The sequence below is a fragment of the Phodopus roborovskii genome, unplaced genomic scaffold (genome assembly GCF_943737965.1).
Source record: "Phodopus roborovskii unplaced genomic scaffold, PHOROB, whole genome shotgun sequence".
In the NCBI taxonomy this organism is placed as follows: Eukaryota; Metazoa; Chordata; class Mammalia; order Rodentia; family Cricetidae; genus Phodopus; species Phodopus roborovskii.
The window spans coordinates 24,064,060-24,136,148 of NW_026126407.1; the positions used below are offsets into that span (position 1 = coordinate 24,064,060).

Below are 72,089 nucleotides of genomic sequence, written 5' to 3' on the forward strand. Positions count from 1 at the left end.
GCTCATGGAAAGAGCAGCTGCTGGGAATGTCGGGGTGGCTCACCTTTACATAAACTACAACACAGGAGTCACATGAGGAAATGTCTGAAGGAGAAAGTGGAAACACCTGGAAAACAGAGAGTTTTCCAATCTGGGACAACAGACAAGAGGCCCAGCAAGGAGGCCATTGGGTTGAAGCCAGAGCCATTTTGAAATAAGGTCAAAGATTTAGCGGAGCCTGTGATATTAGTTAGGGTTCTACAGATCTTCATAAGGACTTTGGGTCTTCTGAGTGAGGTGGGCAGCCAGAGAGTTTTAAGCTGAGGCAGTGATATCAGCTGGTGGGCAAATCTGGTGTGTTCCTATGGCTGGGTACTGAGACCACAATGGAGGGGGGGTGGCAATAGAAATAGATAAGCAACTGCAACAAGCCAAGCATGGTAAGCCTTTCTGGCATCAGAATAGTAAGTGATGGTAAGGCAGAGACAGGTGGATCCCCGAAGCTTGATGGCCAATGAGTCTAGAGAGAACAGCTGGAGTAAGCCCCAGATTCAGTAAGAGACTCTGTTTCTAACAATGTGGAGGGAGCACCTGAAGTTGACTGATGATGACAAACATATATACATCCACACACACATGCAAAGATATTCACACTTACAATCACTCTTATACACAAAGATGTGTACACAATAGATGCATGAAAGCATATACATGCACAAATATTTGTATGCACACATTTTTACAACTTTGTACACATACATACACACACATGTGAATAAAGATGTACAGACAGCTGTAAAAATGTGTACACATGCAACACTCACATGCACACATGTATGCACATATGCACACGCGCACACATACACACACAACACACACACACACACAATGACTTTATGGTGTACTTCAGCCAGCTAGAGGGATGGGGCTTTCATCTGCTAAAACATAGATACTTATACACAGGCAAGACTGGCTCAGAAAGGAAAAAGATGCTAGATCAGCCTGATAGATACACTGGTGCGACGTCATGGAGGCAAGAGCTTGAGGCAGCCGGTCACATCACATCCACAGTCAGGAAGCAGGGGAGAGTTCTGGCCCTTGGTTCCCTTTCTCATTTGTAATACATCTAGGGACCTCAGCCCATGGAATAGTGCAGCCCATATTTAGAGAGGGTCTTCCAATCTCACATGGAAACTCCCTCCCAGTCATACCTAGAGATATATTTCTAGGTGATCCTCATCCCTTATAGGTTGACAATATCCAAGCCATGGCAGCAGGAAGCCAAACAACAGTAGTAGAAGGTACGTGGTCACACAACATCCTTTGGAGTCCGGAAGCAGGAAACAATGAGGGTATTTGATTTTCTTTCTCTTCAGTCCATGGGATGGTACTGCCAATGTACAGGCTGTGTTTTCCCACCTCAATGAACCCAATATAGAAACTCTCTCACAAACTTACCTAGATGTTTGTCTCCCAGGCAGTTCTCGGTCCTGTATTATTGGCAATCAATGTAACTATCACATACTCAGTGAATGAAAATAAAGCCTCCATCCCCCAGGCCACTGTTTTGGGGTATTTGACCACAGCAAACAGTAACTCATACAGCACCAGACACACAATAAAGGCTTAGTTAATCACTGTTGATCACTCTAAGCAAAACAGACCTTTTGAAGCTCCCTAAGTAACTGAGAAGAAAAGTCCATATGCTTCCTGCCTTCACTGCTCACCACACATTTTTCTAAAATTTGGGTTAGTTCTCTGTCCTCTCCTATGTTTTCCAGCCACACGCCTATCTGCGTGTGTATCCTTACACACACATTGCCTCGTACATGACACAGAATGCTCAGAAAGGTAATTATCTCGGGGACCAAGCTGCATGAAAAGATAAACAGCTTACTGGATTAAAATTGCATATTTAATATAACCCAATGGCATAAACATCCTCTTCCTGCTTGTTGCGTGTCCCATCAATCTCTTCCGGACACCCACTGCATGTGAATGTCGCCATCTGTATCTGCTTCTTTTTGGTGATGGGAAAACAGACTCACAAAGCAACTCCCTGTGGCACCACTGTTCTCAGGCTCCAGGAGATGAGCTATGATGACACCCACCTCTTACAGAGACACAGGGCTGTGACAATTTAATAGACTGGAAAAATAATTGAAAAAGAAAACCAACAATTCTTCCCTCCCTCTAGGGAAGGAAGAGATGGAGTTTCATTAAGAGCCCAGATGCTTGTGAGCAGTTGGCTGTTATTACAGGGGTTTTAACTGGCAACCTGTGTGCGCCAGTGTCCATGAAAGAGTCAAAAGTCTCAGTGAGCTAGCCAGGGTGCTCTTGGCTGGGGCAGCCTCGCTGGCTTAGCTAGTAGTGCTGTTGTGTCATGAACTCCATGCTGACCCTGGACAGTTTGCAATAAGCATGAAAGAGTCATTTGAGGAACAGTGTTTTGTCTGAGGTGCACTATCTAATTTCTGGACAAAATGAGAGGAAATGGTGTCCAGTGATGTAAGAGAGACTGTGTTAGAAAAGGAAAGGATGGATGTAACACTTACGTCAGGCACAGAGGTAACAGCGGGTCCTCCAAGATCATTCAGAGGACTCAATGTGCTATTGAACTCCATCATGAGCATACATCTGGGTTTGTAAAGGCTAAGCATGGGCATTAAAACCTGACAAAAAATTGCATTGGGGTGTTCTGTCTTCATTTCTGTCACTTAGATTTAAAAAAAATCTGGTAAAAAGCAACTTGGCAGAGAAAGGGTTTGTTTTGGCTTTTAAGTCCAGCTTGCAGTTCATCATTGTGGGGAATTCAAGGTAGAAATGTCAAAGAGTTAGTCACAACACATCTACAGTCAAGAACAGAGAGAAATGAATGTGTGCATGCTTGCATGCTTGCTTGGTTGCTTGCTTGTTATCAGCTCAGTTTCTCTACTTATGTAGTATAGGATCCCTGCCTAGGAAGTGGTACACACAGAGTGGACTAGGTCTTTCTGCTTCAATTATTTAAAACATGGCCACAGGCTAACCCAATGTAGACAATTCCCCACTGAGATTCTCTTCCTATGTGCTTTTTGGTTGTGTCAAACTGACAACTGAAACCATCACATGTGGTTGAGAAAAGCTCAGTTAGTAGCATTCTTGCCTCCCATGTACAAAGCCCTAGGTTTGATCCCCAGAACTACAGTAAACTGGGCACGGGTATGAACATCTGTAACCCCAGCTATTAGGAAGTGGAGGCAGTATATTCAGGAGTTCCAGGTCATCTTCAGCTATGTAGAGTATTCAAGGCCAGAATGAGCTACATGAGACCCTGTCTCTAAAGAGAATAAAACAAAATAAAAGTTCTTTATGGTTCTATGATTCTATAGCCTGTGACTCTGACCATACCATCAGGCACCTGGCCAACCTGCACCAGTTACATCTCCACTTCCTCATGAACATGTTAGAACCCTCTCCTGGCTTCCCCTCAGCTTTGCATATCTTCATCTTTTACTAGCTGGAGCTGGATAGTCTGCTTCCTTTCTCAATCAGTAGCTACAGCAACCAGCAATGAGCAAACTAACACTCACCAAAATTGAGTAAGAAGCTGAAGTCTGCACACAAGCATGATAGTTTTGCCATCAGAACCAGTAACTTTAGAAGCCCAAGACTCAGTTTTAAGACTGTAAGTCATTCCTTAGCTGTCTAAGCCAGAAGGCTTTGTGACTGTGGAATTCCCGTGTTTCATTTCTTACACCCAGGAAAGAACCTTGCACCTCCCAGGTACCCTGTGAGCAGTGATGGGCTGAATGACTTCTGGGAAGGCTTCAGAAAGATGAGCACCTGACAAGATAAAGAAAGACAGAAATTTCATCAGATGAGCTCAAGGCCTCAAGCAGTGTTGGAGTCTTAGTGAGTGTTCTGGTGCTGTGAAGAAACTCCATGACCACAGCAACTCTTATAAAGGAAAGCATTTAACTGGTGCTTGCTTACAGTTTCTCAGGTTTCGTCCATTATGATCATGGTGGGAAGCATGGTGGTACACAGGCAGACATGATAGCTGGATCCACAGGCAGCAGGGAGAGAGAGCCAGTGGGGCTAGCATGGGTTTTTGAAACCTCAAAGCCTACCCGTAGTGACACACTTCCTCCAGCAAGTCCATAACTCCTAATCCTTTCAAATAGTGCTACTCCCTAAGCACTAAGCATATGAACCTATGGGAGTCATTCTTACTCAAACCACCACAGTTAGTGTCCTGGCTTTCCTGCTGTTACCTACACTATCTACCCTCCCCTCATTTTTGCAGTTACATCAACTCTTGTTGCCAAAACCTCTGTCCCCCATGATGGGGGTGGGGGAAGATATAAACAGTATCTACTGCCTTTTCATAAAGTTCTCCCCCCAAAAAAACAAAGTTTGATTCTACAACAGTTCACTACTTACTTACAGAGCATGGGTGAGGGAGGAGTTATGGGTAGGAGCATGGCTGACCCCAATGCAACCATACTGGATGGTTTGTACCCAGCAAGGATGACAGCTCTCCCAAGACTGCTCAGATAGAAACCCATCTTAGCTTTCCCAACCTTTATACTCTAGCACCTACCCAAGACACAAAGACCATGTGCAATTTGGATAACACTACATACAAAGGACTGGAAGGAATGGCTGGAATAGCAGGTGAAGAGTCAAAGGCCCTCCCTACTCCCAACTTGCACAGGGGAGTGTTAATAGTCCACAGGCCTGCTCTGATGATTCTTGAGAGCAGACACAGCTGATCTGCTGAAGATGGCTGCCGGTTTTGCTCTGAGGGGTAGATTACACCACACAATACCTCCTGAACCACATACCCAGCATTTGCACACACTCATACCCAGCACTTGTGCATACTCATCACTGAGTTCAGTACAGCACTCTGTGATGAAATACTGTGACATACTGTCCCTAGATACAAGGTCCTTGGACTGGTAGGAAGCAACCCCTCAAGGTAAAAACACTGGACACTTACAAAAGACTTAAAAGACTTAGATGTAAAAGGGTGGAATTTATAAGAACACAGCCTGTAGGCTTGTAGGATATTCATGAATTGAGAGATAGTTTGGAATGCACTGAATCCTTCCAATGAAACAGTTAAATAGAGTATGTGGCTGTTGTCAGTATCAGAAGAGGGATTCATTAAGATATCTAAGACCCTCGGGGCTTGGCAAAGTGTTGGGGTTGTAAGCATGAGGTGCTGAGTTTATTCTCCTGGGACCCATATTAAGCAAGTTATAGTAGAACAAGCTTATTATCCTAGAGCAGGGGGAGTGAGGGCAAGTGGACTCCCTGGCTAGACAACCTAGTCTACTTGCTAAGTTCAAGGCCAATGGGAGACCTTGTCTGAGAAAACAAGATGGGTAGCACCGGGGAAAACACACATCAAAGGTTTTTCTGTGATCTTCACAGAAATCTTCCACACTTACCCATGTCCCATGTGCACACATATGCAACACACACAGACACACAGACACAGATGCAGACACACACACACACACACTTTTAACATCCTTCCAATGCACAGAGGCACGTGTTGGAGAGACACACATATGTCTATCACAGTCAGTATTCAAGGGGTTATAATAAGGGCTTGTTACTTACTAAGAACCAAAATATATGCAAGGATTACCAAATATATGCAAGGACTTCTTAGCCCCTTTGCATCAATTGCTATTATTTTCTGAACAGGTCCACAATGAAGCTATAATCCTTGTACTCATTTTAACTATAAAGAAAATAATTCAGGAAGCTCCCTCAAGGCACCTACTCAATGAGACCTGAAGCTGGGATTCAGATTCAGGCAGGTTGGCTCTAGGGCAGTGTTGTTAACACTGAATGCACTTCCTATGACAGAAAATAATTAGTTCCTAAGAGCAATAAAACTCTTTATCACTATTTCTGGGAAAGGCTTCTCTGAAAGAATGTTCTGGATGGGACCTATAGACTGAGAACTAAGCAGCTACAGGACAGAGTAGGAGCTTCCTAGGAAGAGAGAATGCTGTGTCACTCACAGAGTGGGTTTCCTTCAGAGAAAGAGAGGGAGACAACCACAGTAGGTATACACTGAGGAGAAGAAGAGTCAGAGTGGGGTTCAAGCTCATCACTAGGATGGGGGTCACAGCACCAATTGTGCTAAAGGAGCTTAGGTTAACATATAAGTGGAGTTGGAAAGCCTAAGAGAGAGGAAGTGTTGGGATGTCATTAGCTTTTCTTAAAGATGGAAGGAAGAGGGAGTTGAGGGGACCCATTCCTCAGGGCCTTTATACAAGGCTTCTGTGAGAGTCAGCTCAAGGCTGAGAAGCTGACCATTACTACTGCCAGCCACTGCAGTTAAGGTTAGCTTGTCACTGTGACACAACCAAGCAAAAGTTGAATGGCAGTGTACGCAAGAACCAGTCACAGAAAGGATGGCTGGAAAAGAGTGGTGCTGGCTAAAACTGGATGTCACATTGTGGGCACAGATACTGAGAAGATGAAAGTCTGATGTATTGACGATCTGAAAAAAACTGAGGTTGCCTGACCCAAGAAGACTGAAGATCTGGGCTAGGGCCAGATCATGCAGGGCCGTGTGGGTATTTTAAGAGTTTTATATTTAATCCTAAATGCATTTGGAAAAGCCAAGAGTCAACAAGATGATCTCCATGGAAGTGATAGTTTTACTTGGCAAGCTGTGAAGTAATCACAGATCTATTTCACATTAAAAATAAACTTTAGCAAGCCTGGAACACTGGGAGTCATTGTAACTTTTCATGCCTCAGTTTCTAGAACACTTATGTAAAGATATATTCTCCGACATAACCATTACATCATTCTGACAGCTAGCATAATAATAAAAAAAAAAGCCTAATGAGATGATGCTTCCTGGATTTTAACCACAAAGTTACATGGGAGAAAATTTTAAAGAAATAGTATGACAGAAAAGACAGCCCCAAGTACCAAAAGGATGTTTTGCAGACCCTATTTTGATGAGAAGCATTGCCTAGTCCAAAGGAATTAGAACAATAGACTCCCACAGAAACTGTGTCATTTCAAATTCTGTCCTCTTTGGGAAAAGATGTTTATGTAGATAGAGATACTGACTAGCCTGAAAGGGGTCTTCCAGAGCTCTAGTTCAGTTGAACACCAGTCTGTGAGCCTCTGGGAAATCTCAAGATGGCATCCTTCAAGGACCACAGGGTCAGCACAAGACAGATTCTCCCAGCATGGATACATCTACAACTAATACACTTTAAATGTGTGTGTGTGTGTGTGTGTGTGTGTGTGTGTGTGTGTACATACAGATACAAGAGAACAACTTGAAAAATTCTCCCTCTTTACCATATGGGTCCTAGTGATTGAACTCAGGCTGTCCTGAGTCCATTATCTACTGAGCCATATGCAGCCTGCCCCAGCTAGTCCATTTTAAGTATGTCACCTCCTCCTCCTTCTCCTTGTATTTCATTCCCATGAACCTGGCCCCAGTTGGTCTCTTAATGCCCTGGCTCTGTCTTACTGTGCTAAGACATAGCTAACCCAAGACATATTTAGAAACCTGAACTGTGTCATGAGGCATTTTTTAAAACCAGTCTTTGGTTCACTAGCATGGTGGGAATTGTGCTTGTGACAGTCTAACACAACTACTGGATTAGAGTAATTCACTTTCAGGCACATACCACGGCTTTTTCTCTTTGCTTTCTAAATGACAGTGGCATGTGCTTATATGAACCCCCTAAAAGTACCTTGGAACAGGAGATAAAAAATGACAACCTACAAGTTTTATTAAATGAGAATTCAGTTGAATAATCAACCTGAAAATACATTCTCTGTCCACTGACATGGAAACTCTCAACCAGGAGAATATGTTCATAGTGACCCATAAGCCATGCCAGACTACCCAGTGTCTCTCATCACACCTGGTGTTCATTGATTGCCTTGGCCTGCCAACTTATGTCTCAACTCCTCACAGTCCAGTACTTGACAAGGACACTGAGAAATCATTAACTGGATAGATCTTCCCTGTAAACATGTCTCAAAGCACTGAATTCAGAGGACTACTTCTAGGTTCTACCTGCATTAATTCACCATCCTCTTCTCATCTCCAAATTTAGAAGTGGAGAAGAAAACAAAAAGAATATGAGAGCTCCACCAAAATTATTAGCATATTTCTCACAAATTTTGAAGTGGTCTTAAGACCAACCCAAAGTTGAGATTTCTAAAGTCTTCATACATCTAAATTTTTTAAAATGTATGAGACAGGATCATCTTTAAATTCACTATATAGCTCAGAGTGACCTTGAGATTCTGATTCGCTTGCCTCTACCTCTGGAGTGCTGGCATTAAAGGTCTGTGCCACTGCACTCAGATCCAAGTTATATATCACTAAGCTGTTTCTCTTTGCTGTCTCAATGTAGGGTTATATTATTTTCTTTTCAAAGCCTGGAATCTAACAGGAAAGTAAGATCAAGAGCATCTTCCCTGGACATCACTAGGTTGTGGTTTTACAAGCCAGGGGCAGGTGATGGACACCTGGACTGTTCCATTTCCTAGCTAATGTTAATAGAGCAGCAATGTGCACAGATTAGCACTTATCTCTATATAGACTCCTTGGTGTTTAGTCCCAAGTGGTATAACTAGTATATTTATTTCTAGCTCTTTGAGGAACTCTCACACTGATTTCCATATACCAGTTTATATCTTCATCAGCAGTGAACACATGTCACCCACCACCACCATGGCATGGGCTCTCTCTCTCTCTCTCTCACACACACACACACACACACACACACACACACACACACACACACCAGCATTTTTTGCCTTAAAAATATTTACTATTTTGGCTAGAATAAGATGAAATATCTCAAAGCAGTTTTAATTTGCATGTCCCTAAAGCGATGGGTGTTCAGCAATTTTTAGATGATTCTCAACCATTTAGAATGAATAGAAATAACCACCTTTTAGTTGAATTTAAGGCCCACTCTACAAGTTGAAACCCATACCTGGCACCATAATGGGATTCAAGAACCTACAGCTAGACAGGTCACAGGCAGTGCTAGGGAAGAACATGCTATTGTTAGTTACTATGCTAAAGGAGCATAATATTAAACTGACTGCTAATGACTTATCGTTATACCCATAGACCCTTGCATCTCTCAAGCCTCATCAGAGCACCTGTATGCTGTAGTAGATGAAGATTAACACAGAGACCCACAAGTGCTCAGTTCTAAAGGGGACATCTGCAATTGCATCACCTTCTCCCAAGGGCTCAGGGATCAATGCACAAGACTAGGCAGAAAAACTATAAAAGTCAGAAGTGGCCAGGTGACTGTAATGTTTTATGGACACTGTAGGGCAGTTACACACATGAACTCATTGCCACAGTGTATGCAAGACCTGCACAAGCCCAAACCAAACCAAATCCCAGCACAGAGAGATGAGGTATGCACCGAGTCCCACCCAGAGCTACTAGCAATTGACAGCTGCTAGGAAGGAGAGTCAGTTTTCTTTAAGGGTGAATACCCACACTGAGGTCAATCACACTCCTAAGAATATAGTGGATGATCACACACCTTAGAGTATATGGGCTATGAAAATGGTATTTAATGGTTTGGAAACAAAAAGAAAAGATAACACACACAAGGTAAGGGAAAGGGTATAGAGCTTGGAGGAGTTGGGGGTGAATATGGTCAAAATATACTATATAAACTTCTCAAAACCTATTCCTCCTCCTGGTCAGCATCATTACCCTTTACCCAGACATCAGCACAAGAATTCTGGAAATCCAACTCCTGCCCTCTCCTCTCTTTCAACCCACATGTTCAGGGAATGACTGGGCACTGGAGAGTTTTACCTCTTGATTTTTCCTGGTGCCCCTTTCCCTTTAACTCCACCTCTGTACCATTGCTCAGCATTCAAAGCTCCCTGAGACATCTCTCTGCTCTCATGGAGCACAGAAAGCATGTAGAGGCTCCAGACCCTCAGTGCTGTGACCTGACCTTGGAGAACTGACTGAACCTGAGTCCACTTTCTCATCATTACATGGACTCAGCCACAGTGCTCATTACACAGGCTATGCTGTGCCTTCCTTTCTATTGCTGTCATAAAATACCCTGGTCAAAGACAACCAGTGGAGGGGCAAGGTGTTATTTCAGCTTACAATTCCAGGGTACAGGTCATCATTTTGAGAAATTCAAGCCAGGGACTCAAGCAAGAAGACACATGGCATCCACAACAGTCTTGAGGCTACTAAAGTGCCTTTTCCTCCAGGCCTCATTCAGTCTCACCCTCTGCTAAGTTGACTTTTCTTTAAGATATGTCCCCAAATTTGTAAGACAGTAAAAAATTAAAAATGCATAATGAAATTTCTTTATACGGTGTGTGCAGGATCTCTGAAGATCTACCACTGTACACTTCAAGTAGGTAGCAATTGGTCTTAGGCTTCAGCAGCTGAGGGGATGTTAAATGTAATTAGCATCTGATGTGGCTCCAAATGATCTCTTCACTCCTATCAACCATTTTATGAAAATGGCAGTACTAGGCATATCAGCATGGATGGCCTGCATGGCTTATTCCCTCATCCCAGGACTCTACTGTGGAGTCATTGCATCTACCCACCATGAACTTAAATAAGTCTGCCTGTACTGTGTGGTGATGCTGGGATCGAAGGTGAGTTGCATATGCTGTTTCTTTTGCTTGAGCTGATTTCCCAGGCTCTGACAAGCTAGGGGTTGGCATCATGGTCACTTTCAGCTATACATGGCTCCCGGAAGGACTGTGAGCTAAGTGAACAGTCTATGACTTCAGCCTATTGTTTTTGCAGGGAGGAAATCTACGCAGTATACTCAGGGGAGATAATTACCCATCCAGGACAAGCAGGATCATTGTCACCTAAGTTGCTCTATCACTCACACTCCTTGGATGAACTGCTGTTCAGACTTAAAATTTTAAAATTTTTCAGAATGACAGAAATGCCTTTCTGTCTATGTTTTCCCTTTAAGAATCCTAGCTCAATACAGATCTTATGCATTTGTTTCAGAGTGACCAAAATGGGTCTTCATCTGCTTTCCTCTTTTTTTCATCCTTTCCCAAATGCTTTGCCACCTTCCCAACTCAATCACTCTGAGCCACCAGCACCTGCATGTCCCACTACAGGATTCAGCCAAGCCAGCAAACACACACCCACACCAGCCCTGTTGAGTAATAATATTTATTTAAAAAATTATTCTTGTAAGCTTTCTCTCTCTCTCTCTTTCTCTCTCTCTCTCTCTCTCTCTCTCTCTCTCTCTCTCTCTCTGTGTGTGTGTGTGTGTGTGTGTGTGTGTGTGTGTGTGCATTCATGCCAATGGCTTCAGATGTTCCCAGAGACAGAGTGACAGACAGTTGTGAACTGCTTGCTGTGCATTCCTGGAACAGAACTCTGCTCCTCTGGTCCACTGCAAGAACAGTAAGTGCTCTCAACCATTTAGCGATCTCTTCAGCCCTTTATCTACTTTGTTAACTCTTCAGTGAATAGCCTATCTGCCTTGAATAGATTGTCAAATTGTCTATTTTGTGCCCAGACCCCTCAATGACACTTGTCTGTTGTTTTGCAGTCCTTGGTGTTCATGGAGACTTCAGCTGGTGATACCCATGTGTCCCTAAAGACTCAAATGAGCCAGTCTGTCAGGTCCTGATTTCCCTCATATCTTCCCATTAGCCTGGTCTCAAGGAGTTGTTTGATTCAGTTTCTCAACTTCCATAGCTCTCAAACCAGTTCCATCATTCCCTTTCACATTATTTCATGAGCCAGGCTGGGAGATGACCCTTTCATTATTAAAAAAAAATAAATAAATCTTTCTCAATTCCAGAAGTTTGGAAGCAATATCCTCTAGATAGCATAGTTGCCTGTATTCGCCACTATGAACACCCCAAAGGCATTCCAAATCATGGATTTCCCTTTTCTCTGTATTAAAAGTTTCACAAAAGGAGTAACTTTTATGACTTCTGCCTAACTATCTTCCTTCTCCCTGTCTTATTCTTCCTGTAGGTTCCAAGCTTGTTGATGCCAGGAAGGATTACTTAGCACAGATCTAATTTGTCCTCTTTCTTTTGCATCCTGCCAGCTGTAAGAATCAGAACACCAAGACTCTCCCTTTGTTCCTCGATTCCTGCCAGATCAGCGGGTGTGCAGATGATGGTGCCCATGGATTTTTTTTCTATTGTAATGACTCCCTTAAGTGGGCAAGTTCTCTGAACAGATATCTGAGCCTCAGCACATCACCCACACAAGTGAAGACCACACAACTGTTGTCACAGCCAGCCTACTTTACTGTCTCCCTCTCCCTACCCCACCCCCACACCACTCTCAAGGACTGCAGGATATACATTCTCAGGTATATCAACTGTTTGGGGGCATCATCAATCTCACTTGGAAGGCCCCATCCATCAAAAGAAGGATGCCACCTCATTAAGAAGGATGACCACTGAGATTCCCACCAAAGATGCTCCATTCTCAGAGGACTCAGCTTTGTCTGCATGTCTTATCATTTACAACAGGGGACATACTACAGCCTCTACCATAGGGAAACACACCAACCCACACCACAAGGTAGCCATATAAAGGTTACCAAAGATAATATTGGGGAGACAGAATGATAAGTGAAGTGTTAGTTATAGATGTAGGACAGATAAACTACCAAAAGGCTCATACCTTGCATATAGAAGAGTCCAGAGAAACTGCATCAATGGAGCTCCTTGCATAACTTACAGAGAGCTCTGCTAAAGAGTCTCCTCCTCCCAGCAATTGCTTAGAGTTCACATGACTTCAGGGAGCAGTCACAAGAATCCTGTAGTCTTTGTGAGACTCTTCAATTGTAGGAGTATATTCTACCCTAGGAAGCAATATTGAAATCCAAAAGAAACAGACAACAATATCTTATCTGGATCATCTGTCCAACAAGGGAAAAGGGAGGGTAAAGCTCTCCCTTTCCTTTAGGCCTCACACTATTTGCTATGTGTATTTGATTGGTTCCACATCAGGTGCACATATATTGATAACAGTTGTATGTTCAGCAAGTGGTCCTTATATCAATACTGATCTCACATCCACCCAAACTCCAGTCCTCTCTACTCACAGCACCTTTCCCAATCCCTAGTAGCCATTATTCCACTTTCAGGTTAACAGACTTATTGTTGTTTATGTGCTGGGTGAGTATATACATGTGTATGTACCGGTACCTGTGAAGGCCAGAAGAGGGCATTTTGGACCTCCCCCCCCCACCCCCGAATCTGGAGTTACAGATGGCTGTATGAGTGCTGGAAATCAAACTTTGGTCCTCTAGAAGAACAGCAAACGCTCTTAACTTCTGAGCCTGTAGTGACATATTATTTATGATTTATTAAAGATAGACTGAAGATTCAGAAAAGCAAAGCCAGCCTCAAGCTATAGAGATCAGGCAGTTGTGACACACACCTTTAATCCCAGCAACCAGAAGCTAAGAAGAGGCAGTACACACCTTTAATCGTAGGACTCAGGATTAAGAGGTAGATGGATCTCTGTGAACCCAAGGCCACCCAGAACTAGGAGAGAGTGAGTCAGTCTAAAAGAGAATTATAGTTCACACTTTTAATCCCATAACTAGAGGGGTATAAAAGACAGGAGCAAGTATTCAGTATGAGGCATTCATTCTCCAGCCATGCTGAGGAGAGGCTTGGTGAGAGCTTGTGGAGACAGAATCAGCCCATTCAGCCTGGGGTAGAGGCAAGGAGCTAGTGGCCAGCTGCTTTACTTTTCTGATATTCAGCTTGAAGTTTGAATCCCAATATCAGTCTCTGGGTCATTTATTTTTTCATGTTACATGATCTACTCCATCGGCTTTTTTAAGCTTCTAAATATGAGAGAAAAAATGCAAGATCATGGGGCTTTTCTCAGCTTTAGGTTTCAGTGTGACAGACCTCAGAATGAGTTCTGGAAGCTAACTTTTAAGACCAGGATCAAATTCTTTTCTCCCCCAAGTTGGAAATATGCCTATATCTGAAGTCTGCTGGCGTATGGTGCAATAAACAGACCCAGGTGCAAAACAGGCACCACCCTGAGGTGACCCAGAACTTATGACTACATGACCTCAACTGGTGTCAGGCAGGCCCACCCAGTGCTACCTATTACACCAGTCACTAGGTTTTAGAGCTGGAGGGACACCTGGTTCTCTGCTTCCCCTAAGGTCAAATTACCACCATCTGTTCTGTATTGCTTGGACTCCAAAACTGATGATAGAAGTAACATGAAGCCAATGGTCATTCTCTTCGATCCTCGCCTATACCTGTGCCAAACCACTTGCTAAATCTCTTTAATGGTGTTTATCGAGGTATTTTAGTGTGTGGGCATTTGCTCAAAATATGTTTCTATGGATTTCCCCCTCCGCCTGTTGAATCTGTTTTAATTTATGTGTGTAACATTTCTTACAGATTACATGTGAGGGAGGTAGCTGAAAATCCACTCTTTCTGTACCTTCTTTTCCAATGTTTCCATTTACACTTGCTCTTTGTGTCTTCTCTTTTCTCACCAGGTGTCTGGAAACTTCAGCAGCTATGGAGAAGACAGTATCAGAGGACAGCTGTGGCATTCCAGCATCGAGTGTGGAAACGGTTGTCAGACAGGCCCGTTAAGTTCCATGTTTGCTAAAGTTTGGTTTGACCTTTTTTTGGTAGATATTTTAGATTTTTTTTTTAAGGAAATTCACTTACAATTTTAAAATAAGTCTTATCTCATGGTTATCTGACTGTATCGTCTCTTTTTGCATCTGTGCAGATGACATTCTGTTCTATCTTTCTTTCCACCAATGGAGGAAAATGCATTGACTTTTAAACATAACTTGTGGGACTGAGAAAATGGACTTCTGGGTAAAGACAGTTGCCACCAAGGCTAACAACCTGAATGTGAAGGCTGAGACCCACCTCCTAGGGAAGAATCTAATCCTGCAAGTTGTCCTTTGACCTTCACACACACACAAACTGTAGCATATACACACATACATAAATACATACACACACATACTCACTCACAACATACAATCTCACACACAAGCACAGGTTCCAAACACCTTTTCTGTTTAGGAGTTCATTAAGTTGTAGTCTTTACAATCTGCATAGAAAATATGTTAGGGCAATGGTGGCACAAACCTTGGGCAGTAATCTGTCAATGTCTGATTTCTCTTAAAGTCCATTCCATAAGATGGAACCCATAGGGGACACTGCTTAAGTGACTAAGAACCGGAGGCTAGATAGTCCAGACACCTAGTGCAAAAACCAAACATCACTGGTCTTTTAAAAGGAGGTAACAATAACATGATGCCTAATGATATTCTACCATACTTACAGATGAGTACCTTATTCAACCATCATCAAAGAGGCTTTCCTCCTGCAACAGAGGGGAACAGATTCAGAGATGCCCCATTGCCAGACATTATGCAGAGAGAGAGAGAGAGAGAGAGAGAGAGAGAGAGAGAGAGAGAGAGAGAGACCTTGAAAAACACAGCTTGAAACGAGATGTCTCCATAAAATTGCTCCCCTCAGAGCTCAGGTAGCACCATGGAAGAGGAAGCAGAGGACTGGGGGAGATAACGGAGACAGAGGAGACTTGTCAAATGAGGCCCTCTAAAGCAGTGAAGCTCATGTGAACCCAGAGACTGAAGCAGCAGTCATGGGTCTGCCCCAGGTCCTCTGCATATACTGCAGCTCCTAGTTTAGGACTTTCATGGGACTCCTGAGTGTCTATATGAGCGGATCTCTGCATTCTCATGCCTTCTCTTGGGGCTCTTTTATCTTCTCATCCAACTTTAATATGATAGTTTTGTTTTATCATATTATATTTTATTTTGTTATGGTTCTTTTTTGTCTCATAGTAGCCTGTTCTTTTCTAATGAGAGACAGAAAGAAAGTAGATTGAGATGGAAAAGAAGGTGGGGAGGTGTTGGGAAGAGTAGAGTGAGGGAAAACTATCATATTGTATGAGGAAAAAAAATCTATGCTTATTAAAAGGGGGGGAGATTGTATAGTCTTTAGGCCTGGTTAATTTCACTGTGTGAATTTTTTCATTTGCAAGGTTTTTATAAAAAATGTTAAAATTTTTAAATAAACAAAGTGTAATAAGAATTTTAAGGTAACTTCCATTCATGGAAAGTGATCATGATTTTATTACCAGTTTTATATTTTATATATTTTATATATTCCATGATTCACTAGTATTTTAAGAACATTATGGTTGTACTCTTCAGAGTGACTGGCTAGTAAAATTTACTTTCTTTGCAATGCCCTTATTAGTTCTTATATGCTTACTGAAAAAAAATTCTTTGTTTCTTTTTAACTTTATTAAGAAATTAATGATAAGAATATAATCATATAATTCAATCTTAAAATTTTAATTTAGCAAAAGATGAAATTAATTGTGACATATCCCAAACCCTGGAACAGAAGATATTTGTAACCCAAGGATCTGCTGAAGAAATCTGTCTCAAAATATATTTTTTAAAGTCTCACAAATGAATCACAGACAGCATATAGCCTAAAAAGAAAATAAACAAAAGGGCTTATCAGAACTTCACTGAAGAGGACATCCCCGAGACCAATAGGCTGAGACCAAGGTAGTTGGCATGAGGTATTAGAAAAAGGAAATAAAAAAAAAAAAAGAAAGGAAGGAAGGAAGGAAAGAAGAAAGAAAGAAAAAAAGGAAAAAGAAAGAAAGCAAGAGGATACAAAGCTCATCTTGGAGGCATGTGTTTGTAATTCCATCACTGACTAGCCTAAGGAAACATGCCATAGCAAGACCCTGCTTCAAAACAAATAAATGACAACCAAAAAGAAATTTAACATGAAGATATCCAGAACAGGAAGATAGTGTCCCATCTGTAGATTCAAGACAATCCCTATCAAAATGTTTCATGAAACTATAGAAAAAGTTCTGAAAGTTACACACAACTATATAATATGCTACACAACTATGTAATATGCTAAATCATGAACACAAAACTAAAGCATGAAGTGTTTGATTGCCAGGTTTCAGAATATAAAACTGTAGCAGTCAAGATGGTATGGAATTACCAGGAAAGATACATGGGCCAATAGAGGAGAGTACACAGGCTAGCAAACCCAGATGTGTGCAACCTGCTGTTATAAGTGCATGCTCTGGAGAAAGATCATTGTCGGGGAAAATGGACTTCTATTTGTAGAAGAGTAAAATCTACACGTGTCTCTTACCACTTACAAAAATTAATTCAAACTGGACTAAACACTGAATCTATGAGTAAACAGGAACTGGAGCGGTTATGGAGCTTTTAGAAAACACGCTGTTTGAGTTAGCTTCAGCTGTCAATTTACCAGGCCAGTATCAATTGAGGAAGCCTCAGCTGAAATGGTCTAGATCATATTGGCCTGTGGGTGTGTCTACAGGATGTCGTCTTGATTGCTGATTGATGTAGAGGGCCCATCCCACTGTGGGTTGCACCTGCTCCTGGAAGGTGGACCAGAGATGTATAAAAAGCTACCTGAGAAAATGAGAGAGCAATAAGCACCCTTTCTCCAAGGTTTCTGCTCCAAGTACCTGAGTTCATGCCGTGAGTTCTCTTAGTGGAGAGCTACATATCACTGGAGCATAAGCTGAAACAAACCCTTTCAACCCATGCATTGCTCTTAGTTATAGTGTTTATTACAGCAAACAGAAAGTAAACAGAAAGAAACCCAAAAAGCACACAAGGAAACAAAAGCAAATTAGACACACGGGATTGTGTCAAACAAACAAACAAAAAAACTAAATACTTCTACACAGCATAGGAAACAAGTAACATAGTGAAAAGACAGTTCACAGAGTGGCAAACACTGAATTATATACCTGAAAAGAGGCTGCTATTCAAACTATATAACAAACTTAATAACAAAATCTTACAAATTTCCCAATATCTGATAAAATGTTTTTCCAAAGACACACACGTGAGTGACCAACAGATACATGAAGCAATAAAAGAATATCTCATTAAATCTTGCCACTAAGGAAATGCGAAGCAAAAGCACAAGGAGATACCACTTCATTCCAGTAAGTATGGTGAACAACTAAACTACAATGGACACTAGTGCTGCCCAGGTTCTGGAGGAAAAGGAAGCCTCGATCACTGTTGGTAGGTATGTACATCAGCCCATCAATTCTGGAAGACAGAAATGTAAAGTTAGAGCTTTGCAGTAATGGTTCATCTTCCTTGTCCAGTTGGCTGGATTTGAATCTCCTATGATGTAACGAGCAGTTTTCCCACCGGCCTGGTCCCAGCCATGTCAGCCCCCAAATAACACACAGAGACATTAGATATAAAGCTCTTGGCCTGTTACTAGTGTTTCTCATTGGCTATCTCTGCCTTAAATATTAACCCATTTCTATTAATCTAAGTGTTTTCACTTGGTCTTATCTTACCTGAGAGAGAATCCGGACCTCTTCCTCTCTCAAGTCTCTACATCTTGAATCTCCTACTACACCTCCCAGAATCCTCCTTGTCTCCTAGTCTTGCCTATCTTGCTTTCCTATTTGCCAACAGTGCTTTATTCGTTAATCAATAAGAGAAGCGTATTTACAGAATGACATCTCCCATCACTATGAGGCACAACTCTGGACAGGTCTGTTGAATGTTTTCAGGAGAGGAAGAACTCCGGTAGGAACACTCATCCTGGATGTGAATGTCACCCTCCCATAGGCAGGTCCTGAGCTGAATAAAGAAGAAATGGGAGGGGCAGGAAGCAAGCAGAACGCCACTGCCAATCTCCATATTTCCTGACTGCAGACAAAAAAAAAAAAATGAATTTTCTGTTGCTATGATAAAAAATACACTAACAAACACAAAAACTAACTGGAGGAGGAGAGGGTTTATTTCATATCACCCTTTACAGTCCATCATTGAGAGAAGCCAAGGCTGGAAATCACTGTAGGACCCTGCAGGTAGGTACTGGAGTAGAGGTCATAGAGAAATACTAGCTCACTCTCCATGGCTTGTATAGGCTGCTTTCTTATATAATCCAGACCCACCTGACTAGGGTTTGCACCACCAAGTGTGGGTTGGGTCCTCCTATATCAATTAACTAATACATGCTAATATAATATTGAGAAAAAATGTACTGCTGTGTTGTGAATGCGAAAAACTTGGAAGTAAAATTAATGAAATAATTCTCTTACCATTTGAAACCCCTGAAATAAAACAAACACAGCAAAGGTATAAGATTTGCAAATGAAAAATACACAACACAACCAAGAAATATCAAATAAATATAGACAAGCCATATCCACGAGTTTGAAGTTAGGTGTTATTAATATGGTAATTCTGCACAAACTCTTCCTGCAATACAATTTCCATCAAAATACCACAAGGCCTTTTTATAATAAAACTTCACAGATTGACCCATGTATAGAGAACAGCACAGGAAACAGCAGAGTCAAATCAGAGTAGAAAAAGAATAAGTTCCAAATGAATAGATACACTCTCTGATTTCAAAACTTAAATATACTGCCACTAAGGCAGTGTATTGACATAGGACAAACAAACATCAAAGGACGGGAATAGATTAAAAATAGATATTCTGGTAAAGTGGCACAGTTGAATACTCACACACAAGCAATCAATACCAGCCTTTAAATTGCATCATACACCCATCTCAAAATTTATCACAGACCTCCACGCAAAAAAATGCATGTACAGAAATCTAGCATAAAAATCTGGAAAGGCCAGGTGGATTTTCTTCTCCATTGCTGTGATAAACAACCACAACTAAAAGCAATGGATAGAAGAAAGTTATTTGTCAGAGAGGTGAGGTCATCATGGCAGGAAAGCAGGGCAATAGGAACAAAGCTGTGAGCTCACATCTGAAAATCAAGCAGGAAGCAGAACAGGAACAGGAAATATGGAAGGACTATTAACACTCAAAGCCCATCCCCCAGTGATATATATCCTCCACCTCCCAAAAGTTCCATAACCTCTTTAACAACACCACAAACTTGGGGACCAAGTGTTCAAATTCCAGCACTTACAAGACCGTTTCCCATTCAAACCATCAAACCAGGTACAGTGGTGTACATCTGTAACCCCAGGACTTGGGAGATAAAGGCAGGAGGATTAGGTGTTTCAGGATAGCCATGGCTACATTAAAAGTTTAAGGTCAGCTACAACTATATGAGATTCATGTCTCAAAACAAAACAAAAACTAGAAGAAGTATTCGGAAATCTTAGATTAGGCAGAGATTTCTCAGATATGACCATTTAAACTTTAACTGTGAAAGAAAAAGATAAATTGGCTTTTTTAAAATTAAAGTACCACGGACCTTTCAAAATATATACAATTGTATACATGAAAAGAAAAGCCAACAAGCAGGAGACTAATCTTTGTTTTCTACTATTAGCTAACAAATAAGATGTATCCATAATATATAAAAATCTCTTATAACTAAACCACAAAGATTATGTAGATTGACATCAGTTTAGAGTAATTTATTAAATAAAACATATTGTTTGATAATCAGTACAAGAGGACATTAACCACTAGCAAAGGACAAGTTATATACAAAAGATACAGCTGTGCAAACCCATATGGGCATAATCAGAGACTGATGTTTGGTACCAAAGTTTGGCAAGTATGGGATATGACCAAAATCCTCCCATCCCTGTTGGGGATGTTTGAAAAAATAACTAACCTGTTAAAACAATGGTTCTCAACCTGTGGGTTGTGAACCCTTTGGGGATTGAAGAACTCTTTCACAGGGGTCACATCAGATATTCTGCATATCAGATATTTATACTACAATTAGTAGCAAAACTACAGTTATGAAGTATCAATGAAATAACTTTATGGTAGGGGTTCACCACAACATGAGGAACTGTATTAAAGGGTCACAGCATGATGAAGATTGAGAACCACCGTGTTGAATAAATGCTTCCCAGAGGACCCTGTGGTTACACTGTAGGAAACTATCCTCAGATAAATGGAGACAGACACCGCTACAGACATGGGCAGAGTGTCCCTTGGAAGCACTGTGGCCATAGCCCCCAAGGGGAAGGAGCCCCATTATGTGTATGTTGAAAGTTAACAAAGTTACACCATGGAACATGATACATCCTGAGCCACCGGTTCTAGCTGAACTCATGAGAGAATCAGTACAAAGAGAATACATACTACAGGGTTTTCATGTCATAAGGGTTAGAGAGGTGGAGAATCTTGCACACAGAGCCCATGCTGGCTATGATTGGGATGGGGACTGAAAGAGGAGTTTTCAGTTTACAAGCCAAGGCAGCTTCTACCTGATAGAAGTGACCTGAAGTTTGATCATGGTGTTAGTGGCACACTTTGAATTTACCATTGCACAATAGCTAAGATTTAGTTTGTTAATTGCATCTCAAAAAGCTGCAAGTCAAGCCTGTATGAAATGTCCAATCATATCCACCTACTCTAAGGAATCAGAAGTAATTTATGATAAGGAGATCAGAGCCATGTTTTTCTAGAAAAAAAATGAAGACTGAGAGGAACAGAAGGAAAATCAGAAATGTTGACTATCATCCCTTGTGTGAATGAGGTGCTGGGTATATGGGGATATTCACTTGGCAAAGTCAGGCAGTTAACTTCAAATGTATGGAAGAGCCTTTAAATATGTTACAACTTAATAGACACCTCACAAAGCAAAATGAGGATCCTGTCATGATTTAGCCCCTGACTTTCCTTACACTTTGAATTGCATTTATGTTTCTTATTGTTTTTCATTCAGACACATCCCATCCCAAGAGTAGTATTGACTTACTACTGACATGTTTTCCTCAGTGTTTCATTTCTGCATTGTAATTCCATGCTTCTGTGGATTCACAGAAAGGAAGGGACCTTCCTTTGAGGATGATGAAGATGGCTCCAGACTATGGTTCACAAGCTATGGGCCCTATTTTAGTTGAATTTCTGCTGACCAAAAGCATCTTAGGAAAGAAAGGGTTTATTTGTTTACAAATCCGGGTCACAGTCTTTTGCTGGGGAGAAGTCAAAGCAGGAACTCAAGCAGCTGGTCACATCTGCAGCCAAGAGCAGAGAGAAACACATGGCTCCTTGCTTGCTTGCTCCGATTCAGCTGTCTACTATCTGACTGACTTCAGGACACCATTCCCTAGGGAATCATGCCACCCAATTCTGCCATCAATTAATTATCAAGACAATCACCCAAAGAAACAGACACAGGACAACTTGATCCAGACAATTCCTCAATTAAAGACCTCTTTTTGGTGATTCAAAATTGTGGCATTTTGAAAATCACAAACTAACCCTCTCAGGATCCCCCTTGGTATTGTTTGTGGGCTCAAACATGTCTTGCATTCCCCAGAATTGCTGACAAGATCCTCCGTGCTAGAAGTTACCATGCCAATCTTACTCAAGTTATGAGACTGTTGTGAAGGTCAAATGAATTGATGTTCTTCAAAAGGCTGCCCCAGGTACTCAGTGGCATCCTGAGATACCAGATATTACTATTAACAGCAGCAAGTTAGAAAAAGTAACTCACTTCTGGCGGTGCAGCTTTTAAAATTGAGGTTTTAATGAGTTCCTTGAAAACTGTCTTATCGACAAATACTGTGTCCTTCCACTTAGACATGGATTCCCTAATAATCTGTGCGGCAAGATTGATTTGGAGGCCATCCCCGTATCAACACAGCTCTGTAGAGGAGATGAGCTACATGGGGACATTCTCAGCATCATTTCCAACCCTGCTCAGACCTGTGGTGGATGATGCCCAGTAGTCTTTCTTAGTTACATTTCCACACCTGAAGGGAAATGGATAGGGTGCAGTAAGATGACATTTCCTTTTAGAACTCACTAGGTACATTAAGGGTTAAGGAAATAGGACTTGAGACTCAGAGTCTGCCCATGGAAGATTCTGGCCTACCATCCTAGGGAGCTTGAGCTTCACTGAGAGACAAAATAATGACTGTAGCAATAACCAGCACTGTTTTTACAATAATCCAAAGAGCCCTCTAAGTAGTCTCTACTCACATTTCTTCTAATGATCACCTATTGAGATTGTACATGTATGTTATATGCATTCGTTAGTAGTGTATTCATGTATACACATGCATGTGTATGGGTATTCACACAGGTAAAGCAAAGATACCATTATCTTTTACCAGCTCTCCATCTTTTTGGTTTTATTTTGTTTCGGTTTGGGTTTTTGTTTGTGTTTGGATTTTTTGTTTGTTTGGTTGGTTTTTGGTTTGTTTATTTGTTTTTGAGACATGGTTTCTCTGTATTGCTTTGGAGCCCATCCTGGAACTAGCACTTTAGACCAACTGGCCTTGAACTCACAGAGATTGGCCTGCCTCTGCCTCCCAAGTGCTGAGACTAAAGGCATGTGCCACCAATGCCCGGTTCCATCTTATTTTTTTTTTAAGACAGGCTCTTTTACTAAATTTGGAGCTCACCAATTTAGCAAAATCAGCTGTCCAGTGAGCCCCAGGGATGTCCCCATCTCTGCCTACTCAGCACTGAGGTTATAAACATACCACCACCACTCCCTGTCTTTTTCTTTTTTTTAATATGGGTCCTGAGGGTTTGCACTCAGGTACCCATGCTTATGTGGCAAGCACTGTAAAAACCAAGCCTCTGCACAATTGTTGTGGTAAAGTAGATAAGATCCTGTCCTTCCTGCTCCCCTGGTGGATCCATTTGTGCCTCTACATCAATGGTCTAGCTGTGCTGCTCTCTGCCTGAACCTCATTCCCAGAGGCTGATTTTGTTCCATTCCCAGGTGATGCCTCTACAAAAGGATGCCTTTGCTGATCAATGTCTATGAGAAATTCAAAGCAGTTGAATCCCTTGCCAAAGACAGAGACAAAACAGCAATTTCAATCTAAGACTTTCCAAGATGGGGGTCAGAAGAAAATAGCATTCAGGGCATCTGGGCAAGGCTCTATCTTTATTCCTAAGGACACAATTTAAATTGAAAGTTCTCTGTTTTTAATTGAAGTAAAAATCCTTCCTGGCTGAGGTAGGTTTTGTCCTCTGGTGAATCCAGAAAAAAAAAAAAAACTGAAATGCATAAAATTAAATAACACTGTACTTCAAAGTGAAAGAACAAAGAAAAGATGAAAGGGGAGGGTAACATCTCTAGCTTCCTCTAGGAAAGTTTTACCAGAGACTTTCATTACAGTGACTGTTGGCCTAACATCAACCAATGGAGACAGTGGGGTTGGAACCAATACACTGTCCAATAATGACGTAAGTTCCCCTAGGAAATAGTGATTCCCTGTTGAGATTTCCCAAGGTCAAGGTTACCCAGCTAAGATGACTGTTAATTGAGTATGCTCAGTCCAGGCAAAAAGCCAGAACAGACCCAGTGCTGCAGTGGATCAGGCATTGATTAGATTTTTGGCTCTTGATTAAATGTCAGCAAATGATTAAATGATTGTTCCACATAACTTTCTAGAAGAGATCCCAGTCCAGCACACCAAGCTGCACTATTGAATGTCACAATGGCCACTGTTGGCATTTGGATCCTTTCAGAGGAGGCTCCACAAATCATGTCCCCATCCTCTCTGTTCTCTGCACTGTCAGCCTCTGGTTACTAGGGACTGAGCAGTGAGTGGCCACCTTCATCAGGTAACAACAGCTCGGGTAATCTAGTATTGCCTTCAGTTTCCTTAGCTAGTTTAGGAGCCTTCAGATGAGTATGTGATGATGTCAGTCTTCACTATCAACTTGATTAGATTTCAAATTGTGCAGGTCTGTCTGTGAGGGTTCCCAGGAAGATATAACTGAGCAGAGGTGCCTATAGATACCCAAGTGAGGGTGGCATTATCCCATGGACCAGGATCCTGGTCTAAAGAAGTGAACTGACAGCCAGCTTCTCTCTCTCTCTCTCTCTCTCTCTCTCTCTCTCTCTCTCTCTCCATATCTCTCCATATCCATCTCCCTCTCTCTTCCTCTCCCTCCTCCCTCTCTGCTTTTTTAATCTGTATGCAGTGGCTGCCTCAAGTTCCTGCTGCAATTCCTTCCCCACCATGATGCCCTCAACTGTGCGCCTGAACGACCTACTCCTTTCTTGGCTTGGTTTTAAGCTTTTGGTTATCATGGTGGCACACATGATGCTTTGAGGACAGTAAAGCATGACCCAGATTCTGAGTAGTTAGGTGCAAGCCCATAATCTAATCTACTCAGGAGGCTAGGACAAAAGGAAGGTTAGTTAAAGGCCAGATTGGACACTTAGAAACACTCCATTTCAAAGTATTTTTTTTTTTAAAGTAAAAAGAGGACTTGGGATTCAGGCTAGCAGTGGAACACTAGCCTAGAAAGATCTGTGTATTAGTCAAGGTTCCCTAGAGAAATAGAATCAATATAATGACTTCCTGTATCTTAACTGTAATAATATATAACAAATATTCAATATATATGTATATGATTTATTAGAGTAGTTTACAGGTTGCAATCCAGCTAGTCCAACAAAGGATCTCTAGCAACTGAAGGTCAAAGAATCCAGTAGTTGTTCAGTCCATGAGGCTGAATGTCTCAGCTAGTCTTCAGTATATGCTAGAATTCTAAAATAAATAGGTATAATGCCAGTGAAGGAATGGACTTACTGGTGAGAGCGACAGCAAACAGGCAAAAAGAAAAAAAATTCCTCCTTCCATCTCCTTTCTACATGCTGCCACCAGAAGGTGTGGCCTAGATTGAAAGTGAATCTTCCCACCTCAAAAGATCCAGATTAAAAGTTGGTCTTCCCACTTCAAATTATTTAATTAAGAAAAGTCCCTCACAGGTGTACCCAGACACTTGGGGTTTAGTTAATTCCAGAGGTCATCAAGTTGACAACCAAGAATTACTCATCACAGTCTGTCTTTAGCCTGGCACTGAGAAATGAGAGAGGAGGAGCAGGAGGAGCAGGGAAGAGAGAGGAGAAAAGGGAGGGAGGGAGTAAAGGGAGCAGAAAAAGGAGGAAGAGGAGGAAGGACAGAAGAAAGGACATCTATAGATACCACCTTCCTGCCATGGCTTGACTTCTTCACAAGGCGTGGCTAAAAATATCTTCATTACACTCCTCGGAGTCCAGAGAAAGCCTAGCCATTACAAGCAGGACGAAGTCCACTAAGACATCACATTTTATCTTTGGAAGTGTGGTCTTTGCCAACTGTTGGAGATTCCCTGGAAAGAATAAATTACTGAGCTGCTCTGACGTGCCAGGAACAATTTTGCACACATCACATAAATTCATTTGACACCCCCACCAACCTGTGTATTTGCTTCTGGGAGTGGCAGACACAGCAGGCGACTTGAAGCCATTGTCACCTGACTCTAGAGAGAGGCATCATATATTGTCTTGTACTCTAAATCCTCTGGTGACCAATCCTTACCCTGTGCACAAAGGTCATTTCCATTCAACTCCTTGAGGTTATTGCTCCAGCAACAGTATGCAATTGCTAAAAGATATCAAGTTTTCCTAACTGGTTGCTTAACTCTCAGGACACAAACATTTCTCCATATTAGAAAGGGAATAGAACCAATAACAGAAGAACTCACCTTATTTTCCTCTTCAGATACCACTGCGTCTCTCTGCTTCTTTTAACCGTGTAGCTCCTAAAAAGGACTTTCTAGGACATCCTTTCTTCCCAGGGCTTGTAGCACTGTTCCCTGTGAATTGGTACATTCCTTCCTTCTGTGTATGAGGCTTGGGAACATATGAAATTCACAAGATACATGGTTAGCCTCTCCCTGTTGAGTCAAGGTTATTGCTGGCTGTGTGGTGACTCTTAGTGGAGCTGGCTACAAGGTAGGCAGGGAACTCCAGGTCTGCAGCTTTCATGAATTGTCTGTCACACTGAGTGGGGATTTTCATCAGTGCAGCAAAATGAGTCATCCATGCTCCTGTCCGTAAGCACTCACCCATTTTCCTGAAAGGAGCTCCAATGAATCTGTCCATTCACCAAGCTAGATTTGGGTGGAGTCATTTCTTTGGTCCACTATTGGTTCCCTATCTGTAGTGAACAGATGTGTATTAACTCAACCTTGGTCTTCTCCTAGCTCACTTGAGCCAGCTTGAGTCCAGCCCTGGTAAATGAGTGTTCCTTTGGAAAGCCATTGCTGCTCAGTTCAGACTGGGAAACATCCTGATCTGTGCTCTCTCATGCATCCTGATCAGCAGCTAGATACAGTCAATCAGGTTCTCCTGACAGGTGTTACTCACTGAACGTTGAGGACCCCACACACTCCTGGGTTCTCTCTCAATCCCCTCTGTGGTTGCTGTTGTGACCTCACCTAATGCTAACATAAGCTAAGTCTCACCCTTACCCTCTTTCCTTTTGCCTCTTTACTCATCCTCTTTCCCATCTCTTCTACTTTGTTATGTGCAAACCTGCTCTACACTGGCATCCTTCTCTTGTCTGAAACCATACCCAGCTTAAATAACCTCAAGTCTTAAAATGCTGGCATGCTATCTGCTCTCTCTCTCTTTCTCTCTCTCTCTCTCTCTCTCTCTCTCTCTCTCTCTCTCTCTCTCTCTCTCTCTCTCTCTCTCCCTTTCTCTCTCTCACACACACACCTGTTTATCCTCCTTTCCTTAGTCCTTCATTCTAATGGTCTCAGGGCAGATCTCCTGCTGCAGCTCCCAGTGATTTCAATAAGCTGTGAATGGAGGAGTCCAGAGCAGGAGATTAAAGACATTTTAGCCTAGAAAGGGGAGCTCTGATCCACTGATGTTGAGAAATTAAATTAGTTCTGTGGGTTTAAGCCCTATCCCACAGAAAAAAAGCACATAGCTGTGTATTTGATCAAGAACCCATGATTAGGAGCACCAGGCCTCATGGGTGAACCTAATATTCTTATTTTGCAAAATTGACATAGTATCAAGCTGCCCTCTAAGTTTGTTTCTCTCTGCCTGTAGCTTGGCACAGCACTCAGACCTCAGCCGAATAAGTATTTGTGGAATGCTCAACCACAAAAGAGACATCCATGTCACACTTCCTCCCCTCAAGGCTGAGAGACCATCATAAAAAGGAGATAAGAAAGATTGTAAGGGTCACAGGTCAGAGGTCAGGAAGCACTGTTGCAAACTGACTACTCAATTTGGACTCATTGAAGCTGGGCTTGCCTGCAAAAGATAATCCAGGCAGCTTGCAGCATGAAGAAGGGAGGGCTCCTCCCCTGGAAGAGAAGCTGCTGCCAGTGTAGGCTTCCAGGGGAGGGAGAGTCTGTTTTTTTTTTTAAGGATATGTCCTCTGGTAGTTGAACCATGATACAGTAGATGGTCCCACACCCATGAATGTGTGTAAACACATTCATGTGGAATCTGCGACTTATTAGAAAAACAAAGAGGACAGTGAGTTGGGAGGGGAGGTTGGAAGTGGAAGCCTGGAGGAGCTAGGAGAAGGAGGTTTCAATATGATCAAAATGCATTATATGCATGTATGAAATTCTCAAAAGATAATGAAAACATATTAAAATAATTAAAAATGAGGTGTTGTGGAAGAAAAAAGAATGATAGGGAGGTTTCTCAATAAACTAACAAAAGAAATAAAGAACCCTAAAATCCCAATTGTCCTACTTCCAGGACATCCCAAAGGAGATGAATCAGAACATCAAAGAGACACCTGCATCCCTATGTTTATTCCGATTCTGTTCACAGTTGCCAAGCGACGCATCCACTGATGGGTGAATAGATGAAGAAGATGTAGTGCATGTGTACAAGGGAATTCTGTTCACCTACCAAAATTGGCATTTGTAGCAACAAAGCTGAATTAACAGACAGTGTACTAAATTAAGCAAGAAAGCTAAGCAAATACTGTATAGTCTCACTAACATATAAAAGTTAAAATGTGTTTGCTGTATTGTAGAGAGTGGAAAGGGGGGTAACTGGAGACTAAGGAAGTGGTAATGGAGAAGGATCGAGGGGGAATCCATAGCGAGCACTAATCTATAGCAGTCAGCAAGAATAAGTTTGGTGGTTCTGCAGCATGATGGACGTGTGAGTGACAGGTGTGTGTTGTGTGATTTGTAAATAACTAAAGAGGTGGAACACTTCCTAACACAAAGTAATAACTCCTCAAGCAAAGGGAAAGGCCCCCAAGTTCATCATTTCATGTTGACTATATATACACTGAAGCACCCGCTATGCACTGTAAGTATGTGTGAACCCTGAGAGTCAGTTCAGATGATGAGAAGAAGGAGGGAGGACATCAAGAGAGGCAGACAGGGACCCCAAAACTAGGAAATAGAAGGGAGACTGTGATGTCAGCTTAGAGAAAGGAATAGACCCAAGAATGAGTCAACCCAGCTTCACCTGCTCTGTGTTCCAACACATAGAAGCTACCTATCTCTTCGGCTTAATTGCTAGTGTGCAGGATAGAAATTTTAGGGCATCAAGCTTTTACTGCCCACGGCCATGGACACTCCAGCACAAGGACATTCCTACCATCCTTCTATTGTTAAGATTATATCACCATAATGACACTAGTGCCCTTTGTAATTATCTTGTTATTGTTTCTTTCCTTTATAAAAAGAAATGAAAACTTCCCTTTATCAACTGGTTTAAAATCAGAATAGCCTGTGCTTGATCAGCTAGATGAGAGAAAAAATAAATGTCACTTTCAATGCGTAAGTCTGCTGCTACATTAAAATAAGGGACTGGGTTGAGACGGTCAAAGGACAGAAAATTCTAGTGAGGTGGGGAGAATAAATTCAAAGCATCTACTGTACATCATGATCACTACAATTAAAACATAAATTATGTTTACCAATCAAAAAGAACTGTTATTTCTTGAGACAGGGTTATACCATATGGCCCTGGCTGTCCTAGAACTCATTACCTAGACCAGGCTGACCCTAAACTCACAGAGACCCACCTGCTTCTGCCTCCCAAGTGCTGGATTAAAGGCTTGGGAAAAATATATTATTTAAACTGTATTTAAAATGAAATGAAGCATTTAAACACACAAACATAGTGTAATCGTAATACACACTGAACCTCGCTGCTCACAAGGAATCATGAAACCACCAGGCATGTAATATGCAACAAAATACCTGCAACATTTTAAGCACATGTGAACAGTCAGGAAGCTGGCTTTCCAGCAAATCTAAAACAGAGGCTCCCAGATCTCGATCACCAAGAGTACCCAATGCCAGAAGACAGCGCCTTCACTTTTAAGAGTATATGTGAAGAACTAGAATCGGCTAGGTAATTACAGCAATTGTTTCCTCGTGACAACTTTTCAAGCCCTTCCTAAAGTTTTGAAAAGAAAATAAAAGCAACCATGTCACCTGTGAAGCCTGACGATAGACACTGCTGACCTCCACAGCACACCCCAGTTCTCTTTAAACTGTGATGTTTCATTGTTACTGGGTTACTAATTTCTTTCTAGATTAGTTTGAGGCTTGTTTCATAGATGTTAATATCATGGCCAGTACTGTAATCATGATCAAAAGTCTGTGTTGTTCACACCACAAGCCAGGGTAGACACTGCTGTTGTTATTTTTGCTAAATGGTTATGCTGTTGACTTGACTTCTGAATATTTGTGGTTTCTGGTAACCTTGGCCAGGAAATCTGCTTTTTTTGTTTTGTTTTGTTTTTTGTTTGTTTGGGTTTTTTTTTTTTTTTTTTTTTTTTTTTTTTTTTTGCCAAGCTGTGACTGTTTATTAACTGACCAGATTACAAAAATACCACAGGCCTGTTTATCTGGTCTTCCCTGTTGCTAACATCGCCACCTTCCACAAAGTGAGTGGTCTTTTTCTTCATCCCGCCCAATGGAGAAGACAGTTTGAAAGGCCACAGGAAGTTGTTGGCTTCCTTGAAGCCTTTCCCCACTGTGTAGATCTCATGGATCAGATCCTCCATGCAGATAATGCCGTATTTACCGTGAGATCGAGCCATCAAGGAATTGTCCGTCAAGGCAATTCTCTTATTGATTTTACCATAGCCACGCTTGTGGATGAGCTCCTTTACTGACTTCAGGTTGGGGTACCCCCATGCAATGTATGGTTCCAAGATCCTCAGCATGTTAATCGAAGCCTTGTTGAGCTTAACAAAGGTGCCATTGAAGATCTGATGAAGACGGAGAGACGGAGCAGCTGCAACACCTCGCGGACCTTTGGGCTCACACCATTGATACCTCGGATTAGGGTGGCCAATGCCAGCTTGGGTTCTGCAGGCACGTAGAAGTTTCCGGCTTTCCTTGCCATCCTAGCCATGTGAATCTCTGTCTGGTACATCTGCCTGTATTCCTTGTGATAATGCTTTGCCTTTTCATAGATGAGCTTCCTCCGTGCCTTCCGGAGTGTCTTCAGTGCAAACTTTTTCCGGAAGTGCTTCACCTTCAGCTCCGTGAAATTCCTTCGCTTTTTCTTAATGGTCTCTCTCACAGCAGGAACCTTCTTTTTCTTCTCCAGCTTAGCCTCCATGGCTCCTTCCAGTCGGGAAAAAAAAGAGAGAGAGGCAGAAATCTGCTTTTTTGCAGTAAATAGCAGTTGGTGATGAGTCAAAAGTGAAGAGCATAGGAGAATGGGTACACCACCCTAAATGGGACATCCATAACAAATCCCAACACCAAGGCTAAGGGCATATTGTTGAAGAAGAGGGAGAAACAGTGTTAAGAGATGGGTGATGGGAGGATTACTGCGAAAGTGCTTCTGGACAAGGATGGCTGTTGCACCCATGAACTCACAGAAGTTGGGGTTACCTGCATAAAACTTATGCAAGGCCAAGGCAATCAAAATAATGGAAAAGACAGGAAAGATGGTCTCCATGTCCCATCCCTTACTGGGAAGCTATTGGGGTAGGAGAGTCTTTTGTTTGTTTGTTTGCTTGTTTGAAATCATGGTTACTAATAGGATTCCCAAGCTCCAGTGTATGCCCCACACCTATGCAAATATGGGCATCATTAACTGAAACACACACACACACACACACACACACACACACACATATATATATATATATATATATATATATATATATATATATATATATATATATGACATGAAGAAGTTGGGACATTGGAAGGCATGGGAAGCTGGAGGAGGTGAACCCATGAAGTCAAAATAATGAATAGAGAGAAAACTCCAACAGTGATAGCCACTTTCAGACAATGATAAAGGCTTGAAATAGTATCTAGCTATGGTTACAACCCAGAGCTGGGTGACCAACTGGGTGAGGAAATGAAACCAAATGATAAGACACTGAGCCATTCTGATATGCATGGCTTTTAGAGAAGGGAAATGGGTTGACTTGAAGCATTTGATATTTCACTTCTCTGGGAATCTACTGTGTAACTATACATCTTTTCAACAGCCATGCTGGTAGTTATCTGACTTTGACATGAGGTCTATTTTATGGGAAAGTTTTGGGGAGGTTAAGTACTTCTCCTAACAGAACAGATACTAAACTTTTATCATGGTATAAAAATATTATCTATCGAGATGAAAAAGTCATTTTTATTGGGAGCATGTGAGCTTGAGCAATTCTCCCTCCCCCCCCTCCCTTCTCTGTCATCTGAAAAGTATCACCAGATAAACTTCCTTAAAAAAAATCATGTCTCAGAAGTAGAAGACTTAAATAAGCATGTGCCCTGGATGGGAGTGGGTACTGGGGAGTTATGAAGGTCAGAGCAGTATCATGTATCAGTGTCGGTGGGGAGCACAAACTCAGAACTCAACTCTGGGCAGTCTAACCCAGTGACATTCTTCAGGGAGGACAAAGTACCATAGGGAAACTTTTTTTCAGAGAAAAATGATCTTAAAAGTCCACACTGTGTAGCTGAACAGCCTCAGGGTATTTCACCAGAGAGAGGATTCTGAGGTCTGTGCTACCTGCCTTGAATCCAATGAGGGACTGTCTCCTTGGGGAAAGATTTATTAGGCTCCTTCCACCAAGAGTTGGATTTCTGGGGTGTGCAAGGAGCAGAGATGTTTTCTTCTTTGTGTTGAATTTAAATAGAACAGTTCATGCCCCCTAAATCCATGGGAAAATAAACAGCCTGGAGGGGTAGCAAAGCCTGTCCCCTCCCTCCTTGTACATCAGCAGACAGAGAGACTGTGTGGGGGACAGGAGCACTGGATGAGGATTAGATTCGATTACTCTGACTGTTGTTCTGGGAGCATCTTCAGGACCTTGATCCAGTCCCTTGTGATTCTGACATTTTAAGGTAAGCCCATAAGACACAGCTTTTAAAAATCTTCTAGCCTGGTAGCCTTCTAACTAAAAAAGCTAAGAAATGAAACTCTACTGCCCCCGGGTTATGTATGGTAGCCTCATTTTAAGGTCAACAACTTCATTATTCTGTCTGTGTAGAATGCCAAGGACATTGTGCATGGTTCTAAGTTATTTTTCAGAATAAATGTAATAAAGTGCTTTCTTCTCAAATGAAATAACATGCCTTCCAGGGCCACAGCTAGCTTCTGTATTTTCCTAACTATGTTTGGAGTAAATTTGCTACAAGTTCAGCATTCAGGATAGGCTAACCAGCGCCAACTGTTTCAAAACTGTGAACTGTTCTAACCTTTGAGATTTAAGCAAAGTCACCTCCACTCTACAGGTCATAAAACCAAAGCTTAGAGAAGTTAAATATATTTGCAGATGTCCCTAAGCTGGTACAGTGACACAGACATGCACAGATGTATTAGTTTCATATCTGAGTGACTAGAGCTTCCTAATTAAAGGAAGAGTAAGAGGATGAGTGAATTTGTGACCCACCTGATCTATAAGGCAACAGCAGTCATGCCTTTGGCTGGAGCTGAGAATTTTATTCCCACCAACCTGGCTAAACCTCAAGAACCAGGAAACCAACAGGCTAACACAATAGTGCCTGATGCCTTGAGAAGGAGCCCCTCAGAAGGACACACAGAAGTCCTTGGTAGGTCTGGGAAGATAGCAAGATCAATAAATACCTTGAAGGCATGAACACCTGAGTTCTGACAGCTAGAACCCATGCAAAGAGACGAACATGGTAGTATGCTCTTGCATTCCCAAAGATGGCAAGATGGGAGTCAAGGCAGGAGGATGCCTGTAAGCTTACCTGCTAGCTAAGTAACAGTCCAGGCAGGTGAGAGATTTTAGCTAAAGCAAAAACCTAGAAGATATCTGAGTAATGACACATGAAGTTGTTCTCTGACCCCTACCTACATGTGTATGCACATGCATAGATGCATATACCTGCATAAACACATGTGCACAATGCACTAGTGTACTCATCCTTACACAAACATGTACAAATATCTCTACACAAACATACACAAATACATATGTACAGTCATTTACACACAAACATGTACACAGAAGAGCACATACACACATACACACACACACACACACACACAAGAAGTTCTCACTGGTTTGCGTAATATCAGTAGTATTAGTAGTATATGTAACAATAGTAGTAGTTATATAACAGGAAGTTCCTGTGTAAAATATATGCTACTCTTGTTTGTCAACTTACTCCAAAATGGGACACAACTGTGAGGGATTTTTGCTTAATTTGAATTGGAAGGATACACTTCTAATCTGGATCCTTAAGGATGGAGATATACACCTTTAATATAGATCTTCTGAGGTGATAAGACCCTCCTCTAATCTGGGTCATGCCTTCTGCTGGAATCCTATGTAAGGATATGAAAGAAGGAAGGTTTTGCTCTTTGCTTGCTTGCTTTCACCTCACCCACAAGTTCTTCCTTTACTGGCATTAGAGGCTCTTCTTTGGGATTCCAGTCTATTCTGAAGACCAGCCCAAACATCCAGCCTCACAAACTGAGCAATTACTGGATTCTTGGACCTTCCACTCATAGGCAGTCATTGTTGGATTAGCTGGACCACACACTCTAAGTCATTCTAACAATCCTTTCACACACACACACACACACACACACACACACACATACACACACACATACATACACACACACATAGAGAGATTCTATAAGTTCTATCACTCTAGAGAACTCTGAATAATACAGTACATATACATATATATGTGTGTGCATGCCTGTATGTATGTATGTACTTGAAACAAAATCTCACTGTTTCCCAGTATGGTTTTAAACTCTCAATCCTTTCACTTCAGTCTCCCAGTGTAGGGATTACTGATGTGCAAATGCTTTATTGAGAATTGTGAACTTACATCTACCTATAAACCTGTACCACTCTCACCTTACTTATCCACCTGAGGAGGACGTTGCAGGAGGGGGGTGCAGAGTTGGAGGAATGCCATTAAAGTAGAAGCAGATACACTTTAGGCATGGCTGTTTGCCTGCCTCCCACATATCACTGAGGAAACTGTGCTTTTATTGACTTTGTGTACTTCCAGAATGATGATCCTGTCGTCTGTGGCCCAGCAAACCATCACCTTTCCCTGGATCTAGGCCTTTTTGCTTATTTATTTGTTAGCTCAGTGATTTAATATACCCCTTTACTATACACACTAACAGATCATTATCTGGGTGATTTCTTTTTCTTGTTACAGCATCTTATTTATTTCCTTATTATTTGGTTCAAAATTGACTTCACTTTGGTCAGTGTAGTGACCACCCCTTCCATCAAGGTGCTGGAGTGCACTTCCTCTTTAGTATCTCAGGAGGACACCACAGTTCAACCACTCTGTGTGTTTTTCTTGCATTTTCTGGAGATCTGTGCTCATGCCGCTTATTCACTGCAAGCCAGAGGGGACATTATCTTTACAGAACAAGTCCAAGCAAGCTAAAGTGTTACAAAATAGACTTGGATTGATGCTCAAAGAGAAAACTTGTGATAGGGTTTTCCAGCCTCTGAAACTGGAGATCTCACTAATGAACACAGCATGACTGGTGTGCCCTGCCTCTTTCCTCTATGGACACAAGTCTGCATTCACATGAGGTCACACTGTTTGCATACTGCCAGGGTCACAGAATGAACACTGTACTCCACAGAAGGAGCTGTGTGAACATGGAGGTGTGTCAATTCCTAATGGCCTCAGACCTTGGTTTGAAAGAAATGACAGGGGTGACATGCAAATAAACAAATAGGCCTGGGCTTGGTGCCTCCCAGTGTTTTCTTCTCCCTGGGTTCAGCTCTTAATATCTAAAGTCCCTCTCTCTCCGGGGAACATAGAGCATTTCAATCCAATGCATTTTGCCTTAGAATAGTAAGGTATCTGTTATAACTAACCAGTTTCCAAAGGATAAAATGGAAGCATTAGCCTCAGGAGGCCCTTGCAACCTGATCCAAAAGCTACTGTCCCACAAACTTCATCCTCTACATTTATTCAGGAAACCCAATTTCTTTCAATACAAATACATACATACAAACATACACACTTACATGCATATTCACGTGTACAAATGTATGCATATATATGTATATATATACATACAAATGCATGAACTCACACATACACATATATACCTGCATAAATATATACCCTTACACATAAACATACACACACATGCATACAACCAAGCATAGTGGAACACATCTGTAATGGCTGCTGAGGCAGGAAGATTGTGAGCTCAGGGCCACCCTAAGCTACATAGTGAATACTTGGTCAGCCTGAGAAACATAGGGAGACACTGTTTCCAAACAAAGAGACAAAACAAACTCCAAGACCATGGACTCAGCAAGCTTAGTATTGTGATGCCTGGGACTCCTAATGTGCCTGACTACAGATCCAGGGTGGCTCCCAGCAAGGCAAACACCATGACATGCATTCTCAAGTGTCACATAGTGTAAAAGAAATTGAAGGGTAAAAGACGATTGATGGGACCTCAAACAGACTCTGTTCAGATCTGGAATCACAAATATCCCTGGCTGGTGGAGAAAGCTTGGAGCTCTGCCTACCAAGACAGAAATTTAATTAGAGAAGTAGAAACAGACAGTTGAGGTCAGAGATAGGAGGGATGTAATGAAGAAAGCTGAGGAATTACAGATCAGGGGTGGGTTGAGTGGGGACCTATCCCTTGCTGTTTTTGCGACTCTGTGTTGAGCTCTGCCCTGTATGTAAGAAAAAGACTGTTTCTGTCTGTCTATGAGCTGTGTTGTGTTCAAATGCTCCTAGAGATGAAGTTACTTTGAAGCATGTAACCTGACTCCCTGCATTTGTGAGGCTGAGGCAGAGGGTTTATGGGATCAAGATCAGCCTTGAATTACATTGTGAGAGCCTGACTCAAAAGCACACAAGAGACAGACAGGGAGGAGAGAGGGAGGAAGTGGGGAAGGAAAGAAGGAAGGAAGGAAAGAAGGAAAGAAGGAAAGAAAGAAGGAAAGGAGTTAGGAAATAGGAGCTCCAGATTCAGTTTGGTCCATAGCTGTTAAAAGTTGGACTGAAAATACAGTCCTTAAAATAAAATCCATCTCAGCAGGGCTGAGGCGATAACTCAGTTAGAAAAGTGCTTGCCATGCAAGCACAGGAGCCTGACTTTGATCCCCAGAACCAATTTATATAGCAACCAGACATGGAAAATATCAGTGCTAAGGAGATGGACACAGGTGGATCCTGGGGCTCCGTGGCCTTCTAGACTAGCCTCCTTGGTGAGCTCTGGGCCAGTAAGAGACCTTACTACAGAAGCAAGGTACATGGCACCTGAGAGACAATCCCAGAAGCTGACCTCTGGCTTCCACATACAGATGTGTGTATGGCTGATGAAAGAGAAGGCTGAGCTGCTCCTCATGGTCTGCCCTGGCTCCAGTCCCAGATGACCTGCTCCACTGTGACTCATTCCTAATAACCCTTTATGACCAAGATGGTGCAAAATGGACTTCACCTGTGTCACCACCGTGATTCAACTTTCTGTACAAAATGGCCACACTGGTGCTCTACAGGAAAGGATGAGAAGGTAGGGTGTGAGGAAAGCAAGCTCCCAGCTAACCACACTTTTAACCTCCCCAAGATCAGCAGCATCAAGCTAGAAGCTGGGCTCCCTGAAAGCTAGGGACAAGTCCAGAGATCCAGTGGTTCTTCCAATGTCTGACGAAAAAGACTGAAACAGAACTTAACCACTTATACATATCCTCTCCTGGCTGTGCCCACATCTAAGAATGTCACAGGCAAGAGCTACTACCCCGCTAGATAACAAAAGCCACATACACACAGAGAAGAACAGATGCTACAGAGGTAAACCCATGTGAGCAATCCACATGCACTGAGATCATCAAGCTGCCATAGAGTTTAAAAACCAGTGTTGGAATAGCCCCAAACATAGGGCTCTGGAGTATTCTGGCAGGCTAGTGAAGGGGATAAACTCAGGAGCTGTGATTCACATGGCAACCAGCCACTCATCCTGAAAATAAATCCACTTTGGCCATTATTTATCCAGCAGTTATCTTTGATTGCTAAATGAATCTGCAGCACCTAATGTGAGCTCTCCTATTCTTTGATGTCTGCTGTCAACTGGGCATTTAATAGCTGTCAACAAAGACACCATATTTGAGGGAATATATTCAGTGAAAGATTAAATTAGGCACTATAACCAGAACCCCCACCTCTCAAGAAGGCATGATGCTGGAGAAAATAACACCGCCATTGTAGAGATGAAAAGAAATTTAAATGACTAGCTTATGATTTTCCTTCCGGGAATGGAAGGCCTGAGGTTTTTGTATTAAAACTGGGGTCTGAGAGGGTTGTCCTCCTTGGAAATGCCCTCATTAAGACTCCTAGTCCACCTTTTGCCACCTATAGTGTTTGTAGAATCATTTCCACTCAGTTTTCTAATTTTCCCCTCCATCACACACATGTGATGTATTCCACTTCTTGAGCCAGGAGTGCCAACTCACAAGCAGCAGGCAGCATGAAACCATGCATGGTTGAGGAGAGCCATGAATATGGACCAACTCAAAACTGTAAACTTAAAACTTTATGATGCTTCCTCTATGATGTTTTTGTATTTCATTACACAAACACACACACACACACACACACACACACACGATTGGTTCATAATGATGTGGATGGTGACATCATGCTTTGTTGTTTAGAGGTTGGACTTGCCTGGTAGAGAAAATGAAATAAAACTGACCTGGAGCTAGAGTCGCAACAAGAGAGTCTGAAAAGCAGTTCCTTTTTTTCTCACTGTGTGCCCCCAGCCTTCCCTGGATGTAAGCCCTCCCATCAGTAAATGGAAAGGTATATGCCCTTAGATGGTTGTGCCACTAAATGCTGTGACATATTACAGACATCTCTTCCTGGCAAGAGTCTTCCACTGCCTTCAGAATGGGCAGTTTGTGAAATCTGGCCTAGCAGGGAAGGGCAATTGCAATGAAATGGTTACCCTAAAGGAATGTACTACTCATTTGATGTGTTCACATCCATGTAGGAAAGTTTTTGGTTCTTGGGGCTGGAGACTCAGAGATTTAAGAAAGCTTGCTGCTCAGCGCTGAGGACCAGATTTTGGTTCCCAGCACCCATGCAGGGTGGCTCACAAATGATGTAAACTAAAGCTTTATGGTTATTTTCCCTCTGGTGCACATTCTTGTGAACACACACACACACACACACACACACACACACACACACACACACACACACACCCCAATACAGTTTTTAAAGGACACAGATTCTACATATAGAAGGGGGAAATGCATTCCTAAGAAATGTGCTCATCACAGGTTCAACAAGCACAGACCATAAACAGTCACCCAAGGGCAGATGGCATTTGTACCTATACTTTCTCTGAGCTACCAGCCTGGAGGGTGTGGTCTTCAGCCAGAAGCCATTCAGCTCCCCAAAAGCTGAGGACAGATCCCCAGTGAGCTGTCATCAGTAGCCCCCATGAGAATTCAAGAAGAACGGCATCAGAGTGAGCTGAGTGGTTAAAAAGAAAAAAAAAAAACATCAAAGGTTTGTCATTGTATTTGTGGCTCCATGTATTCAGAGCTGAGCAGTTGTCAATGCCAAAAAGTCTCTCCGTGCAACCTGATTCTCCATGATGCCTGGAAGCAATGAATTAGGAAATGAAAGAAAGATTCCCTCTTCCCACTCCCTCTCTGTCTCTCTCTGTGTATCTCTCTGTCTCTCTGTCTCTGTCTCTCTCTCTCTCTCTCTCTCTCTCTCTCTCTCTCTCTCTCTGTGTGTGTGTGTGTGTGTGTGTGTGTGGCTTTTTAAAGGTAGGATCTTACTTCCATAGCCTAGGCAAGGCCTGGCCTGAAACTCATTACATAATTCAGGGCACCATCACACTCTGTATCCCCCTGCCTAGGTCTCTGCAGTGATGCAATTGCATGTGCCGGATAAGTACTTTTTCACTGATGCTATCCCTTTATTGTTGGTTCATGTGTTCCCTTCAATGGCACTAGTAAAGTATGGCATCACTCATGTGATCCTAGCACTCCACTCAGGAGCTAGAAGGAGGATGATTAAGAGTTCAAAGCAACTATTGGCTACACAGTACATTGAAGCCTAGCCTGGAGTACAAGACGGTCTATCTCAAGCAAAACAACAAAAAGAAAAGAAAAAAAAAAAAAGGAAAATAGCTAACGTTAACAAGATTACTAGGTATCAAGCATTGTGCAACACTTTGTAGAGTAGTACTTATACTTAATCTCTGATGCCAAGACAGAAGCAGAAACATGAAGCATCAAGCCCAGTGTCACAGCCTTCGTAGATATGAATGGCAGGTAAGTTCCCAGCTTTGGGTAAGTCTTTCAAAAAAAGTTTTGTGGTCTGTGTTCTGTCTCTGGTGTGGCTCTTCACACTCTTTCCTGAGAGGAGCCATGGCCAGCAGGCTCTGCTTCCTCTGAACCTCCTCAGGATGTCTGATGACTTACATGCTAAGCTTTCCACATGTTTGATAGCTCTTCCTCCACTAGATGGAGACATCTTTAACCCAGTGGTTAATGCAATTCCTTCTTCCTTCTTCAGCCTCCCATGCATCTAGTTTATCTACCCTACTTCTTTGTGTCTCCCCCTCACGTTGCTAGAGAACAAGCACTCTGCCACTGATAAATATCTGTAAATAGTGTTTTGGTTATTTGTTTGTTTGTTTGAGACAGAGTCTCGCTATGTAGTCCATGATGGGATAGAATTCACAACCCTCCTTGCTGAGTGCTTGGATTACAGACGTGTGCCATCACACCTAGCTCTACCTGAGTCTTAGACTTCCAAAGGAGACATAGGATATCATAGAGGGAAAGAAATGACCTAGGAAGCTGGAGGCTGTCTGCTAACTGAATTGTTTCTCATTATGGCTACCTAACAGGACATATAGCTTTTATTTGGATTGGGCAATCTTCCAGGTAATCCACAGATTGTGTTTTATTACAATGCATTCAAGAAGCAAAGAATAGGAGAATAGAAAGTAAATTGAAGCTAAAAATCCTTGAAGCCCACCCTTCCCCAAGTGACACTTCCTTCAGCAAAGCTCCATCTGGTAACAATTCCACAATAGGAGATAGGAGGACCAACAGCACTATTGACTGGGAACTATGTGCTCAAACATATGAGCCTGTGGGGACATGGAAATTCCCCACACTCTCTACATTTCTCACTGAGACTACTACAGCACGGATCTTGGAAGACTCTGCTATTAAGACAATACTGAATTTCAAAACTTTTTAATAAAATTAGATAAACATTAATGAAGAAACTATGCTGAATATTTGAATTCAGTTGAAGGATTGTGTCACTGTCAATATCCACACCTGCTCCCCACTTGACATTTGACCCTTGCCCCCTTTTCCTGCAGTCTCCAGGTCTCTGTACTTGGCATCTGAGAACCTCCAGTATCCAAATTTGTAGCACATCTGAAATGCTCAGTTTGGCTGTTTCACAGAACCATCTGGACTGATTCAGCCCGAAGCATCTGGGTAGATTGGTCATGGGCCAGGTTTAAAAAAATTATACACTGGAAAGAGCCGCCTTCAGAGAGTCTGGTTATTTATGCTTTACAATCTTTGGCCATGAACTAGTCCCAAAGGGTGGAGACATGCCCAAAGCATCACCTATGTTACCCTTGGCTTACTACTCAAAAAATTCTCCATTTCCAACCAGACTTTTTCTCATGTGATTAGTAAAACAGCCACATCACTTCAATTTGAGCCAGGCAGTCTTCTGGGTCATCTACAAATGATGTTTTATCACAGGATATAATGGAGATTTGGGTTAGGTGGAGATTTCACCTAACTGAGAGCTGGCTAGAAAATACCTTCTAGCAAAGATAATTCTGATAATCTTTCTGTGAGATAGCTAATTTCTGGACATAGTGACCAATGCTCTTTATCAGTGACAAAAAGTTTTAGTCTGGGGGTTAAGGTTGAATTATGTTTGAGACACCTTGAGTACAGATGCTGATTTGCAAAGTCAACTTTTATTCCATAGGCACCCAATGGGATATATTAATTATATTCTGCTTCACATCCCAGGGGGCTTTCTAAGATACATCTTTGCTCACCTAGCCTCAACTTAGCCAGATGTTTCAAAATTCTGCTCGAGAAAGGCTTCACCTTTATAAAACTCTGGAAACCCAAGGGGATTAAGAACTTCAGATGGAACATCTCCTTAGAAATCACTCATCTGTGGGCATCTACTCATCTCTAACCCCCTCTTTGATAAAGGTACCCTTGCCACATGTTTGTTTTTCCCCATTCCAGATTACACTTCTACTTCCATCCACATCTCAAGCTCAAACCTAAAAGCCATTCCAATTAGGTTTCATCTCTTCTCAGATGGTGGTTCTACTTCAAAAATAACCACAATGGATCTACCCATCACTAAATCTAGTTAGTTACTTTTCAAAGAGACCTCTCTCTGTACCCAAAGCAACCACCTTCCTGATAGCCTGATTTTCACTCTTAGCCCTACCCACCTGTTACTGCTAAGCAATCCTGACATTCTGAATCTCACACCCAGAGGTCACAGAAAACTCAAAGTTTTAACATGTGTCTTTGCCACATTGTAGACACTGTGTGATTCTTTAAACCAAAGTAAAAGCCCAGGGTCCCTGATGCTTTGTTAACTTGGTTCCAGGAGGTAATATTGGTTCTCTCTCTCAGTATGGCTTAAATCTGCTAATTCTTCCCAAATGCCTCCACAGCTATTTGCTTCCATCCCAGATTACACTTTGCATCTGGCTGTCATCATTTAAACCTCTCAATCCCGCTCTGCCCTGTTTTATGTTTCTGATTTACTGACAAGACTGAGCTAATTGTCTTAGCATCTTTTTTTTTTTTTCACAAGTAAGTCTGACTTTTGTTTCTGTAAATCATATCAGATCATTCTACATCTTAAGCATGTTGTTTGTGCCTCTGTGCATATAAAACAAAGCCCCCCCCCCTTATGCCTACAAAAGCCCGGTGTGGCTACCTTGGCTTCTTAACTTTTTGTTTCTTCTACTTCTTGCTGTCAGAGGTCCTTCCAGAGAGAACTGATCCAGATATTTGAAAGACGCAAGCTTTTCTCACCCAAGAAATCTCCATCTGTTCTTTCATCTGTCTAAAACCTTTTTAAAAATTATTACACTTTAGCTATGTATTGTAGGGAGAGTAGTGTACATGCCACAGCATATGTATGCAGGTCAGAGGATAACTTGTTGGTTCTCTCCTTCAGCCATGTGAGTCCTAGGGATCAAACTCAGGTCATCAGGCTTGGTGGCCGGCTTTGAGAGCTAAGCTATCTTACTGGTCCTATCACTCAGTTCTGATTTCCTCATGGCTTTCTGGACTTAGTTCAAAGAGTACTACTTCCAAAAGGCTCTATATATCTACATAACATACAATAGCCAGCTTCCCAAACACTAGCATCTCCCTGCACTGACAGCCATGTCTTCATGTAGTCCCCTCCCATGATGGTTCTGAACTTTGGACTTCATCAAGCCACAGGGACGGAGAGGGCAATGGAAGGATGGTGATCATACATGTTTGAAATGAAATCGCCTCTTGAGAACTGGTAGAAGTTTGTCCAGGAACACTGAATGGTTAATAGGGTAAGGAAAGCCCCATGATAAAAAGTCTTAGAAACCAGTCCCGTGCAGCCTTTCATTTAAATGTGGTTACAGGGATGACTGCTCCTGCAGCACCTGGGAGAAGACCAATCACTGGAGTTCAGTCAACCATACAATAAGAAAAACTAATAAACCATGGTGTCAGGATTGCATGTTGGAAGTTATTGTACTGCAGGGAAAAACCTCTGCATTTCCATGTACTTTGTAGTGCTTACTAATATTGGACTTGAACATGTTCCCCAAAGGTTCGTGTGTTGGAAATTTTTGTCAGGCTTTTTTATTATTATTATTGAATGTTTTATTTCAGTTGTTTTTATTTCTTGTGGAGTTGTGGTCTTACTATACAACCCAGGCTGGCCTGGAACTCAAGACCATCCTCCTGCCTCACCCTCCTGAATGCTGGCATTACAGTGTGCTCTGCCATGCCCCTAGCTTCATGTACTTGAGCTATTTGAAACATACTCTCCAATGCAGCAGGAGTGGGAGCCAGGGCCTAAGGAGAGGCTATGGAACTCTGCCACTCCAGGTGGACTGATGTCATCATAAGGGCTTCCCTGCCTGAGCTTCACATTGCTCATAAAATAATGAGTTAGGGATCCCTTTACTTCTTCATATGTGCCTATCTTCTCATTGTTTTACTCTTTAACTTTTGACCTTCTTTCATGTGGTGACTCCTCAGAAAGTCCTTGCCAATTGCCAGGCACTGGACCTTGGACCTGCTGCCTATCATCTAGAACTGAATGGAGAATAACCACCCCTTCTTTATCAGCCACCCATTCTGTGGTGTTCTAGCTGTACACAACAGTTTCATGATTACAACCTGAAATAACTGGGTACTTTTGTGTCTATTGTTCATATCTGGCCATTATAAGCCTCAGAGAATGCAAGTTTGCCACCTGGTCAATCAGTGTGAGTTATTAAGTGCTGTGGCAGTGTTTGGTACCTAGTAAGTACCTGGTAAAGATCTGTTTATGAATAGAATGTTTCAAGACATAATATTTTTTAGGAAAGTGTGTGAAAGACAGGTGCTAGTATACAAATACCTAAGTCAACTTTTCATGGTATTGGTGAGGCAATGGGCATTCAGGAAAGAATACAAGTACTTTAGACCTGGAAGAATGTCTAACCTTCAGCATACAGCCCATATGCTTCCCAGAAGAACCATTAATATGAAACAACACATCTGTAGATAACAGCATATTGTAATATCAAAAGGTTAGGCACTAGTGTAATAACAAGGACTTAAGAACGAACCTGCAATGTGGCCTTCTAGAGAAAGACACTCACAGAATAAGAGACAGCCCTAAGGATACAAAGGGCTCTGAGACAAGCAGTGTCTGCAGGGATTGGCTGTCAGTCTGGACACTTTATTCTCACGTTGTCTGAAGTGGGTATCTGTGCTACCTAGAAGGTATCTGTTTATGTTCAGCCTGTGAGCTATGGCCATTGGTTATGACCATATCAGAATGTGTGTGTGATCCGCCATTCACACAAAGCTCTAAATTTCCTACAGTCCACAAGCCAGCGTTCTGCCCCTGAGATATATTCTTCATCTGTTTCTCTTGGTTTGGCTGTGTATGAGCTTTGCTGTACCATCAACTTGCACTTATGGCATTGGCCTTGTACCCACATGGACTTGCTAATTCGCCTCTACTCAGTGTTCCAAGTATATTACATCCTGAGGCAGTGTGGTGATTTAGATGAGAATGTTCCCCATAGGCTCATATATTTGAATACTTTGTCCCCAGTTTGGTGGAACTGTTTGGTAAGAATTATGAGGTGTAGCCTTATTGGAGGAGGTGTGTCACTGAAGACAGGCATTGAGGTTTAAAATTCCATGTCATTGCAGTTAGGTCTCTCTCCCTCTCCCTCTCCCTTTCCCCCCCTCTTTCTCTCTCTCATGCTTGTAGATCAGGATATAAGCTCTCAGCTACTGCTTCAGCACCATACCTGCCTGCCTCCTGCCATGCTCCTCCCCATGATGGTCCTGAAATCACTTTCTTTAACTGTAAACAAACCCCAACTAAACATTTTCTTTTGTAAGCTGTTTTGGTCAAGGTGTCTCTCACAGCAATACAAAAGTAACTAAGACAGAGAGGTGACTTGGTCATAAAATGCTTGCCACACAAGCATTAAGGCATGAATTTGGATCTGCAACACCCAGGTAAAATGCCAGTACCATAGCATGCAGTTGTAATCACAGCACTGGGAAGGCAGAGACAAGGAGATGCCTGGGACTCACTGATCAGCCAGTGAGACAAATTGATAAATGGGCTTTAGTAAGAACCTGTCTCGAAAACTAAGTCATGGAGTAAAAGACCCAGTGTCTACCTCCAGCTTTTGCATGCATGTGCACATACAAGTACATGCACAAATATGTCAGTTGCTGGAGATGGTAAGACAACTCTGTGGCTAAGGGCACATATTGGTCTTGTAAATGAACCTAATTTAGTTCTCAACTTCCATATCAGGTGGCTCTTAACTGCCTATAATGCCAGCTCCAGGAGAGTTAGTGCCATCCTCCTGACTCTGCAGACACCTGCACCCACTTAGCATTCACCCACACAGAAACATACATGTAAATAAAATAGTAGTGATAATAATAGATCAAATATGTCAAGTTTGAAGCTTCTCTGGTCCCACAGGCCATGTTCTTCCAAACTCAAAGCATTATCTACAAGTAAATAAAATTATTCCTCCTGTGTACTGATAGCTGAGCCTCAGTCAAACAATCCAGGCAATACAGCCAAGGTTAACAGCTAAAATAAGTGAGGAAGTGCTACCTTGATACATCCCTATCTCCAAAGTGCAAAGCTTCCAGTCAACTGCCTTCTCCCGGCAATGCCTCAGTCCACAGGGCCTGCATGTGCCATGCTCAGCCTCTACTTGGCTTTGCATATTGACTCACAATGAAGGTGCCTTAGTTTTCTTGGTTCAAATCCATTGTCAACCTTAAACTGAGCACTAGTGGCTACTGAGGATGTCAGCCAGCCCAGCATAAAAAGAGATATGTATAAACCTTAATTTCCAAAGGCACCTGCCTATGCTGCCTTTCAGGTCTGCTGGCAGGCTAGTTACGAACACATTTTGGAACAGAAGAGATGTGAGAAACTTGGCTTTTGTGTGATGCTTTTCCTGGGGAGATGTGAACAAACATCTATTTATGTCAGAGGGGGAAATGGAGACAGACTAAAGCAGCAACACACTCAAAGTCAAAGTTGGAGAACCAATGTATTTCTTGGGGTTGCTTACAGAAGGGTGAGTGAGGGGTTAATTATAGAAGCGTGGACATCTCAATGGTTGTGTGCATCACTAAAACCCACAGCAGCATGGGTGATGACTCATGAAAGCTGAAGCCCTGGGGTGCTCTGCATGCAGACTCAGAAGCTCCTTCCTGGGTTTTAAGGTGTCCTCTTCAAAGTTCTTTGGCATAAAAATGTTGCTTCCTCCATATCTGCGCCATGGCACATTCAAAACTGCATACATATTTGAAGCGATTGCAAATAGTAAATAATCCTTTTATTTAGAAAATTGGGCTTAACCCTAAATGTCATTTCCCTCCGAGTGTTAAGTAATATATCTTTCCTTCCCTGTTTCCCATATAAGCAGGGTGCTAGAAACAGCAGACTCAGTACCTGTGTCTGACTTGGGGGGGGGGGGCTGGTTTTGCTGGTTTCTGCTAGAGTAGAAGGAGAGATCACTGGAACCAATTCCTTGGTTTATGTCCTACTGGAAAAAAAAAAGCTGGAGAAAGTCTCTTTAAGTTCACCAAGTTTTGCACATAATGCGAGAGTTACCTGTAAGCCCTGGCACCTAGCACTTCCATGCTATAGTCACAGCTTGACTCCACCTCTGTTCCCCTTCTTTGCCTGAGTGCCAGACTGGATGAGCTGCCTTTTATCCTCTGGTGCCTCAGCTGGCTTGCAAAAAGAATGCCTTCTCCCTGTTTTCCAGGCCCATCTCCCTGGGTTCCCTCCTGGTACACACTGGTTGCTGCCTCCACACTGGGTTGCTTAGCAACCAGGCTCTGCGGGCTTCCTAATAGACAAAGGCTTCTCCTTCCTCTCCAACTGCTGCACTAATGCTCATTGTTGACAAGGGAGCAACTCCTGGCTGAGCATATGCTATAATCTGGAGGCTGGTTTAGGAACTTGGTGCCAAGAGCTGTGGGCATCTCTCCTGAAGCCGGGAGGGGGGCTAGAAGTCTGAGGAGCAAATCAACTCATTACATGGCACTGTGCTGACCAAGTGACTATATTGGTCATTTATGAGCAATTGCATTAGAGAGACCAGTTTGTTCCAGTGGTATTCTGAATTTAGAGAGGAGTGTCCATCATCATCCTCGTGCCCAACAAACCTCAGAATGAAGCCTAGCAATGTCCCCACGCACACAACCATACAGTGTGAGATAATTTCATACATATTCAAGGGGTCCAAACTTAAGCTGATTCAACCCCAAACCCTTAAATCCATAGAAGAATTTTACATTGCTATCTCTGGATTGTAACATTGGCCACCGTCAAACTCAGCCAAGCACAGGCCAGCATTGTGTCACAAGAAATTAGGTGACTCCTCTTAAGATAGTGAGGGGGAAGAAGACTGCACTCTCAGAGGCTTCTGAGCCCAAATGCTTTCCATCTCTGAGATAGATGCATCTTCAGGGAGGAAAAGGAATGATTTGCTATGCAGAGAGCTGGCCTGTAGAGAAGGAACCACAGAGGATTATTTCTAAATTATTAAATAAGCTGGTTAAATGCAACAACTTGTTTTGGGTCACTGAGTAAAGCTGAGACCCCCTCACCTTCCTGAATTAAGGCAATCAGCCATTAAACACTAGATTATGGATGTCTCTGTGACTATAAGACAGGAGATGAACATATTTAGGAATATATGCTAGGAAGTGAACCTTCAATAAGGATATAGGCCATGCATTGATTGTGCCCACCAATGAAATCCTCTCTCTCTCTCTCTCTCTCTCTCTCTCTCTCTCTCTCTGTGTGTGTGTGTGTGTGTGTGTGTGTGTGTGTGTGTGTGTACACTAGTCTGTCTGTGTGAATGTACATTCATTTGGGGAGCTCACGCTTCAGTGTGCATACACAAAGGCCAGAAAACTGTTAGGTATTCTCCATCCATTTCCAATGAGTTATTGGAGTCAGGGGCTCTTCCTAAACCTACAGCATTATCTTCCTACCAAGGCTGGAAGCCAGCAAACCCCAGCAATCCTCCTGCCCCTTTACAATTCAGAGTGGGGTTACAGGTATTAGGGGACACTCAGCTTGTCATGTGGGTGCCAGAATCTGAACTCTGACCTTCAGGATTGTGAAGTAAGTTCTTTTAACAAGTGAGCCACCTCTCCAGTCCCTATCCTCATCTTCCTTTTATATAGAGCCCAGCATGGAGAAATCACTCAAATATGTGTAAAATATAAGAACAAAAGTGAAGAGACTCCAAAGAAGCCAATGTGACAACCACAGCAAAAACCCTTATTAGCTAATTCCTCCTTCCTTTCTCCCACTTAGAGTGGTACAGTATCACCTTACTTACATCAGAGATCAAGTTACTATCATTACAGAAGAAAGATAAAAGAGATGCCCTGCAAAAGGAAAAGAGACACACCCACCTGGAAGATTCCTGCCTTTCAGGATGGGAGGAATGGAGAATCTCAGCCAGGTCACAGAAGCACTGGATGCACTTGAGCCATTAGTATGGTAACTCCTTCTCCTACTAGGGACTATTCCATCCTTGAATACTATGTCCACTGATGTCTCGATAACTTAACTGAATTGGGACTTCAGTGGCTGTAACTATTAGGCTTTTCAACAGTTTCCTTACAGGCAAGTTTGGAATTGTCAGAACATCTGTGTTAGAGTACTTGATACACCAAATCCCTAATGCAATATTATTTTAAAAGCTCTTAATTCAGGGCTTGGGGCTGAAGATGTGGTTCAGTTAGTAGAGTGCCTATTCTGGGTTTAAAGCCCACCACTGTATAAACCAGGCATGGTAAAATATGCCTGTAATCCCAACACTCAGGAGGTAGATGCAGCAGGCTTAGAAGTTCAGTGCCATTCTCAGATACATAATGAGTTTGGTGCCAGCATACTCCTAACACAAAACTCTAAAATAAGAAATTTTTAATTTTTTTTTAAAAAAAGCTTCAATCTGATATGCAGAACTCAATAAATATAAGTTGTTATTTTCAATTGCTAAACAATAATAAGAATAAGTAAATATTTGGTTTTGTGTCTTTTATTTTTCTAGGAGTCTATGCTCTTTGGCCAACCACCAAGGTATATTTTCAATGAAACCTTGGAAAGAAATTGTATTTTAAAAGAAGAAGAAGAAGACTCAGCGTTTCTTAAGGTTTCTCTATTTTCTAGGTTTGGAGAAGCAGTGGTCTAGACCTGGCCAGGAAGGAGCTGGCAGTGCCCCCCCACACACACCACTTTCTCCCACCCCTCACTGGAACGAGGAGCCTCTGAGAACACACTGTTCCTGCCCTCCACATTCTGATGGGAACATGCCATGCTTTTCCATCACATGCTAGATTTTTCTAACACCATCTGTTCCCTCAAGCCCACAGCACACTGTTGTCTTACTGTCACAACTCCATCTGAAAATGTCAAGAACCATGATGAATGAGTCTGAAGAAGGCTGTTTACCTCCTCACCATCTACCACCAAGTACTCTCGGATCTGGGTGTGGTAGCAGCACAGGTTTTCCCAACATTTGGATTCTAGGATCAGCCCTATCTTGTGTGTCTCAGAGCCTGAAAGACAGGCGCAGCGGGTGGTTCCAGAGAGCCTCAATCCACTAAGCACTTGCTGCCACTGACGGGAAAATATGGAATTGTTGGAACATCTTCATCAGAGTGACATGTGTCAGGCATACACAAAGCTTTTGGTCACTGAGACCTTACATTCCACCAGACACAATGTTAAACACCTTCTGCTCACTGTGGTACTGAATTCTGACAACATCCAAACACAAAGAAAGATACTGTTGCCATCCATCATCATGCCCAGGGGCAGCTGAGTAACCTTTGGAGAGAGGATGCCAGATGAAATCCTCCCAGCTGCAAGGCCAGTGCATGGTGATATCATCAAGGTGGGAACTGTTGTAATTTAAAAAGCAGTGCACAAGTGAAAGTCACCATGCAATAGAGCTCGTGTGGAGGGTTCTGTTTTTTTTTTTGTTTGTTTGTTTGTTTTTTTGTTTTGTTTTGTTTTTTTAAATTAGGGGAAAGGAATTGGGAAAAGGGGGAGGAGAGGAGAGAGATCAGCCTCTGGGGACAGGAGTAGTAGAAAAGAAAAGAGAGGCAGAGAGAAGGGGGGAGACAGAGAGACAGGCAGAGAATTAGAGGAAGGAAGAGAGACAGAGAGATGGGAGGTGGGCTGGGCCTTTTAAAAAGGGAATGTAGTGAACATGCACAGGTGGTGCTCTTAGTGACTGCAGCTGGAGACATATCCTATCAGAACCCCAAGCAATACAGATGCCTGAATACTAACAACTGTATTCTCATGGTCTGTGCTTGACTGCTTCCTGCCCCAATAGCAAACAGTTATCACTGATGTTTGCTTTTCTGGCTTTCCAATCAAGAAGACAACTTCTTAATCTCTACTTCTATTTGCTGATGTGATCCTCCAGTGAGGAATTTATAAAGAGTAGAGACCTGAAATACTGATACATTTTGCTTGTCTTTATATTTTTTGGCAAGGGCTAGAGGTCCTTAGCAGCTGTCCAACTTGTTTATTTGAGACAAGGTCTCTCACCAATTGAGCTAGGCTGGCTGGTCACCAAGTCTCACTGATCTGCCTGCCTTCATGTCCCTAGCTGTGGGATTATAAGCACTGTCATTACTCCTGACTTTTCTCCATGGGTTCTGATGATCAAAGCCAAGCCCTAATATTTGAACAACAACTGCTTTACCAACTGTCATCTCTCCAGTCTCAACTCCTCACCTTGCATCTTATACTGTAGAGAGGTTCAGTGTTGTGGATGGTTCTTCCTGCCAGCCTGGTTCCACAGCCCCATCAGCCCTAAATAAACGCACAGATGCTATATTAATTATGAAACTGTTGGCCAATAGGTTGGGCTTCTTATTGGCTAGCTCTGTCTTAATTATTAACCCATTTCTATCAATTTATGTATCGTCATGAGGCATTACCCAGTAATGCCCAGCATGGTGTTACTCCTCTGGCAGCATTGTGACTCTGGCTAACTCCTCTCTACCTTTCCCAATATTCTCCTCATCTCCTCATCTTGCCTATTTTACTGCCTCATTTGCTATTGGCCCAACAGTGTTTTATTCATTAATCAATAATAGAAACATACAAAAGGACAGCCCCCATCAGCTCAGTACATATAAGTGATGGATCCTGCATCAAAGGAGACTATTGCATAATCTAATTATTTCTCTCCCCAATTAGGACATGTTTGAAAGGGAAAGATCTATTACCAGCTACTATGCTTAGACAATGACTATGAAGTCAGATTATTCTGAACCAGATGGTTCACATGGTTGCCTTCATCACTTCCATTCTGTCTGCCCATTCCACGACATGAACTCCCTTAGCAATAGGTAGGAATAGTGTTGGACCAGGCAAACTAGGACACTAGAATATCAAGCTACCAATTGTACACACAGCCCATAAACTGAGATTCTCAAAAAAGGTAACCTGGATATCACCCTGATTTTGTTTTCCCTTTTATAAACGTGTTTGCAATTTTTCTTCTCCCCACTTCTCGGCAGATGCTACCTGATTTGTGTTCTGGCTAATGTCACTCCATGTCAAATGTATTGCCAAATGCAATGAGGTGTGACTGACACCAGGAGAGATGATGAGCGAGCAGAGTGGCAGCTGGCGGCTGTTTCTTCTTGTAGAATTTAAATGAATCAAGGAGCATCCTGATAGAGTACATCTGAATATGCCCAGAGCCAAACAATGTTCTCATCCCAGACGTGGAGATGAGAGCAGTCTGAGGTTCTGCCATCTTGACAGATGCATGAATTCTGAGCAAGGGATAAGCCTGGGGAACATGAGGGGCCGATGAGGGGCAGATGCAGGGTTGCAGAAGGAGAGGCACAAAGTAGAGAGGACACCTGATCACTCATTCTGCATTGCCTGCTGTCGTCACGGTGACCTAGACAAATGTTTGCCTTAAGTGAGACCCTTATTCATAGCAACATGCTCTAGTTCTCCTTAAAGCTCAGGCTGGTCTTGAATTCACTGTATAGTTTAAGAGAAACCTGATTACCTTGTATTTCTTCCTCCACCTCCCTATTTTTAGGATTACAGACATGTACCACGATGCCTGATTTATGTGGGGTTAGGGATTGAATTTAGGGATTCATTCATGGTAGGCAAGCACTCCTCTAACTGAGCTACACCATCTTTACCCCTTGGGGCGGGGGGGAAACGATTTTTTTTTTGAGAAATCTTATTTTCAGGACCTTTAGGCAAGTCATGGAATTCAAGTACAAGGATGTAACAAGTCCTCAGAGAACTAGAAAAGGATTGGAGTACTACTGGATGAGTCCTTCTGCCTGTCATCCTCTCTTCAATCTATCTGTTGCACCCTCTCTCTGCCCTCCCTTCCCCTCTCTCAATCATATTTTTTCCTTCCCAGTTTTCCTACTGAAATATAACCCAAGTTTCACCACACAAAACCAGCCACAAGAAAAAAAACTGTATTCTCAACTTTCATTCTCATATTGATATCTAATGTCCAGTTGACAGTGTGAGCATGTATGCCTCTACTCCAAAACTATAAGTAAATTTGAAGATTAGATGTCATGCCTGAGGCCCACTGCTCAAAAAAAAAAAAATAAATAAATAAAAAATAAAAAATAAAAAAAAAAAAAGAAAGAAAAAAGAAAAAAAAAATGGATCAATTCCATTGGATGGACCTGACCTGAGCCAAACTTTCAAAGGTATCTTTTGCCTTATTCATTCCACAGTAAAACCTCCCTCTCCTCAAGTGCTTCTGAGTTTGTTGTGGGTACTTGGTTTGGAAATAGTTCCATAGTCTTGGATATTTTGAACACTTGGTCCCCAGTTGGTGGCACCTTTGGGGAAGGTTAAGAGGTGTGGTCTTGCTGGAGGAAATGCATCACTGGAGGTGAGGGTGGGTTTTGAGGGTTAATCCTTGAGTTCCTTGCCCCCCCTCCTGCTTGTAGTTTAAGAGAAAAGCCCTCAGCTTCCCCTTCCTGCTGCCATGCCTGCTGCTTACTATCATGTTCCCCTCCATCATGGACTCTTAACCTTCTTCAACCATAAGTCCAAATAAACTCTTCCATCAGTTACTTTTAAAAGCCCATGATATTTTGTCACAGACACAGAAAAACAGTTATTATAAGGTCTTAAAGGAGACCACAAACAGGAAACTAAGAAATATGAAGGGCTTCTCACACATCAGACACTAGGGTTATACCTGAGTTTCCCTATAGTCAGATGTGAAGTGAACCTATTCAGGCCCAAATCTTCTGTATTCTTCCTTTTCCCACTGAAAGAGTGTAGATCAGTGGCATAGCCAGAAACAAGGAAATGTTTCCTATTCTGGGAACTCACACTTGATTGACAGTCCAGCTCCTTCTCTCTCTCTCTCTCTCCAGCTTTGTAACTAATTCCTTTATTTGCATTATGAAAATGATGCCTTATAACATTTTATATCCATAACCATTTTCATTAATAAATCCAGCTGTTATTTTTAGCCAAGTCCCTTGGTGTCCTTATTGAATAGAGCTATAAACTAAACATAAAGAACACAGAGAGCATGAGTATTAGTAATGATGACAGTTAGTCCTTTTCTGCCATGAGCATTAATATTACTGTCAGATGTCAACTTGAGAGCTGAAGGTAAAGTGTGTGGGGGGGGTACCTTTTTCTGAGATCTTAATTCATCAGGAAGTTATGTTCAAGAGAAATGGCAACCCTCTCACTCAAGACCTATAATATTATTGGATGCACAGATTAAGGGCCTATGGTAGGCAAAAGTTCAATATTAACAAAGCAAAAGAAAGACCAAAAAGGTAAAAGAATATTCCAGAAATCTTTCACTGGTAGACTTCTCCCTACATTTCTGACAGCAGACCCCTCCTCTCCCGCCCTTGAGAGAAGTGACTTGCTAGAAAGAGTTATGTCTGACCCTGACCTGCAGTGGAAACTGTAAAGTAGAGCCTTCCAGTTCCTCTCCATTTGAGGGTCTAATCAATACCCTCTCTGCCTCACGAGAACAGATGGAGAAACAAGGCACAGCAAAGGAGCCCTCAGAAAAGAGTCAAGCATCAAGGTTTCAATTGTATTCAGCCCAGAAGACAATGTAAGGGATTCACAATGTACCTGGCTGAAGCTGCCTTGCTGGAAACAATGAGAGATGAGGTACAGTCCCTCTGTGCTGCCTTTGAGGTGGTCACAAGGCCTCAACTCAAAGAGAAGGGTGGCAAGGAGTGGATGACTTGTGCTTGCTAATAAGTGAAAGCTAAGGAGACAGGAAGAGATGGCCCATGGATGTTGGGAAGGAATAAAAACACACAGGGTTGCCTATAGCAGGCTGTGTTTAGAGAAAATCCTGGCTTGACTGGCCTGCCTTTAGATTCTCAAGCTACGCATGTGCAAACACAGATACAAACAGCAAATGACACATTCTTCCATTAAACACAGCATAGATACGCAACTTTGTCTTCCTCAGAGAATAATGTGTACACAGGAGTTCACACATAATTATGCACAGTCCCACAAATCCCATCAGACATGCTCACACAGACACATACTAGCACACACAAGCTCCCACACATACACACATGTGTACACACACTCTGTTTCTGTCTCTCCTCTCTCTCTCTCTCTCTCTCTCACACACACACACACACACACACACACCTCCCTCTGAAGAGTGTCAACCATCCACAATAGCAGCATTAGCTGCCTAAAACAAGAGTACACAACACTTTCAAGACAGACAAAGGGACAGAGACTATGTGCCTGGAGAGGATGAATCAGAAAGACAGAAGGATCTAAGTAAATGCCATCAGAAAGGTCGGCATGACCGACTATGGCTTCAAAAAGCAGCTGCCAATTTCTCTGCACTTCTATAAATAAAACTAAGGGTGGGAGAAGGGCAGGTTAATGGCTGAGTGCTCTCATTACCCAGATTGGTGCCCGTTATGGAGAGACTATTCCAGTGACGTGTTTACCAAATGGTCCTATTCAAACGCAACCGAAGGAGCAAGATACAAAAATATAAATAGCCTTCCTACTAAATTCATGCCCCCCAAATGCACATGCAGATCAACTGGGACACAGACATACAAAGACACAGCTGAACATCTGTAACACTGAAGTCCATCTTCCTGAAGCCTCACAGCCGAAGAGCTCTGAGTTATTATTAGCCAAGCTTTCCTTGTGCATCTAGAGTGCCAACATACAGATAGGAAAAGCCAGTGCTGGGACAGAAGCAGGCACACACAGAAACCATTCCACCATCTTGCAACAACCTGACAGCAATGCAAGAGGGGCCACGGCTGTTAATTTTAGTTATAGATGGAAGTTAAATATCTGCCATTGAAGTTGCACAGCCTCCACCCAAGGAACCATGCTCAAAGAAGATTTCTTGTCCAAGTTGTACTGGTTTGAATGAGAAACATACCCCCACAGGCTCCTGTAATTCAATACTTGGACCTGTTTGATGGTGTTATTAGGAAGGTTATGGTAGCTTAGGAAGTAAAGCTTTGCTGGAGAAAGCATGTCACTTGGGAGGGAGGTTCTTTTACACTGGGGTGGCCTGCTCTGTGTTTTGCATATGAATGGGGATGAAATTGCCAGCTTTAGTGTTCCAGGCACTTGATGCCAGGCCTAGCCATCATAGGACCCACTTCTGGAACCATAAACCAAAATGTACTCTTTTTTTTCCACAGATTGTCTTAATCATGGTATTTTGTCGCAGCAAGAAAAACTCAGTAACACACAAGCTACATACAAACTGATAGTTGCCCTTCATGATGCCTTATGAAGTATTTTTATGATAGCAGGGCTTCACAAGGAGAGGTAGAGCAGATGGAGGCCACAGCTGAGGAGGGTGAGTGCACACTTGTAAGATATATATTTGCCATCTGGATTCCAGATAACAAATAATCAATCATATATGCACCTAGCTCAAACATGGCAGGTGACAAGTGAAGGAGTTCAAAGATAATTTTACTATCTTAAGTCCTGTGGGTGACTTTGGGACATACGAGTACCTGTTAGATGGCCCTGGATGCATGTCCCTGTGTCTAGATCACGGAACTATGGCTTAGGAGGTGGTATCACAACAGTTGTCTTTATTATTTAATTCTGCCCATCTCCACACTCACTACCAAACATAACAGAATGCATTTTCCAAAGTTGTACAGAAACAAAGGAAGTGTATTTCTATCCTCAGGGTGATTCATCAGAGAAGAAAAGGCATAATCAAAATTCAAAGCTAAATGAAGCACTATAGATTTGCCTGAGCTGTTGGATTCACACCATATAATATGCTCATCTTAAATGACTCTGCTTAATACAGGATGTGGGAGTGTAGATGCAGGGTGCTTCCTGTCCCTTTAAATCCTCATGGCAATGCCCACCAATGAGAGAATGTACCCAATAGCATCAGCTGTCCTGCAACAGCCCAGAACTGCCAACCTAAGCTGACAACATCCTGCTTGATTGCTCTATGGCTTCAAATTTGTCATTTTCGAGGTAGAATGAAAACAACTTTTTAGTCTGTATCCTGTGAGTTGGTGACTGGCAGAGAAAAGGGTTGTGGATTATGATCATGGAAAACCTTGGCATCCAGGTGGGTTTCTTATGAATCACATAATCAAGTGACAGAATTAACTAGCTATAGCAATAGAGTAAACTGAGTGGGAGAAATAAGGCTGCCAAATAAATAAATAAATAAAAATAAAAGCTACTGCAATCCAAGGCTGTGCTAAATAGAACAATCGGCATTGTATAACTATTGCTTCAAGAAGAATCAAAGGATATGATAATGAATGTGTCTCTCAGAGTCAATGGTTATAAAGTCAAAATATTGATCAAACTGGAGAGTGCACATTTATAACCTCAACATTTGGGAGGTAGAGGAAAGAGGATCAGGAATTCAGGACGAGCCATAGCTACTTAGTAAGTTTGAAGACATCCTGGGCTACATGAGATTCTATCTAAAAGCCCTAGAATGAATGAGTGAATGAATGAATAAATGAATGAATAAGAAAAATCTGAAAAAGTCTGAAGATGCCCTAGGTCCTGCAGTATCAAATATTCAATGAAGATTACATTCCTTGAATACATGTAAATAAGCACATCCATCTCAATAATATGTAAATTATCTTAAACTTTAACAAATGGTAAAATTGTGTTTAACTAAAGTACATTTAAACATATATCTTGTTCTTGTTTATGTATTTATTAAAAGTATTGTTGACTTATATACTTATTAAAATACATCTTTTTATAAAAAAAAGAAATGTCCATTGTAGGAGGAGAAGCCACTGTGGACGTAGCCACTGATACATTGCTGATGCTCAGGTAAATAACTGCCAACTCACGCTCATCAAAGCAATCTGATCAAACTCAGTGGATCACAGAAGAAAAACAACAACATGAAACAAACAAATGTGAAAGCAGAAGGTGACTTTTTGAGGAGAGGAAGAAGAGAAGAAAGAGGAAGAGAAGAAAAATAGTCACCAATGATGACAATATTCCTAGCAGGCCTTGAAGGATGAAGAAGACCATGGTGTGAAAACGACCTACATACATATACATGCATGGAGCTGTCAGAAACTGTAAATAAAAACAGTATGTTTTAAGTAGCAAGAGCCCAGGAGCAAGTAGGTTAAAACCTCTTGCTTTTTGGGCCAACAGGCCATACACAAAATGTTCCAGGCTCCTTAAAGAGACTTGAAAAGACATTTGCAGAGAGTTCAGGTCACCCAGTGAGAGCAGGCTAATGGTAGGAAACAGTTATGGCCACAGCTGAAGAGGCTGAAAAGACTCACTTCAGCGAAGGACTATGGAGGCAATAGTGATGCCTTCCTGATACAGAATAGGTGAGGGACATTAGTTCACTTGCATATGTAGCTCTGGCAGGCCTTGCTCTTTTCCCCAGTTCCCTGCTTTGCTCAAAACTATTAGATTACATCCCTAAAGCTAGTCCCCAAGGTCTATTCCCTTATTTGGCTAATCCCTCCTCCTGAGAGTGACTACAAAGGTCCATCTATCAAAATATTAAAATCCAGCAATCAAAAGCCCCCTTTGGCTCACTTAATTAACATGCCTGATTAAAATGAAATGCTTCATTCTAACATGGGGTTTGCCCTTGTACCTTTATAAACTGCCACTTCCCTGAGGGCCGCCGAATCTGTCCACCTTCTATCGAAAGGCAGTTCTTTGTCCTTTCCCTGGTACCCTTTCCTTTCTCCCTCTTCCTCTACCTCCCGCTTTGGTCTCTTATCTCTGACTTCTCTCCATCTGGAGCAAATAAATCTCCTTGGTGCTGAGGACTTGGTCTGAGAACTTGGTCTTGGGAGTCCTGAGCTGATACTTTTCCTTTCAATAGGTCTGCCATATTGAAGGAAAATTCTAGTTTTTTCACCCATCCCATGGCCTTCTCCTCCTAGATCTCCCTTTCACATTCCCTCCCAATTTCATATACTCTTTTGAAAATAACCTGCTAAGTCTAATTCCTGGTGCTCATTAACTCAAGAGCGTAGGGCCATCCACTGTAGCATAGTCTATCTAACAGTAACCACCCCTAAAGAAAACCAAGTGCCCCTCCCCTAACAACCATCCACTGTCAGTAGCTCCTCAGCTAGAGGTGGGTTTCCTAAGACCCTCTGTCATCCATATTGGAATATTGACTTGACCCTGTGCTGTCAAGTATGGCTGCTGTGACTTCATGAATGCCACTGCCCTGTCATTACAAGAGAATGCTGTTTCTTTCCAGTCTTCCCTGACCACTGACTGGTTTTAACAGTCTTTTCACCTCTCCATTCAGAATTGGTCTTGCAGCCTTGCAAAGAGTGTGGCATTGATGTCCTATTTGTGTCTGGAAAGGCCACAGACACTTGTTCTCTATACTTTGATCAGTTGTGAATTCCTGTGTTAACCGCTGTCTACTGAGTAAGGAAGTTTCCCCCAGCTCTGAGAGCCACGCTAACATATAGTTGCGGACACATGGATTGAGGAAGCGGTCTGATGCCTCTTAGATTCAGATGTTTGACTTTTTTCAGAAGATCAGAAAAGGACACTTGAAAGTTCTAAAACTTAGCCAAACACCGGGGAAGGAAAAGGAAGATAAGAAAAGGAAACTTTTGGAGTAGCAAGTGGCACTAATATTAAATCTGGGCAAGCAGTAACACATTTATAACTCTCAAAAGTGTCCTAAGGTGGGGTTGCCAAAAGGGACTTTAAAACTTTATACATCTGGTCAACCCAGATCTCTTGATTTCATACCTTATCTTTTTCATCAAGCTTCAGCACCAATGTGAAAAATACCATTTACTTGCTGATGAAAGATACCATTTACTTGCTGAAGACAAGAAGAAATTTAGCTAGCAATGTGTGGTTTTTTTGTTCTTTATAACAAGCTGCGAAATTTTTTATCTTTTAGTGTGCATATGTGTGTGAGCATGTGCATGGGTGGCGGATGTAATTCAGAGCATGACTTTGGGTGTTGTCTCTACCTTCCATCTTGTTTGCTCTTGTTTGCTTCTGAGCGTTCCATGCCAGCTGACCAAAGAACTTGCAAGGATTCTTCTACCTCTGCCCTCATCCCACAGTAGGAAGACTGCATCACCAATGCAGGTTTCCACAGTAGGCTTTACATGGGTTTTGAACTCTGCTCCGACTCTTTCTTGGCAAATGTTTCACCACTGAGGTGTCTCTCCCACCTCCAAAGATTTATTTAAATCAAAATCAAGGAGGCAAATTATGTACCTTGAGCCTGAGTAGGCAAGGCAGCCAGAATGAGATGCCACCAGCCTCCCTGATGTGGAATTTACTTCTTTTGTATCTTCCTGTGAGGGAACAGAGAATCTCCAGTCCTTCCAGACCTCTGAGCTAGATTATCCTGTCAGCCATTCAGATGCTGCATCATAGCAAAGCAGCTATGACTGGGTAGGGACAGAAGACTGCTTCTTTGAACCAGAAGTGGTCATAGAAGCAAGCCCTGCGCCTCATTTGTTCTCTGTGAATTCTGCTAAGTCATTATCCCTTGAGAATCAGCCAACCTGCTTGAGCTGTTTGTAAGGCACCAAGTGACCTTACCCACACCCAATGAATGCCTTATTCTCAGGGAGAAAAGAATGAAGCCATTCTCATCTGTTCTGTGGCTTTCTGAGTAAGAAAATAAATAAATAAATCTCTGCATCTTTCTGAAGGTTTTTTTTTTTTAATCAAATTCCTGCTGCTGTAACAGTGGCTATTGTAACTACACAGCTATGTGGAGCAATTTCCTTGCTAACGTGTCACAAGACAGGACCAGAGATTGTGTTCAGAATTCAGTTTCCCAGGTCTGTTTGTGTTTCTAGACAAATAAGACCATTACTTCCAGCCACAAAAGAAGTCAATAAAATCACAACTGCTAAAACAGGGGTGAGGGGGGGTAGGGAGTGGGGGATAGTTTGACTTTATAGGTAATAAAATGGGATTAAAACAAGGAAGTTTCAGACCTAAATGGCCCAAGTAGGTGAGCTGAGTACATGAATGGGTGGGGAAATGTCCCACACTACTTGTTCAGTTGGCTTCACTAAGTGTGAAGTTTACTCAACCACTTAGAAAAAAGGTTGAGTCACTCTCCAGTTATTACCCTGAGATTGACCACATGGTCTAGCAGCCCCACATGTCCTACATCTTTGAGGGTTTATACCATAATGTTTATAGTAACATTATTCACAATAGCTCAAAAGTGAAGAATGAAGAAGCTAAAAATGGTAAATCCATATAAGGGAATACTATTAAACCATGAAAAGGGATACATGGTACTTACTACAGCAGGGATGAATTCTAAAAATTATGATACCATAAAAGATAGTCACAAAAATCCATCATATAATTGCATGCATGAGTACTAGGGCTCCAATGTGATGTAGTGAGGAATATTTTCAGAACAAAAAATAAATCATGTTTCTTTGTATACTAAAATGTGCTAAATTACCTAAAGTTTCAGTTATTGGCACTTTGAGCTGCACTTAATTAAACCATATATCTTAGTTTCTTTTCCTATTACTGTGATAAAATACTGACTAAAGCAACTTAAAGGACAAGGGGCTTATTTGGATTGAGAGCTCAAGAATATAATCCAAGTCACAGCAGCAGCAGAACTTCAAGGCAGTTGGTCACATTCCATCAACAAAGAAGAAGCATAAAATGATGAAGTCTGGCTCTCAGTTTGATCTCTCCTTTTCATATAGTCTAATATCAAAGCCTAGGGATTGGTACCACCCAGAGTGGATAGGTCTTCCTATCTCAGTTAATATAGTCCAGATAGTTTCCTGCAGGAATGCCCAGAGACTTGTCTTTTGGGTGAGAATAGCTTACCCTCACATGTTACATATTTTGGGTACCTTCCTATAACCCTGTTGTCCATAGGCCCACAGGCATTTTTCTGTACTGCCTTGACACAGGCCTCTTGGTAGGTCACTTTATACTCTGTAGCTCTTTTCTAACAAAACTTCCTAAAAGACAATTTGAAAGGCTGATTGATGGGGGAGACCCAGGGAAGTGGGACAAAATAAGACTTAGAACTATGACAGGGATAGACCACTAGACAGACAAAAGTCGTGGCTCATCTGGTTGTCAACCAGAATCTGGAAGCAGCTAAAATGCAAGCTGCCGGGCATTCTGTGAAGGACTTTCTTGACCAGACTATTTGAAGTGGGGGGCCCACCTAAAAGTGGGTGGTACTATGTGGTGGAAATGCAAACAGAAGGGAGAGAGAAACAGTCTTTGCCATTTGCTTGCTTGCCCTCATTCTCATGGCAAGCTCACTTATTCTGTTGCTGCCACATTCCTGCGCTGACAGTATTACCAGCTTCTTCGGGACTCCAACACAGACCGAAGACCAGCAGTTCTGCAGGAATCCTCCAGGCTTTCAGGGCTAGATGGGGGCCGTGAACACATCCAGTCTCAGGGACTTAACAACTACCAGATGCTCAGCCTCCCAGATATAACACAGCTGTTGTATCTCCTCTCTCTCTCTCTCTCTCTCTCTCTCTCTCTCTCTCTCTCTCTCTCTCTCTCTCTGTGTGTGTGTGTGTGTGTGTGTGTGTGTGTGTGTGTGTGTGTGTCTGTCCTTCTATTGGTTCTCTTCCCCCAAGAAACCCTGACTAATTCAGCAATCATCCACTCCTTGGTGCTTGTGATTCCCTTGTTTTCAACAAAATAGCCTGTGAGGAACATCACACTGAGCTATAAATAAGGGCAGTACACCTTTCTCTCAAGGATAACAAAATATCACTTGTTTGGATTTATCTTTTTTATTTTGCTTCTTTACTTAAAAGAGCATGCTAGTTCTAAAACAGAATAGAAAAGGGGCCTCTGGGATTTTTATCTCGGGGTTTATCGAACTTTACTGACTCAGCTGTTAACCCAATAAAGCAGAAGAAGACAGAGACCAAGCTCCTATATGATGTGGATTCTGCTGCCTCATGGACCACAGTGGGAACAGCAAGGTTCAGTATCTTCATATCATACACAGGGAAGTCAAGGCATGGCATAAACTGGGAAACCAAATCAGAGGAGTAGCCTCCTAACTCAACGTCTTCTCCACATATGTTGTATGTCAAAGACCCACAACATTGCATTTCATCATCTACTTATTAGCTCCTGAGGTTTCCTATGTTTATTCTGTGTGGCATGTGTGTATCCATGTTGATTCCTGTGTATGTGTACGCTTATGTGTTTGTACATATATTCACTTGTATATAAAGGTATAGGAAGGTATTAGGTGTCTTTATTGGTATTCATCTTATTTTCTGGTACAGGGTCTCTCTCTGAACCAATTGCTCACTAATTCAACTAGATAGGCTGTCCAGAGAGTCCGGGGAATCCTCCTATTTCTACCATCCAACCCTTGAGATTATTTTGTTGAGACTTTAAATGTCCACAGAATTAACCCAGCTTTTATACAACTGGTTAATATCCAGACTCAGACATAAGTACTTTACTAATTGAATTCTTTTCCCAGATCCCAGTAAAATTATTTGTACAAGTTTTATCCCTTCCCTACCAACTTCTTAAAGATATGAAATATGAGAGAACAAACAGTTCTGTTTTTGTCTTTAGAGCTTAAGCATGTTGGTAAAAGTCCATCCAAGACACAAGTAGCCTCTGTATGACCTCCTGTCCTTATCAGTATGAAGCTAGAAATGCACCAGTATTTAAAGTAGAGCAAGAATGGAGCAAATGAGCTGTAGGAAAAGATTTAAATGTTGCAGAGAAAAAAAAACTCAATAAAGTTTGAATACACAGTGGCTTCTAACCTATCAGTATGGAAAAAATGAAAAAGGTCTTTGTAACTGAATAACATATGGGCTCAATATAATGTAAAATAGTATATACCTATGTTAATAAATGCAAAGAACATTTCTGAAAGACTAAACTCTAAAGTTAATAATGTTGAAATGTCACAGTTTAATGTTACAGCAGAGTGCATTACTTGTGATAAGGACAACTGGGAGAATTTCATTTTCACACTCTCAGTTGCATTTTCATATTTGCTGAATACCATACCACTTTAATGCAGGGGCTTATAACATCCAGTTTCCCTGGGTTTGTTGTGTAGCAGTTTTCTCTGAGACAAAATATTCTGTCTTGAGTGGGGGGGGAGGGAGCTCCTTAACACACAGGTTGTTTTGAGGAGAAGAGAAACATTCCATTCAGCAGCAAGCTCCTTAAGCTTAGGAAGGAAACTCATCAGCTTCAGGAAGTCACTGAAACTGACCAACTCCACTAGGCTCCTCCCTCCCTAAGCTTATATGAGCACTAAGGACATCTGAGAGACACTTAGACCAGCAGAACAGCATAGAAACAACTCAATGAACTGAGGCACCTGGAATGAACATTCTGTGACCTATGAACCTGCCTGCAAACTGTGCAGTGTGTTCCATCCAGGTTTACAGCTTTTGTGAGCTGCCACATGTGCTGGGTGGGCTTGGGTGATGCAGCTGTCTTTGAGTTATTTCTGCTTCTGTTAGTAACCCCTCACTCATATCTCTATATGTAACCCACATAAAAACCACTGGTTCACTAAGTTGGACTTGGTGGTATCTGTACTTTGTTTTCAGTTCCCCCTCAAGAGTGAGCAGACATTTGTTCACCTTTCTTTGGGTATAGTGTCAAACAATAGGATCACATTGCACAAAGAAGAATGTGAGGATCATACACTAAAATGTATTGTTTAAAAATTAGAAATGTCCCAAGAATGCTATCAAATAATATAAATGATAAAGTATAATTTCTAAAAATATAGCCACAGCAATTTTGATTGGGTACATCTGACCTACCCTGTAACTTGCTGTAAAGAATAGTAGCCTATGCCCCTATTCCTTACATCTGAGAAGAGTACCTTATTCCCAACCAAGGAAGTAGAGTCAAGTGATCCTTTGTGACTTCTGAGGCTGATTCTCAAAAGAACAAGGCTTCCTTTATTTGGGTTGCTGTCTATGGAATGTCCACCACCATGGTACAAAGAAGTCATCACTTAATTCACACAGCACAGAAAGCAGCAGAGGTCCAGACCAGCAGCTTCCATTCACCACAACTCATGGAGGTCAAGAATTCTTTCAGAGGATTCTGGTTCTAATAACAGATTTCCTTGGTGCGCAGACACCAGAAAGGGGAGAGCTGTCCCCCTACATGCCTCCTAAATGCATTAACTAGGTAAACCAAGCAGTTGTAAGTAATGGATTAAAGGAAAGAAAGAAAAGCAATACTGGAAACTGGACCCTTGTCACACAGTAACAAAGTTTAGAAACTGGAACCCATACAGGATGGCCTAGGAAACTGGGCAATGGAATTTCCAGAGTGTGAAGATATCTCTGTGCTCTAGATGCTTCTGGAACAGTCCATTGTTCATGAAACAAAGTAGACGACTGCCAAGACTGCTCAATAGAAGCACTAAAGAAAGGATTACTGGATATAAACCAGACAGGGCTTTCTGAGCTGGAAAATAACACCATTCTTCATTCCCAATCTATCCAGATGGCAAATGTTGCTAAAATTAATAAATATCTTTGGTACAGAGATCAAACCTGGAGTACTGTCAAGAAAATATGAGCTACTGTTAAAAAGGAGGGCATGGTATAAAATCCATTGTTAAGGTATCAAAAAATTAAACTAGTGTCTCAAATATTAATTATCTGCTAACAATCAATTTGTAAGACTGTCTTCCTGGCCCTGTGATTCTGGGGACTGGACCTAAAGCTTTGCACATGTGAAGCAAGATACCTCCCGCTGAGTCAAATTCCCAGCCTTTGAATTGTTAAGAAAGGGTCTCAATGAGCAGTCTAGGCTGGTTTGGGATTTTCAATCCTCCTGCCTCTGCCTGCTGAGCCCTTAATGACAGGAGTACACCACCAAGTCCACTGCCAAGGAAATTTGCAAATCTTTTTCTCTGGCAGACTTACAAATATCTAAAATAACTGAGAGCTTGTCTCAAGAATATTTGTGATTCTAGTTGTTGAGTGATGAGTTCACCCTGAACAACTTAGTAAGAAATCTTAATATTCATAAGGGCATTGCTATATTCTCTTTTAAACATTTTTATTTACGTGTGTGTGTGCATCCCTTTCTGTCTGTATGTGTATGTATGTTGTGGGGGGAGGGTGTGTGTGTGTGTGTGTGTGTGTGTGTGTGTGTGTGTGTGTGTGCAGCAGCTCATAGAGGCTAGAAGAGAGCATTAGATCCCCTTGGAACTGGAGTTACAGGTGGTTGGGAGCTACCATGTAGGTGCTGAGAATTGAACTCTGGTCTTCTGCAAGAACAGACACAATCTTTTCAACTATTGGTATATTGTTTTACTTATTGCCTCCCATAGAGGTAGGCAGTGACAACTATTTCTTGTGGAAATAGAATGATGACTCAGAGGACAGAGAGAAGATCCCTGAGAAAGTCTTCCTTGGACAGTCATTCTGGAGACCAATGGAGGAAGGAACCTCCTGTACCTAACACAATCTCAGCATCCTATAGAACCAGTATCTGCACATCTCATGATGTCCCTAAGGTTATCCGAGTACTGTCTCATCATGGTATGATGGGTTAATTATGGAAAATAACCACCTTTGGAGCTTAAAGAATCAAGAGAAACCACATTTAGAAACTATTCTGAGGAGCCTTACCTGGGGAGCCTACCCACCTCAACCCTAAGCCCAAGTTTTTAAAGGGTAGTAGTTTGATAGAAAATGAAGACAGAGAACTTAAAATATTTCACAAACAGACATGAATATGTACAGAGAGTGGGACCAAACCCAGGACATCACTGGTGATAATTAAATGCTCCACCATGGATCTAGATTTCTAAGCCCCAACAAAGCATGTGTGTGTAGGCATCTAGGGGATAGGGATTTTCCTATTTATTTGTTTTCTTATTATGTATGTTAGAATACAAAATAAGGAATTTCATCATGAGGTCTCCACATGTGTGTTGCCTTAGTTAGCTTTAACTGCCATTTTGACTTGGCCTAGAGGCACTTGAAAAGGGAGACCCAAGAGAGGGACTGTCCAGATCAGATTGGCTTGTGGGGATTTCTAGGGACATTTCCTTACTGCTAATTGATATAGTGGGGTCCAGCACATGTGTGGTGAACATGGACAGCATGTCCATGGTGTGGACAGCACCATTGCCTAGGAAAGCAGGCTGTATGGCTAACATACTGAGTATAGACCAGCCAGGAATCCAGCAAACAGACTTCTTCCAAAGTTTCTGCTGTTCTTCCTTGGTTTTGAGGGAGTTCTTCAGTCATAAGTAAGGCTGTATGGACCAGAAGGTAGAACTTCTTCCATGCTCCTACTAGAGTACTGGCAGAGTTCCCTCAGTACTGGACTGTGACTTGGAAGAATGGGTTGAAATAAAACTTCCTACCCTAAGTTGCATTTGGTGACCATGTTTGTCATAGCAACAGAAAGGAAAGTTGAACCTGAGTCATTGTTCTTCATTTTCATTCCCTCTATCCTGTAACTATCTTCTCATACTCTGTCCCAAATGGGATGGTCTCTCTTCTAACCCCAGCGAATCCTCTATTCTGCTAAATCCACTAATTCAAATGTTCTATTACCCTCACTACTTCCTACCTCTCTTTAGATCTCTTATTATGCTCCCATGATCCCTTTTGTAGGTTCATGGTCTAACATACACACACACACACAGACAGAGGCAGCAAACACATAGTGTTTATCTTTCTGAGTCTGGCTAATAAATCTTCCATTTTCTTTGTGGCTACATAAACTTCCACCAGCAACCAAGCATACTGACTAGTGTTGTGCTTGATGCCCAAGGGCAGAGCTTCAAAAGGATACACATTCTGCTTCATTTCTCAGTATGGAACATCTCTTCTAAAGGAGCCAAAGCAGCCCATAGGAAAAGGGTCCCACCGAGAGGAACTCTTGAAGACAACCAGTTCCAAACACCAGACTTATGAGTGAACATACCACCAGTTCTTTCTGGCTTTCCTGATTTAAGTCCTCCACTTGAGTCCCTAAACACATGGAGAACAGGGGGAAATGGTACCTGTTGGTATGGTATTGTACCCCCCAAGGTACCATATCTGAACTCCTCCCCAGAAGAACTCATATCTGAACTCCTCCCTGGAAGAACTCATGAGCATCATCAGTGGTTGTTGACTGAGTTCTGGAGCAATGTGCTGCCCAGCATTAGGTAGCCTTACACAGAATAGCATTTGGGTGTTTCCATTCACTCTGCATGCCCTCCTACATACCCTAACCCTGGGTTCTGAGCCCAGGGATGGATTGTAGGCAATTGTCTCATACATTGGCCAGTCTGGATCTACTACTTTATTAGACCTATGACAAGGATGAAGGATTTAAAACCACAGGCACACATCACCACCAAAGCACTGGCTGGTGTTTTGATTACACCTGAGATGCTAAATACATATTCCCGAACACCTATGGAACCTGGGTGGGAGAATGAATGGCCATTTTGCAAGGAGAACTAAGACCCCTGAGGATTCAAAATGATTGCTGTTTGAAGTGTGAAGAAACTCTTGTTTATGCCCATGTTTTCTAGAGAGCCACCATTCTTCCAATGAATGATGTTGTGGTTGTTATAGAGAAGATGAGCATGTAATTCATATTCAAATCAATTAGCAGGGATGTCTGACTGTGAGGATTAGGTTTTGTCAACTTGACATAAGCTAGAGTCATCTGGGAAGAAAGAACCTCAGCTAAGAAAATGCCTCCATCAGATTGGCCTGTAGGCAAGTCTGTGGCACATTTTCATTATTAATGATTGATATGGGAGGGCCCAACACACTATAAGCTGTGCCACACCTGGTTGGGCAGTTCACAATACATAAGAAAGCAAGATGAGTAAGCCATAGGAGCAACAAGCCACTAAGCATTCCCTGTGGCTTTTGTTTCAGTTCCTGCCTCTTAATTCCCACTTTGAGATCCTACCCCAGCTTTTCTTGATGATGGACTTTAACTGTGAACCAAATAAACCCTTTCCTCTCCAGGTTGCTTTTGGTCATAGATTTTGTTACAGAAACAGAAACCAAACTAATGCATGGATGTTTTAGCCTCCCTGGGCCATACTGAATGTATTTGTGCTTGATGCATGGTGCTGGTACAACATGCATGGAGCCCAGGGTTTGGTCCATAGCACTAAATAAAGTGCACATGTCTAATCTCAATACTCAGGAGTTGAAGGCAGGAGAATGAGAGACACTAGCCTGTTCGTAGTTATATGGTGAGTTCAAAGCCAGACTGTTCTACATGAGACCCCCACCTAAAAAAATGTAAAAAATAAAAGTGAATCTATAGATATCCAACCAACTGACCACAAGTCTTAAGATCATTTTTATTTTGTGACACCATGAGCTGTTCTAAGCTATATGTGGCTATGCGTCTCTGACACTAGAATGCCAAAATCTCGAAAAATAGACATTGCTCATTTTCTTTGCTATTGAATCCCCAGGGCACTTGGTAAATGTTCAGTAATGTTGTTCACTAAAGGAATAATTCAGAAATGATCCTTATGTGTCCATGGTAAAGATCTAATTAGGTAAATCCAGAACAAATAAAATTTCAGTTTGAAATCTCATATTCAAATACCCTAGGATTGTACAGTGAGTAAAATGATAGCTAGGGTTTTCTACCACCTGGAGTCTGGAGTCCAATGTCCTTTTAGCATCACAGGTACTTATACACCTACCATTTACCATTTTAAAGTTCTTTCCCCTGAGTCTGGTCAGTTCCTTATTACAAAAGGATCATATATTTTGAAAGACTTGATCAGAATATATAAAATGCCTGGTAGAAGAGATGTCTCTATCAGCCTTGAACACAGTAGCACAGGAGACAACTTCCAAATAGAACTCCAATTTTGCAGATACTAAAATAGAAAACAAATAGAACCTCTTGAAACTGAAAAGCTTCTATAAGGCAAAAAGAACACTGTCAAAAAGACAAAACAACAACCCACAGAGTGGGAAAACATCATCACCAACTCCACATTAGACAGAGGGTTAATATCCAAAATACATGAAAAACTTAAGGCACTAGACATCAAAAACCCAAATAATACAATTTAAAAATAAGGTACAGATCTAAACAGACTTCTTACTAGAAGAATTTCAAATGGCCTAGAATCACTGAAAGAAATGTTCAATACCCTTAGCCATCAGAAAAATGCAAATCAAAACAACACTGAGATTCCATTTTACACCTGTCAAAATGGCTAAGATCAAAAACACAAGTGATAGCTCATGCTTGTGAGGATGTAGAGCAAGGGGAACACTCCTCCACTGCAGATGGGAGTGCAAACTTGTACAGCCACTTTGGAAATCAATATGGCAATTTTTCCGAAAATTAGGAATCAATCTACCTCAACACTCAACTATGCCACTCCTGAGTATATACCCAAAGGACAGACACTCCACCATATTACAGGACACTTTCTCGACTACGTCCATAGCAGCTTTATTTATAATAGCCAAAACCTGGAAACAACCTAGATGTCCCTCAAATGAAGAATGGACAAAGAAAATGTGGTACATTTACAAAAGGGAGTATCAATCAGTTAAATAAGTTAAAAACAATGACGTTATAAAATTTGCTGGTAAATGGACAGAAGTAGAAAAGCTCATCCTGAGTGAGGCAACTGTTGGGCATCTCCCTGTTGCTGCCCTCTCCAAACTCCACCCAAAGAAACCCTGCCATAGAGCAGCTCCACCCCTGGCAGGTATTTAAGGTCTGGCCCATAAACTTCCCCCTCATGGTTCTCCCTCATGATTTCTCCTTATCCCCTGAGACCACCCAGGAGTGCTGTGCTCAGACTAAAACCTGCATTCTAATTCATCCTGATCTGAGTTATTGCATTGGTGTAGAGTCTTAATATCTGGGTACAAAAACCTTCCAGTTACCCAGGCCCAAAAAGACAAACATGGTCTTTACTCACTTATAGATGAATATCAGCCAAAAAGTAAAGGAGACCCATGCTACACTCCACAGACCCAGAGAAACTAAGTAACAAGGAGGGTTCAAGGGGGAGGGGGAGATACATGAAGGGAGAGATACATTCTCACTATGAAGGGAAAATAAAATGGACATTGCCAGTGGATGGGAGGAAGGGGCTGGAAGGAAGAAAAGGATGGGAACAGGAGTGGTCAAATTAGAGGAGGATGGAGGAAGAGAGTACCAGGAGAGACAAATGGAATTGGGGTATCCCTGGGATGAGACAGAAACATAGAGCAATGAAAACCCCTAGAAGTCTATGACAGTGACCCTAGCTAAGACCTAGCAGTGGGTAATATGGAGCCTGAACGTGCCAACTCCTATAACCAGGCAAGACTTCCAGTGGAGAGATGGGAACACCAACCCAGCCACATACCCTTAGACCTATAATTTGTCCTGTATACAAGATGTGCTGGGATACCGATGGCACAAAAATTGTGGGAGTGACCAACTAATGAGTGGCCCAGCTGGCGAGCCATACTCTGAGAGGGAACTCATCC

General features: G+C 42.0%; 1 pseudogene; it reads right to left on the reverse strand.

Moving 5' to 3' along the window:
• Nucleotides 1–29,670: 29,670 nt before the first annotated feature.
• On the reverse strand, nt 29,671–31,384 carry LOC127219851 (60S ribosomal protein L7-like; annotated as a pseudogene).
• Nucleotides 31,385–72,089: the final 40,705 nt, after the last annotated feature.